This window comes from Squalius cephalus (assembly GCF_949319135.1).
Source record: "Squalius cephalus genome assembly, chromosome: 8".
Classification (NCBI taxonomy): domain Eukaryota; kingdom Metazoa; phylum Chordata; class Actinopteri; order Cypriniformes; family Leuciscidae; genus Squalius; species Squalius cephalus.
Genome location: NC_137129.1, coordinates 17,015,652 through 17,087,740, shown reverse-complemented (window position 1 = coordinate 17,087,740; position 72,089 = coordinate 17,015,652). Strand labels below are relative to the sequence as shown.

Here is a 72,089-nt window from a genome sequence, read left to right as displayed (position 1 = left end):
AGAAATTAATATTGTAGTAAGTAAATATTTGCTTGGTTTACTTCACCAAAGCTCTCTCTATTTTGGTGTAGATCATTAGGTGGTGTAGATCAGTTTCAGCAGGTACCTTTATGCGCAAACACTGCCTGCAAAGTCATTGCCTGATAGGTCAAAAAGTCAGCCGCCTATAAGCTTTCAGATGCAGTCTCAACGCATAATTCCAAGTCTGAGGACGTGAACAGCTCCAAGTAGATTGTCATGTGTTGTCATCTCGTAATTACGGTTATTACGACATGGTGTGAACACAGAAGAACTAATTTCTCCATTACATTATGTGGTGTGGTATATTTAGAATGATTTTTAGAGCTATATCTTTATCGTTATCGTCCTTAGTGTGAACAGGCTTTTGGCTTTGGAAAATGTGAAAATGACTCAGTGCAGCACCTCCTCTCTATTTAGCACTAATATGAAGGAAGTGTTGTTATTTCCCATCCATGACAAGAGCTTGTCAAACCTGTTGCGTTTGTTTGCTGTTAGCAGAGCTCTGTTTTATTGGCTCTGAGGAGACATAAATCATATCTTCAGGCTTATAGTACTGCACAAACACACCTTAATTCAACTAATTAAAATGTTCATCACTTCTTATATTATTCATGTACATCATTTTTTCTCAGATATGTGTATAAATACACACAAAAAGCATTATGTCTCAGTATTGAACCTGCACTATCAGGTATGACAAGCTTCAGTAGTTTCGATGGTAGCTAAACCATAGATGATTCATAAAACATCAACAGGAACATCCTGGACATAAGTATGTTCGACAAACACTCAAATCACCCTGTTTTCCCCTGCCAGACTCCAAAACCCCCTGGAGGAGGCTTCATTAAATAAGGGTGGGTTGTTGTGAAACTGATACAGCAGTGACAGTATTCAAAGCAAATACACTTGGTGTTATAAGGAAATAAGTCCAAGCCAATAAGATTATAACTAATCACGCCTTGACTTATTTGATATTGAGCCAATGACAGACAGAATCAAACACAATAATTTATAAATGATTGACTTTGTGCTTGCTTCACATAAGACATAATTAAATTACAACCACATAACCAAGACTGTGGTCTATACACGCAGATCCGTAACACACACTGACTACACTGACTTTAAGGTCACGTGGCTGTGGTTTATGGGCCGCTTGATGGAGGTTAAGTGCTATAGACACTGCTGTGGTCTCCATGGGTAAGATTTTTAGGCTACCAATGATTAGTGCACAAAACAAATGAAAATTGTGACTACAAATGTCAATAACATAAGTACAATAGTTAGTATGAAATCAGTCATGATGAAAAATATATCCTTATAATGCTTTTGCAAATAATACAACAGCATATCTCGCAGCTGGCTTTGCGTCTTACGATAAATTCTTAGATAAACACTTTGGTATATCAAACAAGGTGGATGACGTATTAAAATAACTCTTCCGTCACACTGACTGATAGTTCAAATATGCATTGTCTTAATGCAGTAAACCCCTTTAAAACATTTTTCCATTTATAACCAAATGCCTGAAGGGATCATGAATACTAATCCAATTGATCACAGGCAAGCATGTTTCCTAAATATCAAAACATGACACTTTTACTGCCATTTAACCTTAAGGCAGAAACTGAAAGTCTAATAAATCAAAAAGTGATTCAGTGAATATGCAATGTATGCCAAATGAACCAGTTTCAAGTTTTTGTTGAAGCACTATTCCTCTTCCCTTTATCCTTAAGCAAATATCACTTTCTGCTTCACAATTTCCTGGTACTCTCTGGGGGTTTTATGGTTTCGGTATATGAAGTGTGTTCAATGTCAAACTGAATGTGACATTGTGTCCTATAAACCATAGTTTAAATGAGTCCTGGCACTGTAACAGCACATGTTGACATGTTTCCGGCATGCATAAGGGATTTATTTTTATTTGCATACTTTACATGCATTACAGTAGGGTGTGAATGCGAGTACAACTGATTTCTGTGTTGAACACAGTGCATTTACTCAATTCTGATGTCAGCTGTCTTCACTGAAGGCACATGCAAATGCAAAATATTTTAATTTAGTTAGCGTACAATTTTTACCACGTTTTTGAGCAAAACAAGCATCCTATGAACCATGAAATCAATTTCTTATAAAATCCATGTTTACCAAGCAACAAAGATTTTTTTAAATGATCACCACTAAAGCAACCCTAAGGGTCTTACATAAGAGAATGATTTTTCCTAACAAATAACTCTTGCAACAGTGACATTCACATTAAGATATACATTGAATTTAAACAAGTAACCAATTAAATGCTATCCTAGACTTCGCGTATGGCAAGTGAAGTGCATATATAGTTTCTTTGTAAATTTAAATAAGCAGGTCCATTTAGCACTCTTCAACATTCATTCATTCCGGCTCAAAGCATTTTGTTTGGTACAACAAACTTCACAAAGTCAAACCTTCACTGAAGAGCCAACATTTGACTAATACATTCCTCAACTTAACAAATGAGCAATAGTTCACTATTTATATATATATATAAAAAAAACATCTTTATTTATTAAACCTCATGTTGCTGCACACCCTTCCTTTCTTCAGTGCACCACGAAAGGTGAATTCTTGAAGAATATTCTGGCTAATCTTTGGGGACTCATGACTCGTTCCCTATATTACAAGTCTTCAAAAGCCATTTTTTCTTGTATGTGTATCATTAACGGCATTGTTTTTGATGTGTTTCATGTAAGAAGGAAAACTGGCATGAGGGTGAATAAATTATGACCAAATTTTTTAACGAACTAACTCTTTAAAAGGCAGAACTGAGTGGAGAGTTAAATCATGCTACAGTATATGCCCATCTGCTGGCTATAAAGAGGTCAAATTGTTTTCTGTTCTTCATTCTCAGGAAGTCAAGCAAATTAATTTGTTGGCTTATGTTTTCTGGACAGCAACATCGAGATACTTCACACATCCATCACAAGAGAACAAAGAACAAAAATGTGAAGTAGAAGCATAAATACAACTACCTCTTCAGATATGTTAATATAAAACTGCCCATGAAATCACAATTTTCAGGGGTATACTTCTAAAATCATCCACTGACTCCAAGCCAGAGGACATATTCTTCACAGAGATGAAGTATTCAATGTTTAAGGACGTTTGGAAATAAAAATGATGTATGATCTGAAGGAAAACTCTCACGCCCGTATGCTGCTGGGTAGTAAAGGAGTGTCCGATGTCATTGGCACACCAGTTTCCTGGAAACTCGGAGAGAATGCTGTTTGGAAAGAGAGAGAGAGAGAGAGAGAGAGATTCTAATTAAAGCAAATAAACATGCAATTTGATCTACTCTCTCCATGAGAAATAGAATTTTCATTGATCTACCATAAAAGAATACTATAACTTTCCAAACCTGAAATATCCACTCCATTGGGGAAACACACAAAAACCACAAGCTGCATAAATGGCTTGTTCAGAACTAAATTCTAAATTGTTGTGGCAAGGTAATGTAGAGAAAACAGGATAGAAGACAGGATTTGTGCACAAAATGTATTCTCATTGCTTCATAAAATTAAGGTTGAACCACTGTAAACACATGGACTATTTTAACGATGTCTTTACTACCTTTCTGGGCCTTAAAGTGGTTATGACGTTACTGTCTATAGAGGGGTCAGAAAGCTCTCGGATTTCATCAAAAAAATCTTAATTTGTGTTCAGAAGATAAATGAAGGTCTTACGGGTTTGGAAACGACATCAGGGTGAGTAATTAATGGCAGAATTTTCATTTCATTTTTGGGTGAACTAACCCTTTAAGTACAGTCCCCTAACCCTTTAAGTACTAGCTGTTCCTAGCTGTCTCTCTCAGCCACAGCTCTGCATATTGTTTTATTAATGTTTATTTTATGATTCTTTCAGGTTGTTGAAGGATGGAGCATTTATAAACTATACATCCCTTGTGAAAAAAAAGAAGAAGTGCGCTTAATTGTATTGAATATGCACTTATAATTTAGATAAATGTTCACTGAAGTATACTTAAAGAAAGTACATTTTCATTTAAGTAAGGGATAATGTACATCCAGCCGGTGGTTCTCTCAAAAAAGGACCCCGGCGCGAAGCAGAGGGGTCTTGATCAGCCTGAAATGGGTTATTTTGAGAGAACCACCGGCTGGATGTACATTATCCCGCTTATTACACGGCTATAAGTAAATAATTAGACATGAAATATTGATCTGAGTTGAAATATTTCATGAGGTCTTTAAACGCAAAGCTTCCACGGAGAGAGCAGTTGCTAGGGCGGCAAGTTCAAACTAGACGGCCATTTAAGAGATGCGGTATACAGTCATTCATATCACTTATTGCACAGCATTTCGCCACATAAATAATTATGGGGATAAGATATATTGATTTCAGATTTGTATTTCATAATCCATTAGTGTACAAAACAACAGTCACAAAATGGCAGCAGCTTCGTTTGTATGGAACAAGAGAGAGCGAGTACACGATAGCCTACTGGATGGCATAATTATATAACTGTACACAAAATATTGATTCGACTGAGTTTTAATATTTTATTAGCTCACCAAACGCAAAAAACTTTCCTAGCAAGCGTATAGCGCTGCTGACTTCAGTAACCCGGGTGAGCCTGTGTTATCTGGGAATAACATACCACTGGATGGCGCTATTGAACAATCAGAATCAAGTATTCCACAGAGCAGTGTAATAATTATAAATAACATGCAATTGAGTGTCCAAAAACATTGTTCACACTTAAGTATATTATGTCTTTGTGTATTATTTACTTAATAATAAGTACTCTTTTTTAAAAATTTGGTAAAGTGTACTGAATGGTTGACCTGACAGAAAACCCACAGCCTGTGAACAAGCTAGCTTACATCTCATTGCATTTGCATCTCATTTCACATGTGAGGAGGATATTTACATAGCCTTAAAAAACTAAAACAACAAAAACAAAACAAAAAAACAGCCAGTTTATTTTTTGAAGGGGACTGTGATTATAAGTGTCTGGCAAAAAAAGAAAAGAAAAGAAAAACAGCGAGGTGAAACAGAGGAAAAAAATGATACAATTTAAATGATAAACTATGACATGGCCCTGCCGGCAGAAAACATAAATTCTGAAGTAATAAATGTGTGCTCTTAGAACGACATGCTGAAAGTTATTATATTCTCAACTTCATGTTCTCACAAATGTTTATATAATGGCATAAAGGCAAAAAATCCAGCTATTGCTTGCCAATAATGCAGAGCATGAAAACAACATCAAGCAAAGTGAGAGGGAGGGGTAAACCACCACTGATGAGGAAAAGAGAGACATTCAAATTCAGAGGAGTGTAACCGATCAGATGGCTTCCAGACAAGAGACCATTGTTTGTGACAATGTGGTTGGTTACATCACAAACCCCTCAATCTCTCTCGCCACACACCCCTCTCCTTCTCCCAGAGCTGATGCAGGCACTCAACAGCCTTTAATTCAGGCAGGGAGAGGCTCACAGCACGGCTATGCTAACACACAGAACCAGCTTGAGCTGCTAGCTAACTAAATTAGCATGAGGTTAAGCCAAGGTCTTTGCTTAGTTTTATGCAAAACAAATTGTGGGTGAATCTCATGAAAGTCCAGGTCACATTGCTCCCCAAAATCAAAAGAAAGAAAGAAAGAAAGAAAGAAAGAAAGAAAGAAAGAAAGAAAGAAAACCCTTTTTAGGGTTTTAGGACCATTGATTTTTCACATTGTAGTATTCTTTTAATGATATTTCATTTAAATTTTCACTACTGTAAATAAAATATTCACATTACTGTAATGTGAAAATAAAACATAATATAATTTATTATTAACATTGTAATGTACACCTTTCAAAAGTTTGAGGTTGGTAAGATTTTTTTAAATGTTTTTAATTGAAGTTGTTCATGCTCAACAAGGATGCATTTATTTGATAATAAAAAGTAATATTGTGAAATATCATTACAATTTAAAATAACAGTTTTCTATGTGAATATATTTTTACAATGACATGTATTCCTGTGATGGCAAAACTGAATTTTCAGCATCATTACTCTAATCTTTAGTTTCAAATGATCCTTCAGAAATCATTACAATAGGCTGATTTCCTGCTCAAGAAACATTTCCTATTATTATCAATGTTGAAAACAGTTGTGCTGCTTAATATTTTAAGTCACTCTTTATTAATTTAATGCATCCTTTCTAATAAACGTATTAATATCTTTAAAAAAAACAAAGCAACAACAACTTTTGAACAGTACTGTATTATTGCAATATCAATACTTAAATTGCATTTATACATCATGTGGATTTATGCTGACTTTAAAACTGATTTTGGGGTGAAATGCATTCCAGAGATATTTTCGCATTGCCGTAATCAGGTTTTTGTGTTGAGAAAAGTCTGTGTAAACAGTTCATAAAATCAAATTCACTACTCACACTGGTTACTGTTGTTGCGTAACTTCCTGGCTTCTATGTCATCGGACCTCTCCATGGAAATCTGCAACTCTAAAGAGAGAATGAAATGGTTTATTGACTTAAGTCGGCACGAAACGGAAGTTGCAATAGTCTTTTCTTCCTATGATGTATATCTGAGTGAAACAGCTTATTTTATCCATCAGGATTGGATCGTTTGATTGGATCGATCCATTGATTGGATCGTTGTGGTTTGCTATAGCTGTGATCTCATGCGAGTGATATGTTGTCCCGCACCAGTAAACATGAGAGAAGAGATCATTATTATTTTGATTAAAGATTACAAGGGCACATTAATAATAAAAAATAAATAATGATGTGCATGGATAAATCATTTATAATTCATGGTGGCTTTAAAATTTGCAAACTTTGCAGGCCACTGAGAATGAGACGGCGCATATTTCTCAAATTTCAGGACTAGACATTGAGCAAAAGAAAGAGAAATGTTGTTGCCACTCACTTCCATCACTCATGGAACTGATGCTGCTCTTTTGGCTGTTCTTTTTGCTGTTCCAGGTGTCATTGCCGCTGTCCCGCTGCAGCTCCTGTGGACGAATTTGCGGCTTCTTCTTACTCTTGCGCGTACTGATGCGAACAATTTCTCGCACCAGCCTGCACTCTGCCTCCTTCTCCTCCATCTTGTGTTCCTGCACGATATCCGAGATCAGCTGACTGATCTCCCGGGAACGCCGCAGGAACATGGAGTCCGTGGTGCACTTGGCCAGCTCGTTGATCTCAAACTCAGAGAAGACCTCCATAAGCTTCCGGGTGATGAGTGTGTCCACATCTTCTGTCTCGTTGCCATTGATAAAGTCATCTGCCTGTGAGGTACTGATGTAGACTGGACTGTCCATCTCTAATTTAGAAGGGGAAAACGACACACACTCCTCATCTTCTTCAATGACGGATGTGTCCACCTTGACACCACCAATAAAGATGTCAGGATAGAAGCCATTCTCAACCTGTGGAGGACTTGACAGGTTCTCCACTGGCGCGTTGGCAGCTGAGCTTTCGCTCGAAATGAGACAAGGCAAGCGCCGACATACGCGGTACAATCCACAAGTCAACACGCTACAAAAAAGCTTCCTGCAGCTACCCACGGACGCACAAGGTCCGCACATACACGTCCCCGAAACGGGCTCTTCTTTGGCAGGGAGAAAGCTAACTGTCTCCGGCCCAGTCGTATTTCCATTAGCATCCTTGTTGACTTTGTGCCTCACTCCAATGTGCTGGATCTCAACCTCCACGGGGTCAACAGATCGTTCTCGGTATGGCCCTTCATCAATGGGACCACTGGTCCAGGACGGGGTGCTCTCCATAGGGACAACACTCAGCCCAGACCGTCCTCTGGTGGCTACTTTTTGCAGTTACCTGATGCTGGACTGTGGCCTCAGGGTCTGTTAAAAAAAAAGACACATAATGGGAGAAAACTTGGAGGGGGGAGAAGGTTTTACCTTACACTTTCAGTCAGTCTCATTAACAAAACTGCAGCATACTGTCCCAAATTTCCTTTAGAAATGTAAACCAACCAGTTTAAAAGCTGTTTTGTGTTTGCTTTCTTGACTGTTGTTGTCATTGTTAATAAGATAGTGAAAGTAAAACATTCACCTCAACACATAGAATCTAAATGTTCTTAGCGTCACCTAAAGCCTTATGAAAGTGAAAAAAATACCATATAAAGTAAAAAAATTATATATTTTAAAAACATGCAAGTTTATTGTCTACAGATTTTTGTCCCACTTCTGGAACAATTAAACTTTTAAAAGCAGTCTTAGTCTAAGTAAATATTGAAAACATAATTATTTCCAAATTAAATATAGCCTAATACAGATTTAGATCACAGCAGATTAGACAATTGAATATTTGTGATGCAGAGTAAATTACATCGATGCACTTTAATATTAATATCCAGGCCGCCATTGATTATTTACAAATTCCGAAAAGATACAAAGTTCACACTATCCCCAAACAAACATGCCGCATTTTTCTTTAAAAAAATCTGTCAAATGAACGATACGAGGTTTTAGGAACTAACTAGTATACTGTGTAAAAGACTTCAACAACGTCAGAACATCTTAAGGAGTAGGCTAATGTTAGCAATACAGACTTTGTTAGTTTACTCACACCATATGGGGGAAATGTCGAAGTCTGACGAGATTCTTCCGGTAGTCCGGAGAGCTCAAAAAGGTTACTCTACTTAGATTTCACTATTACTCCACAAATATACCGCCGGTGTTCATTCAGTCGTCCTCAAACTGTATTAAAAAGAGCAAAAAGTGAAGTAGAATGATTTGACAGGAATGCTCGTCGTACCTGCTTCTATAAACACACAGGCAGATCTCGCAGGCTACCTGATTCTACAGGTACATCAGGACATGGACACGAGTGACGTAATTTGAAAAGTCTAACCCATTGTTTCATTGACTGTACATTAGATCAGAAGTCGTTTGCAACCAAGTGTACACGTATATTTGATTAAAACAAAGTTTTAACCTTCGATATATTTTTAATTGGATGGTTAATCGACATTTTATGATGAGGTTAGTGAACGCAGCGCTGAGATTTTTTTAACCAACAGATGGCGTCAATGCTCCTCTACGGCGGAGTGGGTTAACTTTTTCTCCTTCCGAAGTAGGACTAGTAGGTAATTTAGGAATATATAGCTACAGGCCTATCTGCAGCCAATTTCACACACCAAACTCTTTACTTGCATTTCTGCGGTATCTAGAGCTTCCAACAGCAGCTGTGGTGATGCTGTCATTAAACAGCAAGAACATAACGACCAATTTCTTCCATTCATTGTTATACAAGTAGCATATAGTCTGACAGAAGTATTCAACTCCAAACATGCCTATTCATTTATGAAGTCAAATGTCACATTTACATATAACATTTTTGAGAGGATTTGGAAAGCATTAAATAGATTTTGTGGGTTTAAAGTTTTTTATTTTAATTAAATGTGCAGTCCTTGAAAAGGTGGGGAATCAAGAGTCATAAATTGCCAAGACAGTTTCCTGTGTCCACAGTTTCTATGATCACTGAACAGCAACACACTGGATCAGTCCGAGCATCCGAGTCCTTGCAGAGACCAGAGCCTGATGACTGACAGCCTCCAACACACACCTAATCAAGGCTGCAAGAATTTGAAAAACCATTAGTGTTGACAGTCGCGAATCATGCAAGTATGCCATTTAAAAAAAAAAAAAAAGGTTTTCACAGGCTTCAATGCTGTAGGCCATGTTCAAAAATGTATAGGCTACTAAATTGCTGCTGAGATTTTCTATAGGCTACACGAATACCCCAATGACCTACAGCTGCCCAAAAGTAAAGTATTTTAGTATGCAATGTGGAATACTGTACGTTTTATCAATATTGCTGTGGTATTGAGGTGTGAAATGTCAAACACAACTGGACTAAATTGAAATTGTGACAGTTTAACCAAATTGTGACATCCATCTGTAAAGTTGTGAAAATTCAGCTGTTTGAAATGTTCATCGCATTATACAGTAACACAATTTTTTATTTTTTTTTATTTTTTATTAAAGTGGTCATATGGTATACTGCATTTATGAAGTAAACTACAATCATATTCTGAACATAGCCACAAACATCCTGAATTACAATTAGGAAATGAGACTGCCCACTACATAAAGCAAAGACAGCTTGCTGGGATGCTGTAAACGCTGAAATAACCATCCCACTTTTGGACTACAGTATTGCTTGCAGAGTGCAGATCATTATAGTAGACACCAAAACAGACAGACATAAGCAATTGTACTCACTTCATGACAGACGTAAATAACTGCTTCTAGATGGACAGGTTGACATCCTGGAAGTTGACTAGGCCCTATTGACCAAGACCTGCAGGGCTATTTTGGGTCACTTCACATTTAGAAGCTGTGGAATCCAGCCTGTTAACTTGAGGCTGGTTTTGTTCAGCTGTGGCAGAAGGAACAATGTTATTTTCTGACTGAAAAATGCATTTCAAACATGCAATGAGATTATGATTGCGGTGCACTTTGGAGCAAACCTTGTCTGTAGTTGCCGGACAGTGTAGGAAAAATCCTTTGGATGGAACCTTGGCCAAACTCACTTGGAATGGCAGTAATATGCCTAGTGTAATCTGTATTTCCTCGAGATACAGTGAATTGGCTCTGGACTCCTTTGGAACCATGAGATTGAGGAGCTGAAGAACCAATAGGCTTATGTACATTTTGACCTGGCCTCTGGCCCAGGGGAAATGGAGGTAAGGAACTTTGGAAAGCACCACTGCTAACGCCACCAGAAGCCCATTGGTTCTGAAAATTACCAAAGCTGCTTGTGGGTGGTTTATTAAGCCTAACACGGACTGTCTTGATCTCATTAGCTCCAGCAATATTGGGGTTAGTGGCACGGAATACAAATTCACTTCTAGAAGGTTTTGAGGGCCTAGAATTTGGGTTGTATGAGGTCCCCTTCACAGAAGGGAAGGAAAAGCTAGGATGAACTTTGGGTTTATTGGATTCTGGTCTACTTTGAACAATCATAGGATCCTGAATTATCTTGATAGCTCCAGAACTGGCAATTGAGGACTTGGCTTCATGTTGAGCCTGACTTTGAGAGGGGTATATGAGCTTATGGTTTTGACTAGGCGGACCATGGAAATTGTAGGTCTGCTGGAATTTAGGGAGAGTAGCTTCATAGTGAGGTGGTAACTTGTTCTCAGTGCCCAAGAAAGTGCTCTTGGAAACATCACCAGAGCTGGCAATTGAAGATGAATCAACATTGTCTCTACAGTCATTTTTGGAAGGTTTTCTTAGCTCAGGACTGGGACTGTATTGAGTACCACTCATTGAGTAGTGAAGAGGTTCATTACATGACTTGCCCTGACTACTGGCAGTCAAATCTGTAGAGGTCTGACTGGCCTGATAGGGGTCAAAATGACTGGGAACAGAATCTAGACGCCCACTATAAGCCCCATGACCTTGAGCTCCTCCTCCACCCTGAACTACAAAGACTGGCCCCGAGCTAACAACTGAAGACTTGACCTTACTGTACTCAATTCCACTACTAGAGGGTTTTCTTGGATTTGTACTTGAATACACAGGTGTTCCCTTCAGCAATGGGCCATAACTGCTACTGGCTGTTTGGACTTTGTTAGTACTTTGGCTCCCCCTAGATGAAGTATGCTGATGGGACACCTGACTTGAGCTAGAAGTTAATCCATGATTTGGGTCTGTAATAACTTCAGAGTTGAACTCATGGCCAAATGCATTTTTAGGAGCATTCACTACAAAGATCCTGCTAGATCCAGATGTTCTAGTATAACTAGATTCGCCTCTAGAGGGTTTTAAGGGCTTAGGTTCAGGTACTTTTGGGCTTCTCATCAAGGTGGACCCACCCTGATATGAAGCAGCAAGCTGGCCACTAGGCTGGACATTTTTGAAGACATCAGTAGCTGTACGAGAGCCATATTGAACAGAGGGTTGTCCAAAACCTGACAAGTCATATTTTGGAACAGAAGCAGAAGCCTTAAAGTTAATATTTTCTTGATTGTCACTTTTAGCCGGAGTCTGACAGTCTTTTGAATCGGATTTTATATTTGAGCCTGCAACTAATCTCCCTTTATGATAGTTATAACTTCCATGGGCACCTTGATGGTAGGGCAGGTGAACAAAACTGTAGGCAGGGTCACGCCGACTTCCCATTTGTTTCATCTCAGGGACGATCACTGGGAAAGTACGAGTTGAAACTCTTTGCACATTAGCAGTTGGCATGCTCCCTGTTGAAACAAAAAGTACACAAACAGCATGAGACTGCAATGTTTCAGATAAATATCAGAAGTGTGTTAGGCCTACCTTCATAATTCCCCAAACAGGTTACACAAGCAGGAAACAAGGCAAAAATAATTCTGGAAAAAAAAAAAAAAAAAAGCCAAATCAACCATTTGGTAGAGCAAGGTAAAAAATATATATATTAATTTCAGTCAATTTAGAGCTCACCTTAAGCAGAATCTAGAACCCATTGTTAAATAAGGCACCACCAAACTAAGTAACCAACAACTTCTGTTACAATCCCCTCACTTGATAGCTTATGACAAGAAACTCAATAGGAATCTCTTATACACCCCACTCCTTACCGTCAGCCAATCAGCAATCAAGATACCTGCAAGTTGCAGCTGTTAACAATAATCACATCACTTGAATGATATGAATGATCATTTCCCTGTTTTGACTATGCCTGCCAATTAAAAAGAATATGATGATGATAATAATAATAATAATAAATTAAAATGTATTACAACTATTTTCAAAATGTTTTGACAGGTAACATAAAATTAACTTTATATTGTGAAAATGAAAAATTTTCAACAAAATATTATTTATTTTATTTAAACGGCTACATTTACCTGAATACGTTAGGTTACACCAATGGCAATCATGTTTAAGGGTTATATCAGGAGGAAAATGCTGACCACTTTTATTTGTTCTCAATGCGCTTGAACCTATTTACAGAGTTTCTATCATTTTTGACCTGTGAATTTTCATGTCAGTTATTTCTGATCACTGAATGAGGATTTTAGAAAATCATTAATAAATCAATTCAGACTAATTTGCGAAACTTGCAAACAGGTCAATAACGTCATTAATTTCCACGACTTTTTCAGAAATGGAAAACATAAATTTATCTGCTATTTATAGATTTTCTATGTTTGAAAAAAATATTTTCTAGACTGTGTGATGAATATATATTTTCTAAAGTGCTGCACATACTCATCTGAGCATAATTAGTTTTTCATCACTATGAGCTCACATCAGTAAAATACAATACCTTGCCTTTTCCATGTGCTGAACTTGGTAAAGAAAGCAAAGGTGATATCATTTATCATATTTATATGGACAACTAGCATTTTGTGTTAAAGTTCAGATTGCACAATATTCATTGTGTATAATGTACAGTAATGGCCAGGCTCCACATCCACTATATTTTGAAGCGAGTGCTTTCGAAGAAGAACCTTCTAATGCATCAAGCTGAAGTTCTGACATGTGTTCGCAGTATGAGGTTTCATACCTTAAGGAGGTATGAAAGCCATTAATGCAGTCTAATACATAGCCTTCCCTCATGCCCACACGCATACACGAACCACTCTGACAATTTCCCATTCCCACCAGTGCACATTTGATAGATAGGGATCATTACTGTCATTCCTGCAGTCAGCAGGAAGGAGAAGCATTCGTCTCCTGATACCAGGTACTTTAAGAGGTGAGGAGATCTGTCACACCGTCCTACTTTTCCTTGGCATGTCATTTCATCCTTTACATTGTCCCTCATTTATTCCTCCAAAAGGGGTGAAGAGGGAATGTTGGAACTGAGTAATTTCCTATATATTAACAGAATCCCACGAGCGCTTCACCTGCCATTATTGATAGCGATGCGACTGTGTGACCTTTACATGGAGCTGTGATTAAGAGTCAAGTTTACGATAAAATGTATGAAGATAACTTGGTGACTGTTAATATATGGCACGTTCTGCTTTCTGTAGAAAGGAATTGATGAAATAAATGCCTGATTCCTGTCAAGCTCTGTTTAGAAACAAATGAAAAAGGACACGCAGGTTTTTTTTCTTGCTAGCATCATCAGAAATCATTACAGTGGCACAAATAAAGTGACTCATATGGAAACAATGAATAGAAATGAAAAAGTTTTTTTTTTTCAACTGCAATGAGCCTCATTAATCAGAAAACATGTATCCAGGAAAACACACTCTATCCATCCTGCTCTGAATCCTTTGTTTTATCTGGCACTTATGAGGACATTTTTGAGAATAAGCTCCAGTAATGGCCAGCCACACTTGGCAAATTCCATCGTCAGCAGATTCTCCTTAGCAAGCAGTGACATACAGGAGAGAATGTCCCATTGTGTGGTGTAGTGTGAATCTATTCATCATCGGACACTCAAGGATTCTCATTATAAAACTTGGACTAGATATTGTATTTCCCACCTTACATTCTGCACCACCACCACTATACAGATCTGAATTGTAGACAATTTAATCTTAAATCTTTAAGTTAATCTTACTAAAACATGTTTAGGTCATATGTCACCCTAATAAATCGTACTAAACATTTTTTTTCTTCTCCATTTCATTACCAAATATTGTCACGAACCACACACAGGAAACAAGGGAGAAGATCCAAAATGCAGTATGTATATTTATTAGGGTAATCCGTTACTCAGAAACAGTCCAGGCAGGGGTCAAAACCAAAGTAGCAATCCGACATAAACAGGAACAATACAAACAGCAAGAACAGAACTAGGAAGTGGCGTGAAAAATACAAGGACTCCGTCACACACACTAAAACAGACAGGGTTATATACACAGGGAATCAACAATGATAATGGGGAAATGGCTGAGTGCAATGATCAGTGATAAGGGACAGCTGAGTGCAATGATGAGACAAGGATCGTGGGGAATGTAGTTCAAAATGTGACAGACACCGTGAGGAAGGAGGACATCTAGTGGACACCTGGAGAACACAACCTGACACCGTGACAAATATATGTCCAGGTTTTTAAAAAAAATTTTTTCCTCATCATTCACTTTTTAGATTTTCACTAAATTCTCACAGTAAGAGATACTGTAATAGACTGTAACCTATAGTAGGGGAGACTGGGGATGGTTGTAACATTTCTGTCTGCATCTTGGAGTTCTTTTAAGCCAGTGCATTCAAAATGTCATTCAAATTAGTTACAAGTGTCAGCTATTAAATGTCACAAACAGAAAATGAGTGGTTGGGGAGTGAAATGTTACAATTCACCCTAAAGTCTGAGTTAGTTGTAACACCATGGGGTGATATGTAAGATTATGAAATAAGGATTATTTAAAAAAAAAAAAAAGGATTTTGAAAGCTGTTTATTTAACAAAGGCCGATGTGTTGAGGCAAGTTGGAGCGATACTTTGCAGGACAGTGGCCCTCCAGAACCGAGTTTGGACACCCCTGACCTAGGCATACTGAAGTTCAAAGATAACATATAATAACATAGATAACATTCTGTACTGTAGTGTCAATGTGTCATGAAAAAAAAAGAAAAAAGAAAGGGATTCATTCAAACTACCTCACACAGTCAGATCTATATAGTCTATAGTTTCAAATAAACTTTAATCAAACTATCATAATAGTGTAATTTCATAATAGTGTATTTTTATTTACCTCATCTGTCGACATGATGCCGGTGAATTGCAGAGCTGGTGCAAACATATTCACATCAGTACAATCAGATGTTTTCTTAACTTCTGTTTTCGCACCGCTGTCATTTTGGCTGTGTTTATTTGTTATTGAGAGGAAAGCACGCAGCACATATTTACAAGTTCATCTAAACATCACTCTCAGCAGTGTGGATGACGTCAGGATGTTCGTTTATCGCTGCAAAGGTATTTCCAACTTCTTTTTATTTCTAAGAGCAAAAAAGAAATTTGCTGTGAGTATATCGGGGCCTTGAATCATGTTCAGTCACTTGTTACGTGTACACAATGCAGTTCACTTCTCTTCAGAAGGCCTTTATTAACCCCCCCCCCCCGCACTTTTTTGAGCTTCAAACTGATGCCATTATAAAGCTCGGAAGCGTCAGGGCATTTATTAATATAACTCCGATTGGATTCGTCTGGAAGAAGAATGTTATATACAGGATGGCTTGAGGGTGAGTAAATCATGGGGTAATTTTCATTTTAAAGTGAGCTGATCCTTTAATCTCCTGATCAAAACACATGTGGAGAAGACGCAGAAACAAGTGATCTCATATGTAATCGTATGCATATGTAAAATAACGCGATCATCATCATTAAACAGCATGTAAATCAAAACTGCCTAATGTAACTGAATAAAATGTCGCCCCATGAGTTACAGGACTGTGCAAGCATTAGGGATGTTGATGGACTCGATTTACTCTACATTTAGATCATATTTCTGAATCCCATCCAGAAGTAGTCTTTGACAAACCTAGATTTTTCAGTTTTTTTCTCTCAAAACTTACCCATATTCAAGTGTTGAGAAAAAAAGAATGCATGAAGCTAGAATAAAACTGTTTTTTTTAATTTATTTTTTATTAGAGGGTCTGTTCTTTTTTTTGATATATTGCATGTTAAGATATTCATACAACAAAATATTCTGGGGGCCATGACATGTTTGAGAAAAATAATAAAAACACTGGCAACTTAAAAAAAAAAAAAAAAAAAAAAAACGCTGACAGGGAAAGAGTTAAAAACCAAGAACCTTTGTACTCTTACTCATGTAAAATTGAAAAGGAGTACTTGTACTTTTATTACATGCGACCCTGTAAAGAAAAGTGGCGAATAGATGGATATTTTATTAGGGTATCTTTTACTCAAGTTATTGATTTGTGTACTTTGTCCACAACTGATATTTGCACTCGATATTTGCTTGGTTCCCTTCTTCACTGTGTGTCTAAGGGATTTAGTAATATCACCCCTCTTCTCAAGTCAATACTTGTCAAGTATTACAAACTGCAGGACGATGAGCATTCTAAAGTTGAACACTTAATGGTTACATGTTTGTTCAAATCAGCAGGTAAAAATTAGCAATTTTAATAGTGATGTTTTCCGTCATATAAAAAATGATGTCTAGTAGATAAGTATCTAAAGCTTATTAAAATGCTCATTACTAGACAGAACACAATTGCAACTTTGCTGTTATTTCTGCATTTTGATACTCATACTTTTATATTATATTAATATATTATATTATATTATATCTATATTAAGTCTGTGATGATGCACTGGTATCCTGTTACAATTTATTGATCTTAGTCAATCTGTCATGTTTCTCATTGACAGGAGGAAACACTAAGATCAAAATCCGAGTCCGTCATGAGTCAGCAGTGGGCCAGATGGTGTCTTCCCTTTGGAAGTATCTGCCCTCTGACCTCTAGAACGTTCTCCACATACCAGCCAATCACACACAGCCATCCCTGGCTTGGCACTTAAAACCCCCCTCCTGCTCAGGCATCTGGTCATCTTGAATAATGTACGTAATAACAATAACTTGAGTCATAATGGGCTTAATGCTCAGCGGGAACAAAAGGTCAGATTAACTAAAGAAAGATACGCCCACCTCTTTTAATTACTTTCTTCTGTTGAACACAAAGGAAGACATTTTAAAGAATTGGTAACCAGAGAGTTGAACCTCATTGACTTCTATAGTAGGAAAAAACCCACCAAAAAACTATGTAAGTCAATGGGGTCCATCAACTGTTTGGTTACCGACATTCTTCAAAATAGCTATCTTCTTTTGTGTTCAGCAGAAGAAAGAAATTCATACAGGTTTTAAACAACTTGAGGGTGAGTAAATGATGACAGAATATTCATTTTTAAGTGAACTATTCATTTAAGTTGAATTAGGGGGAAAAATGGTGTAATATTTCTGAATTTGATTTATCAATGCGTTGCGAGTGCAGTGCGCTTGCAGAGGGAGCTCCGCCCACACTCTCTTTTGATTGGCTGTAAATTTTGATTTATTTTGTGACTTCTTATAGTCCTGCCGGACAAATTACTTGTCGCTGAAATCTTATTGGTTTGCCTCTGGTTGGGATACAGTTTTCGAGCCACTGCGTTCAAGGACATTTCAACACTCACACTTGTAAGTTAAATCCTATACTTAAATCCTAAACACTGACCATGCAAACGTAGCCCTGTACATCAGAACTCCTAAGAAATTTATACTTAATTATTTCCCCATGGATGCACACTTAGGATAGTTCTGTAAAGATAAGTTGTAACATGATTGTAAATAAATGTGATTTTGACTCACATACAAAATATACAATAGTCGAAAGATTCAATGCTGTGACACTGTGGACACTGCTTCATATCCTGACATGGTGTTTTTAGTATTTATCATCAACTGTTACTCTTATACAAGCTGTATTCATATCCACGCAATGTCATAACCCCACCAATGGCATTTTTCTCTCAGAGAACTAAACAACGAGAAGTTTTCCAAGTCCTTCTGGTAGGACACACCAACAGACAGGGAGGCAACACAAGAAACAAACCCACATAACAGCACCCACAGCTGGGCAGAGGGTAGGGAAAACCCAGAGGGATGATATAATTTCTGACTTTACTACATTAAGGGAATGCAGTGTGGATGCATTCAGAGATCAAAGAGCTTTTGATGTTTGATGGCTCTTTTGTTGTTTGGGATGTCAGAGATATTATCCTATTGTTGAACGCAAGGTCACTGGGTTCAACATGCATTTGCTTTTAATTTAAAACCCAGTCCTTCATTATGCCTCTTTGTTTGTGTGAGGGGCCATGAAGAAGCCAGGCTTGTGTCGTAGAGGGTTTTGCAAACCTGTCATGGTTATTTATGCTTGCAAGCAATACTCATGATTTAGTGGCTTATTGTCTACCAGTTAAATCAACACAATAATCACAATAGAAACTAAATTATATTTAGTATAAAAATGAAGAATAAAATAAAGGCCCCATGAAATCAGTTGTAGAGTTTTAGATAACACTTTAGAATTATGGTCCGTCATACTATGCAGGAAGTAATCCAGGACTAATGAGTAGTAGGCCCTACTACTTTAATTAATATAGAAACAAGATTAACTAATCAGTAAGTAATATCACATTTAGGAGATAGTTCCTTAATAGGTAATCAATAATTACTAAATGAGAAAGGCATCATTAAGAACTATTAATTAACTGACAAATTATAAAGAACATTATCGCGTGTCTGAGACGTAATCAGTCATCATTTTTACTCTGAATATAGTCATAAAATGCATCACTTATTACTCAAGTGTTACCTAGTCACTATGCAGGAACTACTAGTGGTCTGGACCATTATTTTAAAGTGAAAACCGTCTCAGTTTACGACTGTAACCTTTGTTTCCTGAGAACAGGGAACAAGACTGCGTCAATGATGCATTGGGGAACGCCTCCGCGTGAACCGGTGCCTGAAACGATTATCTAATCATGGCAATCCTATTGGCTGGTGACAGCCTATGACGTCACTACTAGTGCGACCCGGAATATATAAGGGGCGCCTAGAGAACATGTCATCCACTTATCATCTGAAGGTACTGTTCAAGCAGGCATCCCCGAGGCATGGCGAAAGACGCAGTGTCTCGTTCCCTGTTGTCAGGGAACAAAGGTTACAGTGGTGAACTGAGACGTTCCCTTTCGAAAGGGAACTCACACTGCGTCGATGGCGCTTTGGGGAACGATATATCAACGCCACCATGCTGAGGGGAGTGCATGACAAAATATGGCTGTGACAAAAAACGTCAGAAATAGCAGTTTGACTGAGATGCCAAACACTCCCCCTTCGGGTCACATACAGGCTGTTAGTGACAGTATTCCCTACGGCCACAGCCCAAGTGTAGAACTCAGCATAGTGCTTTCCAACCCTTGCAAACGATGGGAGTAACTGAATCTACACAGTGGGGGACTAAAAGGGACCCTAATAAGGGGAGTCCTTTGACCTTCCGACCAGACTTAGGGAGTTAAATATTCATACATAGCGATCCTCAGATAGATTCTGAAACACTATGCTCAACCTGATAAGTATTGACCAGGCTCTGGGCTAGAATCAGGGAGGCTCCATGGGGGCCTGCAACGTGATACTTAATGCCTTTGCAATGCTAAGCATCAAACTTGTTGGGGAGCCGCCTTCAAGGAGGCCTGTAAGGCCTAACTACTTGATAGCGGGACTGTTAGTCAAGTCAAGTTAAAAGGTTAGTTCACCCAAAAATGAAAATTTTGTCAGTAATTACTTACCCTCATGTTGTTCCAACCGCGTAAGACCTTCGTTCATCTTCGGAACACAAATTAAGATATTTTTGATTAAATCTGAGAGCTGGATCACTTCTCCATAGGCTGCTAGGTGACCGAAACTTGCTGGCCCAGAAAAGTTATTAAAGAGATCGTTAATATAGTCCAAGTGACTACAGTGGCTTAATCTTAAGTATATCAAGCGACGAGAATACTTTTTGTGCGCAAAAACAAACAAAAATAACGACTTTATTCCACTATTCATTTCCTTCTCTCTGGGCCTCGTAGTGTTTTTGCGCAGCGCGTCTGTGTTGCACATCAGACGCATCACACACATGACCAGCTTCAGCCAATTGTGAGCCTACGTGGTGACGTGTAACACAGACGCGCTACGCAAAAACACTACGTGAACCAACTAGAGGCCCAGAGAGAAGGAAATGAATAGTGGAATAAAGTCGTTATTTTTGTTTGTTTTTGCGCACAAAAAGTATTCTCGTCGCTTGATAAACTTAAGATTAAGCCACTGTAGTCACTTGGACTATATTAACGATCTCTTTAATAACTTTTCTGGGCCAGCAAGTTTCGGTCACCTAGCAGCCTATGGAGGAGTGATCCAGCTCTCAGATTTAATCAAAAATATCTTAATTTATGTTCCGAAGATGAACGAAGGTCTTACGGGGTTGGAACAACATGAGGGTGAGTAATTACTGACAGAATTTTCATTTTTGGGTGAACTAACCCTTTAAGTCACCTTCATTTATATAGCGCTTTTAACAATATGGATTGTTTCAAAGCAGCTTTACAGTGATAATAGGAAATTACTGTAACATATTGTTTAGGCTTTACAGCAGCTCTAGGATAAAGTTATTGTCCAGCTAAAGTTAGTTTTGATTAATTGATTCACTTCCGTTGCGAAGATCATTAGTTATTAACTTAGGGGCCGCTAACACAACACCGTTCTAACAGGAAAACCCTTAACGCGCTCCGGCCGCCCATCCGCACAAAACAGTGCCTGGTGTCTCGAGAACGCACTCCCTGAAATAGGTTTGAAGGTGCAAATGATTATCCGTTATCTCTGCGCAAACCTCAAAAATGCAAACCCACAAAACGCAGTGTTCAGTCCAAAGGTATGCGAGTTTGAATCAAGCGTGCCGCACAAGCCCTGAAAAGTGAAGCCAAAACGTCTCAATCGCCCCCCGGTGACTGGTCCTAGTATAGGTCATAAGCCCCACCTCCCCGTGTTATTCAACGGGACGTGAGACCAACTAAACAATTAAATTACACTTCAAATATCTTTTTTCCAAATCTTTTTTTCAAGTGTCTGTTTCAAAAATAAGTTGGTTTTTAGTTAGTTACGCGATGCTATAAAAACGGTGGTGTAACGTCATGATTGACAGCTGTGACTGACAGGTTCTCTGAGTGAAGTAGTCACTGAAGCACCAACGGACATTTTTTTCGGGATCTTCGGAGGACTGAGGAGATTGTATTTACTTTATTTTAACAAGCCTCTTGTCGTACTGCAATCAATTTTTAAAAAAGTGCACTCAGGGAGAGTGCTTTCTGCGAGAGTGAGGGCGGAGCGTTGATTTCGCGGCTTTACTTCCTGCTCACTACTGCGCAGGTCTGGTCCCGAGATCGCTACTGCGCAGACTCAAGTTCCAAGATGTCAGCGCCATATCGGGACACTGGCGGCTTCAGTTCTCACCAATGGAAAAGATCGAAGGGGCGTCGTCCATCTTTTTTTACAGTCTATGGTTTGAATATATATGTGCGCATGCGTGTAGTCCTTCTTTACAAATCAACCCTCAATAAACTACTTGTCTGGCCTTAAGAATGTATAATACAGACATTTTTTGTCGCGTCTGCGTAGCCACGCGAACCGGAATTATCCCGACAACATTTTATCTGTACTGAGGTGAAGGGAAGGAGGCCTTCACAGGGGAGGGACTGGTTGACACTTCAGGACTGCATTGTCATCGTGTCCAGGCGCAGGTCCTTCATGTAATCCTTTAAATTCCTTTAAATGTAAATGTCTGTTTGCTTTGGGATCATCTATATTCTACTGTACTCATACACGTTGACCAAATTCACTTTATATGCATTTAAGATGTACAGATTTCTTCTTCCAGAAAAACTTATTGCAAAAATATTGATGACTCATCCTGACCTGCACTAAATTTGTGCTCTCTAGAATGAGAATGACCCTCCCAAAACACCAACTGGAATTGGTTAGCAAATAGCAAACCTGGGGCCTCATTTATAAAGCTTGCGTACGCACAAAACGGGGCTGAAAATATGCGTACGCCAGTTCCTGCGCAAAAGGTGGGATTTATAAAGAAAAACTTGACGGGAAAATTTGCGCACCTGCACGCAAACTCTGACCCATGCGTACGAACATTTTGGAGATGGAGCACTTTGGCGACACTGATGGTGAGCTGGAGTTAAATGTATTTTTGGTCACTTTTATACAGAAAATCTAAAGAAAATTAAACATATACAGAAAGATTATACAAATACAATTTAAATCACCAAGCCTGTCACTTGAAGCAAATATCCATTCCTTATTAAATGTCCGCGGCAGCGAGCGTGTTGAGCCGTTTAGTGAAACTGACGCAAATAACAGTTTAAATAAATAAAATACTTCTGATATAAACATTTATATTAAATATGCCATTCAAATTAATGGAGTTAAACACTTAAACATGAAATCATTACTGAAGTTACAACATTTTTTTTAAATTCAATCATTAGAAATATTTGTTGTGGATGCGATTGTTTTTGAACACTTTTCCTGTGGCGTGCTTTAATGTTTTAACCACAGAGATAATTGCTTATCATGATAATACCAGATTGTCTGAGAAAATAGTTTCGTGCAAATAATGCCCAAGGCCTATCTGTTTCCATTAAAAATATAAATCAATTAAAAATACAATTCGGCAAGTGGAAAAGATTGAGAAAAACTTTCTCTGAAATGTATTTTACACTATTTGATTTATGTAGGCTATTCAAAAACAAGGCAAGGATAGACAACTACTTGATTTGTATTAATGTAATGTTTCTTGTACCGTTTATATCATTTGCATATGATTATTCATCCACGTGATAACGTTTAAGTTATCACGCGGATGAATAATCATATGCAAATGATATGTAGATGAGGATCTGCATAGTAAAACTAGGCGTTGTAAGCTCCATATATGGTTATTTCGGGTGGAGACGCATGTACGCACAATCTTCCGCTGACTGGGATTTATAAAGTGAATTCTGCGCAGGTTCTGGCGTACGCACGGTTTTATAAGTCTGAATATTTTTTTGCGTACGCCATTTTTGGCTTTCGGGCGCACGTACACTTTTAGTAAGGTTCCTACGCACAGTTTTATAAATGAGGCCCCTGGGCTGCATCGCATTCTTCCTTACTATATAGGGAACAGAAAAACGAAAAATGAAATATGTCCGAATTCACAGTACTCATAAAAGAGTATGCAAAAAGTACACATGATAAGGGCAACATGGTAAATGTAGTACATACAGATTACATTCATACATTCAAACTATATAGAACATACTTTTTTAGGGTGAAGTAATTGCTTATTCAAAATAAGTATCTACTCACAAAAGTGTGAGACACAACCCACTAACTGTTCCTGTGCCATAATTATGGCCTATTGGCTTTAAAAAAAATCATTAGTATGTCCAACTTTAACTTTGTTTAGGAATAAAATGCAAAAAAAAAAGAAAAAAAAAAAAAGATTGCACTCATCAAGTTATTTCATGGATCTGCTTTAGATCTGCTTTACATTTGTGTTGATTTTGCTTATTTTTAAGAAAACAAATCTTTGTAGCCTAAGTACACTATTTTCACTGCAGTACAATCAAAGATTACTGTAATACAGTACTGACAATCTTCATTGTAACAAAAAATAACACATATAGGCTTCATTTATGCCAGATATTAATATTTTTTCTTTTGATGTTGGGATGAAACATGACCTGATCATGTTCTTCATGAGATTCACCCAATGGGCCATGAAATTGTCTCTGCGTCATAGAGAGTTCTGAAAGCCTGCTATGTCTACTTCATGCTAGTGAGCAATAATCATGATTTATTGGCCTTTATTAAACCCTCTGTCTTTCAGCACAGCACAATACTCAATATAGAACGCTGCAATAATACCTTCAGCTTTATTTGCTCAGATTATATGATTATACATGAAAAGGCCACATGAGGAAAAGCACAATTGGTATGTAGCATAGCGACACATCCATCATTGTGTATGTGCTTGGCTGGGAGTGTGTGTTTGTGTAAGCAGGTGCATAGGTGTGTGTATGAGTGTGAGTTGATTCTTACCCCTAATTGAAAGTGATAAATGGAGCAGACACTGCATTGGTTGTACCTCCAGCTATAACAACCCCCCGTTATTAAAGCTCTCAAAATACAATCGTTTGCCAAACTCAGCCAACAGTTGGACAATGGGGCACTGCCACTGGGAGTAGGACCTTGTCATTGGGTTGGTTGGACAACTGGACTAACCAAACAGATAAACCTGAATAAACAGCACAAGCTGACAAATAGTGCTGTGGGAGAGAATTAGATGCTGTATGTGTGTCTTTGTATGCATGTGTGAGAGGCAAAAGGCCAACTATCTGTTCAACTAACTTAGCATGTACATAAACATCCATCCAAAAGAGAAGAGTACATCATGCAATCTTGCTGAAACCACAAGGAAATCACTTGATTTACAACATCTTAGCATGCAAAGTCTCACTAAAGACATAAAATGAACTAGACTTTGACATTTATGCATTTCCCTGCGCAAAACTCGCTTTAACTTAATGCATTGTTGTTGTGTGTGGTCGCCAGGGCTTTGCTATGTGGTTGTTAAAGTGTTTTTAGGTGACATGCCTTTGTGAAAAGAAGTGCACTTAATTGTATTGAATGTGCTCTTACTTTTTAAATATAATATTTATGAAACAAAAGGCCACTTATACTTTAAGAGACTTCACTTTCATGACCGTTTCTTAACACATGTACAGAACATTAAAGCATATTTTACTTTACCAAAAATGCTTGTCAGTATTCTGCAGTAAGGTATAACCATATTTCAAAGACAATTGATGTGATTATGAAATTATATATAGGCCTGGTTTCACAGACAGGGCTTAGATTAAGCAAGAATTAGACCTTAGTTTATTTAGACATTTAAGTAGCTTTTATAAATGTGCCTTAGAAAAAAACATTACTGGTGTTCATCTTGAGACAAAACAATGGCACTGACTTATTTTAAGATATGTCAGTGCAAGTTTCTTTCTGTTAAACCAGCTCAAACATGCATTTTAGTCTGGAACTAGGCTTAAGCCTTGTCTGTGAAACCGGGGAAATAAGATATACTTCTTAAATTTAATATCAATTTAAACTGTAATACTTTTCTTTTTATTGCAATTAACATGCAGTTAAGTGCCTGAAAACATTCAGTTTGCACTTTGAAGTATATCTCTATAAAGTATTTATATAAAGTATCGTATGTCTGTAGTAAATACTCTTTTTAAAAGTACTGTATGCTTAAGTGTACTTCATTTCTCAAGCGTACTTACTAGCCCACTCCAATTTTCCCCCATCAATATTCTTCTCTCTAACTTGAATCCGTCCTTCAGTAGAAGTCTATGGGATTTCTTCTTACGTTTTACCATTCATCAGGCAAAAAAAAAAAAAAAAAAAAAAAAAAATTCCTGCAGGAAGAGATATGAACTGGTGTTTAATAGAGTTAGGGTTATATGTTCAATCCCTCACTGTAAGTTTGTCATAGCAAAGACCACTAAACATGTATCTAAGGGTGATAATGGTCATATACAGTATCTTAATGAAAATAAAAGATATGGAAAGAGGCAAGAAGAGTAACAAAGAGATGTTTACTAAAGAACTGAAAATGAAAGGACAAGCTGGAGGCGGGAATTGAGGTTAAGAAAGAAAGCGAAGGAGAAAAATGCCTCTGTAGACAGTCAGCTGCCACTAAATCGCTGTTGTCATGTTGATGACTGTTGTGGGTTTGCCTTTAATGTATTCAGTCCCTCATAGACGTGAGATTCATTTCATGAACCCATATATCAATCCACTAAATGTCTCTTAATGGTGCCAGGATGTTTCTAAACCAAAGAGCATTAGAGTTTGCAAATACATGACTAATTGCAAAAGAGCAGCATTTCTCTGTAACATCCTGAGGGCACTTTCCTGTTTAATAAACCACAGTGTAGGGCCATAGAGAAAGAATAAAACGATGAAAATAAAACAAGTGTGTCTCATGAACAGCACAGCGGTCACATGAACTTGGATGTCTTTGTTCTTGTTCTTAAAAGGCTAGTTTGCTTGAAAGTCAGACGCAAACAAGATGAAATTTAGAGCCGTGGGATATTTTGTCTTGCCTGCAGGCTTACCATGAGGCCGAGAGAAGATTACATTAATCTTCACTACTGTTCATTGGCACAGCGGTGTCCAGCTAGATGATGCCAGGTAAATAGCAATGTTTGTGGGTCGGAGCCTTAGGACAACCATAAATTCATAACTAATTGGCTAAATTTCTTCTTTGTTTTTAACAAGCCCACCATGGTCTTCTGAACAGGGAGCTGTTGGAGGTTAGAGGTACTTTGTAAACTCTTCTGTTCTGCTCTCATGAACATGTCATGACCAGGCACGATAACATTAAGCAGTAGCAATAAAAACACTTCAATGTAGGGGACATCACATAGAAAGGTTAAATCGCTGTACAGTTTTTCCTTGACTGGTATTAGATCACATGAGCATTTTCTACACTCTCATTGGTCAATGTTTAGTTTGCATAATATTTTACTCACCAAGTCACTTCGAATTGCCAACTCACATTAAACATGAGACTTTTGGTCGCTTTGTTTTGCTCCAGATCGCTGCCAATGTGAATGACCCTTAATAGTTTTGACCAACTATTCTGATTTACATTTGGTAGAAGGCTGACGTAATCAAAACGTTCATTAAAATATTTTTAAATGTTTTAAATTAGACACAGAGCCTTTCTCTGAACCACAGATGATTTTCAATGAGGCATTACATGCAACTTTATACTGTAGCCAATTATCATACATATGCTGAACTCATGTGTTTCCAATAACGTGTTGCATGTGGAGATTTGCAGCCGTAAAAATGTGACTAAGTCTGCTCATAGTTATTATCAGTTATGAAACACTTCTGATGCCCTGCAAGCTCTTGGTAAAGGCCATTTGTTATGAGGGAGAATAATATTACAGCATCAACATTATAACGCATAACGCAGATAACGCATTTTCACTTCATTCTGCAATATGCAATTTCATTTGGATTGATTTGAAGGATAATACAATTCAAAACAGAAACTCAAATTGAGGGGAACAACTTGTGGACTAATTTGTTAGATACTGTGCAAATATGTCCATTGAAAGGGGGAGAGTTTGTGAATAATTCCTGTTGTAAATCCTGTTATCAAGGAACTAAAGGAATTCTAATTAAAAAAGTTACCGCTTTCTGATCAACAAGACGCAAGATGGAGAATAATTTAAATTTAAAATGTAAAAACCTTTATTTTTTAGCATGCAAAATAAACTCTACCCTGAAGAAAGACCATTTCTTTGTCCACATCCACAGAAGAGTTGTTTTTGCACTTGATACCTGATAAATTCATGAGTAAACATTTTGCTTTTGGCATCCCATTTAAACGGTTTTCCTTACCTCTTTATAGAAAGGTTCATTTGAATATAATGAATAATACATGAGTACAAAGCTATGAAAGCACAATGGAAGAAGGCCCGATTTCTGTGACGTTTCATATCCTAATTTGTCAAGCAAAGATATGATATTTTTACCATAGATAATGGTTCTCAATCGAAAACACTGTGGCCAACTGGGTGAATCTCACAAAGGAATATATATTACATACATATACATACATATATATATATTAGGGCTGTCAAAAGATTAATCGCGATTAATCACATCCAAAATAAAAGTTTGTGTTTACAATATATGTGTGTGTACTGTGTATAATTATTTTGTATATATAAATACACACACATGCATGTATATATTTAAGAAATATTTGCATATATATACTGTATATATATTTATATAGTTTATATTATATATACATATATTTTTTTATATATATAGAAATAACACATTTTTCTTAAATATATACATGCATGTGTGTGTATTTATATATACAAATTTAATTATACACAGTACACACACATATATTATGTAAACACAAACTTTTATTTTGGATGTGATTAATCGCGATTAATCGTTTGACAGCCCTAATATATATATACACACACACACACACACTTTTGCACTGATTTTCATTTCATTTTGCACTGCGAGATTACGACAGTTAATAAAATCTACAGTAATTCCATCCAGAACAAATACTACCATGACTCACTCACTCACTCACTCACACACTCACACACTCACACACTCACTCACACACACACACACACACACACACACACACACACACACACACACACACACACACACACACACACACACACACACACACACACACACGTTGTATTTAATTGTCATAAAAATGTCACAATGCAAAAAAAAAAAAAGTATTTGTTCACTGTTTAAAAAAACCCTGTGACATTTACGGTAAAAAACACGGCAGGTGTACTGGCAATCGCAGCTGCCAGTTTTTTTTACCATAAATATTAGTTCAGTGATGTAAAACATAAAAATTGCTACCGTATTTTTTACGGTAAGGTACGGTAAATGTAACGGTAAGTTTTTTTTTACAGTGTACTTCCAAAATCCGTACATTTAACAGCATTTTACCTGTGAGAGCTATTACAGTTTTTCACTGTATATAGTAAGGGTACATACTGTTAAGCAATTAACATGTCTTTTCCGTTGCTTTTTTACAGTTTTTTACCGTTAAAATGAAAATAAAATAAAATTACAGTGTTGTTTATGCAAAAAAAACAAGAGTTTTGCATAAGAAATTTCTTGTCTTTGTGAGATTCACTCAGAGACTAAATAGTCTTTTGACAAACACATGCTGCATAAAACCATGTTATCCAGACACAAGGGCAGGACACTGGCACAACACATAAAGGATATTTCTTTTCAGTCTTATACATTTGGAAACAATACTCAAAAAATAGAGCAGGAGACCCTTCAGCACAACGGCCCCAGCTTCATCTGTATCTTATCACCGTAACAGTCCCTTAAACAGAAAAAGCTGGGGAACATATGAGGAACTGAGCCAGACTGAGTCTTCAAAGAGCGAACAGACTTCATGGAGGAGGGGTCTCGCTCAGCGGCCCTCATAAGGGCTGGTTCTCATCATTCTGACAATAAAAATGAGTGGAATAAAAAACAAAGCAAAACGTTTCTTTTGAAAAAAAAAAAAGAAAAAAAAAGCAGCCGGAGATTTTTGCAAACTGGCTCTCTTTCTTCAAAAGATCCTCCTTCTAGAGCTTAGAAGAGGTTATCCTCCTGCTGGAATGCTTTTGGAGAGAAAATCTGGCACATTCTTCGCAGACTCCCTGTGGATAGAGGGACAGAAAGGACCATAGAAGGTTGCTAATACTGTTGCTCAGGGTCCGACACTAGAACGGCGTACACTTCCATAAAAACAGGGCTGCGCAAGCATGCAATAAAACTCCAAAACAGCACTGCATTTCTCTCTCTCTCTCTCTCTCTCTCTCTCTCTCTCTCTCTCTCTCTGTGTGTATGTGTGTGTGTATATATATATACATAAAGAGTTGTCCCTTTTTGAAGCTGGTCAGCCCCTTAAATCCAATAAACAAGGCACTTGAGCACAATGGAGGTGGGCAATATTCCAGTACAGGACAATGGAGATTGGGGTGGGTGTTAGTTGGTTGTTGGTTGTCAGAGTTACTTTATGGCTTCTGCCCCTTTATTGGGCTAATCCTCAAACATCCCATGATGATTGAGAAGCAAAAGCCAACTCTGCAAATGCGATTGAGAAGCAAAGGCCAATTCTGTGAAGACTTGAGGGGGAGGTGTGCTTGTTATAAAGGCTTCGACAAGACAGGCATTACATGCTTTTCACAAGAAAATGTGCCTACTTAAATATGTCTACATGTTCGCGACACATACGAGCATTTTCCAAGTATAAATGCAATAGAAAACAAGTTCATTAAAGGAGCTTGGTTTTGGAAGAGTTCATGTCCAATCACACATCAGCTGTTGTAGAAAATTGTGACAATCTGGGATCTGAATCGATCTCATATCGGTAGTGATACCCTTCCCAGACTTCCCGGCATGCGTCACGCATGTCGTTGATGCGCTTCTTAATACCTTTACGGTTCAGGTAGAGCACAAAGAGAAACATGAGACCAACAAATCCCAGCACGAGGCCCAGGAACACGTAGGAGGTCTGCAGTGCTAGGTTGTCGCCCTCTCCAACCTTATGGCAACCCAATTCCAGTTCACCCACAGTCAATAGCGATGTGTTCTGCAATGCGACGGGGAACGCACAAGTCAGGCGCTCAACGTCCTCTACACGCACTCGTGAGCCGTTCAGCCATGTGGCAAAAGGCTCGATGTCACATGTGCAGGTGTAAGGATTCTCCGCCAAGTGGAGCCTAACCAAACGCAACTGATCCATCTCCTTTAAAGCCTCTTCACGCAAAGTCCTGAGGGCATTATGGGTGAGATCGAGCTCCTGGAGATGATCCAGTCCTGTGAATGTGCCGTTATGTATGGACACTATAGAGTTGTTGGAAAGCTGAAGGCGCTGCAGGCCGACAAGATGGCAAAAGATGCCAGGGGGCAAGTAGACAAGGCCATTACTGGACAGGTCCAGCCCCAGCAGGTCACTCAAAGTACTCCAGCGAAGAGAGGTGGCCAAATCGATGACAGACGAGTGGTTGTAGAGAGCCCGACTGAGGTTGAGCTCCCTCAGCATACGGCTCTGGACAGTGAACGCCTCAGGATGGATGATGGCCAGCTGGTTGTTGCTGAGGTCCAGCGATCTGAGGCTACGCAGACTAGTAAATGTGTGAGACTTCACCTCAGAGATCCTGGACAGAGAAAAATGAACAATTTTACTCTACACTCTTGAAAATAAAAGTTCCAAAAGTAGGTTTATCCAGTGATGCCTTTGAAGAAGCATTTTGGGTTCCCCAAAGAACCTTTCAGTGATTTTTTTTTCTTTGTGTGAATAACATTTTAATAATCTAAACTTTTTCCTCTATAAAGAACCTTTTGTGTAATGCAACGGTTCCATTAATGTTAAAGGTTCCTCATGGGTCCATGATTGTCAAGGCCAATCATTTGTTTTAATCCATGTCAGTTTAGGCTATTTTCATGGCAAGAAAGGCAACACTACTTTTTAATGAAAATGCATATAAATTGATAAGCATAATAAAGGAGATAACACCAACAGGAGAAAAAAGTTTTTTTTTTGTTGTTTTTTTTAACACTGTTAAACCCTCTTTCGGGGAAATTTCTGAATAAAACAATGTTATGATGATGGAGTGTTCACATCTGGTCCTGTGGTCACATCCTTGACTAACAAGATCCTACTTCATTTCTTCATTAAACTGTTTTACTAGTTCATACATTCTTCAGCACAATGTATAGAATTTGGTTCATTTAAAATTAAATCACAAGCTAAAATTATCTGAGGGTCAATAAAACCTGTACACACATTAAACATCTTAGAGCTTCTATTTGAGCTTTCTCTTTTGAAAAAAGTACGATTGTAAGCACAGTTTCAACCAAAATACAGAAACATGTAACTTACATTTAGTCTTTACTGTCTTTAAAATAAGAAATTAAAATGACAGAAAGCTTCTTACACAGTTTGAAGAATATCCCATATAAATTCACCATGACTTTACTCTAGTAACAGTGGTTAACATAATGGCATTTTTAAGGTCAAGATGAATTATCATTGACTTTAGGCTACCTGTTGTTAGACAGTGTTAAATTTGTCACGTTGTCCAGTCCCTGGAAAGATTCGGGTCCGATCTGACTGATGTGGTTTCCGATGATGAAGAGGTTTCTGGTGTAGCTCGGTATGCCGGTCGGTATGTCCCGCAGATCTTTAGAAACGCATTTGACCGTGAGCGCGGCTTCTGAACACTCGCATCCGACTGGACACACCGATGCGCCCGCAGAGAGCGCAGCGCACAGCAGCCCGAAAACAAGCGCGCACCGTCCAAGGGCAAACATGGTGAAATATCAGCAAAACCTCATCAATCTCACTAGAGAAATGCCCTCATTTAGCGTGTGTGCGCGTCCAGGGATCCTCTTCTCCAAAGTCGCTCTCCAAGTCCCGCGTGCTCTTAACTTCACTCAGTAGTGTGTGTGTAGCCTCCCTGCGTGCTCGACTTCTTTGCATTAGAGAAACTCATGTATGAATGAGAGGCAGACACTTTATTTCCATGAGAAAAAGAGGTTCACTGTGTGGGGCGTTTGATCCGCTTCTCTCACACAATGGGACTGAATCACTACTGCTCTCAACAATCAGCAGGGAGGAGCTTTGGACTCACACCTCTCCCCCTCCGCTTCACCATATAGACCGATACTAGGATCACTCACATCTCACACTCATCACAGTGATTGATAGGCCTAATTAATAGTGATTAAAGCTCATCAAAAGATTACGACAATCCAAGACCTCTCAGTTTAGTCGATCTTTCACGTCAGTACCCGGCAATAGCTCAATGTCTCCAATTTGCTAGTGCCAATACACACTTAAAACTGTTCAAAAGTTCCTTGTAGGTTCTGCAAAGGTTATTGTGGCTGCATGTTCTTGACAAAGTTATGCTACACCAGAGCAGTGGTTCTCAATTTGGGGGTGGGTAAACTTTCAAAAGGGGCATTTACCCATAATATACCAACCAAAAGTGATGTCCGGAGGGGATTGGCATGAGGATTTGTTTTTAATGATCCTATAAGATCGATTAAACTCTCTCTCTCTCTCTCTCGCTCTCTCTCTCTCGCTCTCTCTCTCTCGCTCTCTCTCTCTCTCTACATATATATATATATATATTTTTTTTTAAACGAGGGAAGAACAAAACACCAAACCTGGTTATATGTAGCCTACTGTATCTGACAAATTTTTTGGGGACAGCTATGCAATATCCATCACATCAAAGCCTGGCCATTTTTTTTTTTTTCTAAACAGATTCCTTCAAAAAAAAAAAAAAAAAACCCAAAAAACCTGAGGGTTCTAACTTAAGAAAGTTGTATATCCAAAGCAACAAATTCAGCATCTTTTGCAAGACCAAGAAAAAAACTGTTGTATATGTGTTTTGATTTCTTTAACCCTAAAAAAAATCTTGAAATTAATATGATTCATTATTTGAATATGACAGTCTTTGTTCCTTTTATTATTATAGCTTATGCAGGGGCCTCTGAATACTGACTGGATGAAAAGCACTGTCGAGCTTCTTCAGTGTTATTGGCTTCAGGTTTTCTGAAGATTAATCTAGTTCAATGTTTTTGCATGGTTAAGTTGGGAACATTGATGTGATATCCCACTCTACAGGACTCCTCATCCTTTGAACTCGGCGGGGGTCTGTTGAAGTGCAGGGGGACAATAAGCTATGAATTCAACACATTGTTCTTTTGCCTGCTGAGTCAGTCATTTGTTCTCTAGCGCAATTAACTGTTTCCAGGGGAACAGTGCAAAGGAACACACAAAAAATAACATTTAAAAACATTCTGAAAATGCACGCATGTATCTTAAGTCATGCTATATATATCCGGTATACAAAACCGTGTGGTCCACTTTTTATGAATTATAATTTTATTTGATCAAATAGAACTCATATAGTCTCTAAATTGTTATTGAATAAGGCAGTGCTTGTTGTAAAATATAATGCACACCTGTTAAAGTTGTTGTTCAGAAACCATGAACAGTGTAATGAACTACAATACTTAGAATAACTGTTTAAACTTATTGTTTATTAATTATGTCTTTCATCATGCTGCTATTGAAACAGTTTTATAGAGACAAATGCTGCTTTGCACTTAGAAAGATAAAACAACAACAACATTGTAGTAGTAAACATTTTATTGAAATCAATGATGCATGGACATTAAATATCATAACTTATATTGTTGGCAGAATCTGTTTGAAATGTGATGATAATACAAAACTGGGAACTTTAAATGATTTAGAAGATGTTTCCATTGGTTTTTGATGACAGGATATTGGCTTTTGCCATTGGTTTTCTTGTTATGGTCACAGACTCAGCTATGGGGAAATACATTGTGCAAACTCAATAACTCGATTTAAAACCACCATTACTGGGTGCTTTGGAGTAAAAGGAAAAGTAAATGACAATGAAAGACCAATAGACCACTTTAAACTGATGCACAATTTATAAAAATAAATCAGATAAAGCACGCGGTCATCTTTTTCACATTCTTATATTGAATGCAGAATAGTGTAGGAGGTTATTGTATTATGAATATAAAAATAGGTGGTAACTCATCTGGAATAAGAAAGGCTTTGTGAAGTGTTTTTATTTTACCCTGTTTCTAGTTGTTCCATGTGCTCTTACTGAAGGGCTAATGTTATTCAGGGTTAAAAAAAAAAAAAAAACACTCTGCTTCTCTAATCTATCTGTAACACTCAACATACCACTGCAGTCAGAAGGCAAAATACATGCGGCCAGTTCTCTATAAGGCAAAATATATCATTACAAAGATTCTTGTGACCTGATATTAAAATGCATTTGATTATTAGCTATAAATAAGAAACCCAGAACTATCAACTGTTAAATACCAATCGCTAATATCATACTTTCTCAGTAGCAGACACATGCATACTTAGTTACAACAACTTAAAATTAGCTGAGATAACTTAAATATCCAACTTAACTAAACTTAATATTTTAAGTCAAGCACGAACACATACTTTTTTTAAAGTTGAAACAACATATTATTTCTTATTCTAATGTTGAATTTTAAGTTGTGATAATCACAACAATCCATTTTTTACAGTGCAGAACATGCTAAATAAGCAAACATTCACGTGGGCGCACACACACGTTCAAATCACACTAATGCAGTTGCGGTGACAGTTTTGTGAGTATTAAAAGTCTATTTGTTAGTAATTGTGCAAAGGTAATGTAGGTAGCAGAACTGAAAGGAAAACATTTGCAGCTCCTTTTTACGCATAGTATAGATAAGTTGTAAATTAGCCAATAAAAGAAACATAGAATCTGCTAACAAAACTGTTCTAATGCCAAAAATCGATCAAATATTTAAGTGCCACTTTCCATATAGGGAAGCCTATAATGTCTCACTGCTTTTTAAAGGCAGGACACAAATCCAATGTTTTTGTTGGTAAAAGTATTTTATCTAACAAACCTTTTTTTTTTTTTATACTTTGTAGCTGCGTCACACATTTTACCAAATGATTCCCCCATTACAAGAAAGGGAACATTAATTGTAACTGTGACATCCCAATCATTTGGAAAAGTTCACTTTTACAAAGAATTGTGTTGACAATGACTACATTTGTCAAGCTTAGCCATTCAAACCTGTTAGTAATCAAGTTATTTTCAATAATTTATGACAAATAAAAGTTTATCAATAATTACAAGTCAACAATTGGTCCCAAACAAGCCAAATTCGCAAACCTGTAATAAATTGTTATTAATATAATAAATATTTCTTTTAAATTTAAAAATCACACAAATTAGCCTTGTAAACAAATATAAAATAAAATAAAAAATATTAAATTAAAAAACTAAATAAAATATTTTATAAATAGTTTCAGGCCCTTTTGTCCCCTATTTGTGGAAAGTGGCATGTGAATTTTAACATTTTACATATTGTAACTATAGACAGGATTTCAGTGAATGAATGAATGTTTTATAAAAGTATAAACCCATGGAATGCCATCATCTTTAGGGATTACAAACAGGAAATGGGAACTACTGGGCTGCGGTGACTATTAAAACAGTCAAATGTGCTTCTGATCCGCTAGTTCACGTCTTTGAAGACAGGAAAGCCGTCGGTAAGAACGTCACACTTCACACAGGGTTTCTAATCTGATCAGCTCTAGCCGGTGCCAGCAGGGGCCACACACTCCTCACACACACACACACACACACACTGCAGCCCATCTGAAGAGTCTCCAAAGAGCTCAAGACACTTGGCTACCTGCTGCTCTTGGCAATACTTCCAAAGACTGAGAGAGTGTGAAAGGGGGAGTGAAAAGAAAAAATGTGAGAAGAGAGAAATAGGTATAAGAGGGGAGTTCAGTGATTTTTCCTTTTGAGTCGAAACAAAGAGGGGATTTCATTTACGCACAGGAGCCATGGAAACGGATTTGGTGTCCAGACCATAGTCTAAGATTACAGCAGGATTCGATGTGTCTGAAACTAAATGCACAGTTCAATGCGACAGTGGAGAAGAGCAAACAGACCTCTAACAGGATTTCTGTGTTCTAGATTACGGTAATGGAGGTTAGATTCGATCTAGAACACTGAGGGCCCAATTTGACCTCAGGTTTGTTTTTCTAGATACACCAATCAGATCCATTCAGATGTACAAGTGAAACATTTTCACCCAAAATCACAAGGAAACTAAAAAATATTTTGCATAAAGAAAATAAAGCCTGCTTTATTAGGAGGATATCTTAATTTTTTCATGACATTTAAAAAAAAAAATCCCCCAAAATGTCATTACTGTAAACGCAGTATTTACTGTTATTACTATAAAAATAATGTAATATTATTGATGGACCAATTTGACTTTAGTTTTGTTTTTCTTCCTGGTTATACACCAATCAGATCCATTCAGATGTATTTGTGAATCTCACAAAAACAGGCCATCTACATCCAAAATCAGAAGGAAATATTAATATATTTTGCATAAAGAAAATAAAGCATGTTATTAGGATAATTAATTCTAATGACAAATACCCCCCCCCCCCCCTCCCGTATTTAAAATAAATAAATAAAACAATATAGATTTAAAGTGTTACTAAATATAACTGTATAAATACAATATAATATTAGTTTTTCTCATGTAGGAAATGTGCTTAATTGCCACGAAAAAAACATCACATTCTCAAGATAATATAAAAATAGGCTTCATTTACTTTGAACAAAAACAAATTTGATCTTGGGGTGAAATAATGACATGGACATGTGCATGTCCTCATAATACATGGAACATACACACACACACACACACGTATGCATAAGTGTGTGTTTGTGTGTGTTTTATTTATGTGTGTGTATGTATGTGTGTGTGTGTGTGTGTGTGTGTGTGTGTGTAATGATTGTTAGACTAGGCATAATACTATGCCATTATACCCTTTGATATTTCTTTTAAACGTGTCGTTTCATAGTTCATGATTGAAAGTGTAAAGCTTTCAAAAAGAACATCCAAAACTGCTGCAATGTGAATTCTCAGGACAACAAAGATTTATTAATGGCAACATGACATCAAAATTATGACCTAATTTATTTTCCTTTGCTCCTAGTCTTACTGTGCAGGATTCGATTAGGATCATGTATAGAAAAAGAACCCCTGGTTTCACAGACAAGGCTTAAGTCTAGTCCCAGATTATAATGCACGTTTGAGCTGTTTTAACTGAAATAAACTTGCACTGAGATATATTAAAATATGTCAGTGCCATTATTTTGTCTCAAGATGCACATCAGTAATGTTTTTTGTTCTAAGGCACATTTAAAAAAGCTGCCCTGATTGAACAATGCCTAATCCTGGATTTATCTATGTCCTGTCTGTGAAATTGGGCATAAATGTCTGTCTTTGTAATAATTCCTCAAATTAACCGACTAAATCAACGGCCTTTTTAAGCTAAAGTCACCAATGCCACTTAAATTGCATTCAAGTCTGGCTCTATTCTGCTATAGAACATCAATTCCCAATGGATAAAATTAGTCCCAGCCTAAATTTTCTCACTGAATATCCTGTTTCACTTAGGAATATGTCACATTCCACTTTAAGCAAATAGGGTGAGAATGCCATTTCATAAATATGTTATATAACTAGTAAATTAATAAAATATAAATTATGCAATATAATAATAGCTGGTAACAATAGTTTGATGCAAAGACTGCTTTAAATCTATAATGAATACAAGACTTTGCTTATGCATTAATTATCAATTTTTGTATGTGTGTGTGATATATATATATATATATATATATATATATATATACACACACACACATATATAAAACAATTACATTTTAAAGCATGCCAATCTAAAATATTAAAAGCAAAAGCTATATTTGATATTTGTTGATGGTTAGCCTTGCCAATAAAATGACAAAGTGTGTTCTTAAATAAAAACAATATTAAAAGTGATAATTAAAATAAGCTTTCATATGCATGGCAAGAAGGGAAATCCATCTTCCAGTAACTTATATCTCAATATATAATGCACTGATTTTGCAATAAACTATGTTCTCAGAAAGAACATAGCATCCTTAGAAATATTCAAGTTATATTTAAAATATAAGACAATGTATACAAGACAATATAAGTAATAGTGTTACTTTTCCTAAACAGCAGTTATAGTTTGGAGATCAAAACCTAACCAAACAATGAATGAGCACCATAACCCTCAAGAGAGACACCAAAGTCATGCCTTTGGAAGACAGATTTTTGAGAATAGCGTTTCTTACATCACCACAAGACATTGAAGCCATGGTGTATGTGCTGTCTCTACCCTACGACAAAGAGGTCTAGCATTTGATGTTTGACGTGTAGCTCCTGAACCCATTGAAGAGCCGGACTTCAAGTTGACATTCATTGGAGTCCCCCTTAAGCTGAAGATATGTGTCCCCGATGGGCACCGGACATTGTGCCCACTCACCCTGAGCCGCCCCACCTCTATCTGATCCTGCTCGGTCATCGCAGGTTTAGAGACAGGGCAACAGCCAGGATGACGCTGGTTAAGATGCAGAACGGAAGCCAGGTCTTCAGCAAGCCAACACAACTGTAGAAAGACAGAACAAAAAATGTCAGTGAGAGGGACACAGGAAGCGAGATAAATTAAGCGAAGATGAAAGCGCAAAACGTGCCGCCATGGTGCGAAGGTGTTCCGGTGGTTTCTGAATGGTTCGTAGTTTGCCAAGGCATTGATGTGCTGTTGGTGGTTGCTATGGTGTTCTGGTTGCTATGCAGTTAAGAAGGTGTTCTAACTGGATTCAAATAAAGAGCCCACCCCAAAGTCTCTGTAATATTATGGGTCCGGATTCACGGAAATCAGCCAAGAAAGATAAGATAAATTCAAAGAAGTTCGTAAGAATGTTCCTAAGTGTAATTCTTGATAAATTCTTAAGAAGTTCTCAAATATTTTTTTAAGAAAATAACAGGCTTTGGTGTTATTTGATTGAAAGGTGGATAATGCTTAAGACTCAATAGATAAAAAAAACACCTAAAAAAGCCTGTCTTTTTGCGCTGCCTGCAGATTACCGTAGTTAGCATTATAAGCATGCACACCAATAACGATAACTATAAAGATAACTATAACGATAACTAGTTGTCGACAAGATAATGTTGTCGAAGTTAGTGCTGGATACCTGAGGTAATTTTATGTTAGGCTACACTGTTTGCTACTTGATCGCATCTCGTTAATACTTTTCAACATTAATTCAGAGAGTATGACCGATTGTTTTCCATATATCCATTTTCTTTAAAGTATCCTTGAAAAGGGGGTTTAACTTGTCAAACAGTGAGGGATTTTTCTGGACCTCTGCAATGAACTTCTCCGCAATGTCGTCTGCCATTTTAAATGCGCGAGCCCTTAAATTCGAATGGATTCTGATTGGTTGTCGTGTTTTATCATTGGGAAAAAAATCGTTCTGAAAGTGACCCCAACTATATCGTTCCTCTATATCGTTATAGACTTAATCTATGATGTAAATGTTGTTCTTAATCACTCAGCACCTTGTTTTTGAGTTAAAATGTGCTGACAAGCATTTATGGTAAGCTAAAATATAGTTTAATGTTATTTCTTCTAAAACATGTAAGCCATTTTTTTTTTAAATCAATAATTACAAATTTTGCTGCAATTTAGCACTTAAAGTTAAAAATATTTTAACTTTAAAAGTAATATTCAATAACACACTACAGAAAAAATTATATTAAAGCACTTTACATGTTTTTTAGTATGTTAGTAAATACATCAAAATAAGTGTACTCTTAAAGTACAACAAAATATTATTAAAAAAAATTACTTTTTAGTTTGGCATTATTACAAAGTGCACTTTTTAAAAGTCTACTTCAGTGTGTGTTAAGAAACAGTCATGGAAGTTTAAGGTAAAATTCAAGTATGCTTAACTGTTATTTCATTAATATATTATCTGCCAGTCCAGTCCATTTTTTAATTTTGTTTTAAATATATACTTTTAAGATTTAAGACTACAAGTGCACATTCAATACAATAAAGCACACTTTTTGCACAAGGGTGATGCTTGCCTTAAGCAAACACTATTAAATCTCATATAAAACAAACAAAACAAAGGTGAAAAACAAAAATGATTACTGTGATATCACATTACATTCCCCTAAACAGCACATACACCATTGGTTTATTTAACAATATAAGACTAGAATATGCTGCAAAATTAGAATATGTTGCAAAGTGGACCAGACTTCATGCTGATAGTCGAAATTCTGGCTCTGTCTGACTTCCAATTACTCTATATTCTGATGCAACCACAACAACGTGTTTCCCCAAGTTGGAGGACAAAATAGCTGCATCATGAGTTCATACCGGCAGTTCCTTTTAGTGACTGACAGTAGAATTCTCATAATAAACAGTGATGGATGCACACTGAACACTTTCGGCCAGGAGAAACATGCACTCAACGCAACGCTTTCAATTACACCTGGGTGCCAGTGAGAGACGCCATGACAGTCTATCCTTGCGTGATTCCCTCTCAGTCCCTTGGGGCCAATGCACATGCATTGTGTTCTCACAAAGCAACCAGTAGGCTGCAAAAAAAAAAAAAAAAGTTGTGTCTGAAACAATCCCTTATTAGACTTGAGTGGACAGCTTCAGGTGCCATGTAGAAATCTTTTTAGCTGACACCCAAAACAGAGCACTGGGTCCAATCTCAGTCCTATAATTATGCAATCCTGCAGCAGATAGGATTTAAAATTGAATTTAGGATATAAAATGGCCACAAACACATATACTGGAGGAGTGATACAAACAATGAAAAGTTAAAAAATCTCTCCATTCTAGCATAGCATATAAAAGCAGCATATGGCGCATTCTACTAATGATGCACTTTATTTTTTATGACCTCACTTCAATCATGAATCTAGAATCAAATGACATCTGAAAGGCTAAAGGCCTAGATATACCTGAAATGAAATCAAAGAATGAACTGGTGTGGCGTCATTTCAAACAAAATCGGGCCAACACGTTGCCTGCTTCGGGAGTTCAAAACAGCTTGCCAAAAGAAATTTCTGGAAATGTTTGCACCAGCTCGAACACCTTCAAACCACCATTGGCTTGAGGCGATTATGTAGGTGTGCTCTGAGGTTCTGCAATCTTCTCCAGTTCATTTCTTCTGTTCACGACACGAGTAAAAACATGAGGACAATTGAGATCTGCTTTATTATAGAAATATAATTTGTAATTCTACTTGAAAGTGACAATAAGTCTGTCTGTCTGTCTGTTTTTTCATGTTTAATACTGTAAAGCTGCTTGCTTTAAAGCAATCTATTGTATAAGTAATGGATAACCAATGGCTATCTGTGCATTAAACCATTTTAATGCACGACGTGGAGTCAAAGAACCACCCAATGCGAAGCGGAGTACATTTAAATAGTTTAATACACAGCTAGCCGTAAATAAACCCGCTTGTACCATGGTCGTTTGTTATTGATGTTTGCAGCGCAATATTTGACCGGAAGAATAAAAATTACAGTTATTTTTGTCAGTTATGGCCTGTTAGATGTAGCGTACTGCCACTTTAAATCAGACACATAGATAATCTAGTGCAGTAAGATTACATTTATTTGAAAGCATTTATATGAATTAATTATTACACAGCGAGTGATGTGTGTGTGTGTGTGTGTGTGTGTGTGTGTGTGTGTGTGTGTGTGTGTGTGTGTGTGTGTGTGTGTGTGTGTGTGTGTGTGTGTGTGTGTGCTTCAATGAAAGCAATGCATTAATACAAATCGGTGATTAAACTGACTGGAACTACCTGTGTATTAAACAGTTTTGTTGCAAACCTTCCATCCAATCAGAATCAAATATTCAGACAGACCATGGTATAATGGTAGCCTGACTTCGTCATACTCATATTCTAGTCAGAATGTGAGTCTGATACCGCTCCATATAGATTTGATTATGGGGCGTGTCTCAACCGAACTAGGAAAAAAAAAACCTCTGCACTCAATTGGATAGACCTACAACCAATCAGAGCAACGGAGTAAATGACGCATGTTCTTCATTCATATTTTCAACCAACAAAATGTCGCGGGCGCGGCTCTCTGTTCCTCTTTTAAAATGAATGCGCTGTCGATATCTTCTATAACAGACGCGATGGCGGAATCTACACATGATGTTTCATAAACAAAGTTCGGGAGGAGCACGTACAAATAATCAATCCAATATCAACTTGTCATCAAACAATACCATGTCTAACGTTACCGAGGAAGCATTGTCAACTTACCTAACACTCCTTAACAGTTTTTCAGCATCTCTCGGTCCCTCCACCACCCCGAATCCTCACTCTTGCCTTGTTCTCTCACAACCAGGAACACGGGGGGAGTATGGCTACCGAGCCCACAGCCCTCTCCTTGGACAGCACGTCATATACGCATTTATTCTATCTTACTTATTTGTGTGAACTCGTGACATCTCATATAGCCTACGCATTTATTCTATCTGACTTATTTGTAAATGTGAACTCGTGAAATCTCAATTCTCCAGCTGCAGTCGTCTTTGTTGTAAACTAATTCAAATCAAGCGCTCTTTGGTGACGTGGGTGATTACGTAACCGCAGACCATCTGTCCATCATCGTATAAAGCCCGCCCTGGCAATTTGATTGGCTCGGCCTTCTAGGAGCCGAGCATAATTACTCCTCAATGGATCGAGTCCAGACCGAACTTCCCGGCCAAAAAATGTTGTGGGCGGGGTTCGGGCTGGCACCCAGGCTAGTATAATGGTATATGCATAAACATGATACGACTGGAGTGCCGAATTGCAGAGCTGATGCAAACATATCCACATTAATATGATCAGATGCTTTCTTAACTACTGTTTCCTAACCATAGACATTTTGTTGTCATTTTTTTGTTTTTTTTGTTATTGAGTGGAAAGCGAGCAGCACATATTCATCTAAGCACCATACTTAGTAGTGTGGGCGACGTTGGGATGTTCATTAATAGTATATCGCTGCTCACGTATTTAAAACTTCTTTTTACCCCTAAGCGAAGAACGAAAAAGAACTTCGCCATGAGTATATCAGGGCCTTGAGACCTCATATCCTCACATCTGTTGACACAGTCAGTAATAATATTCAGACCTCAAGATCTGCTTGACAATTAAAAGAATCCCTGTAATCCATGGAATGAATATATTCATAATATCCGTTCATGTCTGTTGCATATTCAACTCAAGGTTACTATGAGGTGCACCTCATCATCTCTATTAAAACATACTACATCTAAACTTAGAGTTGAAATGATAAAATACACTGCAGTGGTGCTCTACTTTAGGTCTGTAGGTTCCTTTTTTGAAAAGAATTACTAGTTCAAATGAGGACATTTATCACAAAGTTTTGAGCTTACATCCAGTCTACACTGTGTAGTGCTGCTCATATTGCAGTAAAAGTGAAAAAAAGCCATTATCATCAGTGATTATGAGTGATATAATCAGTGTTTTTGAGGCAGATAAATACTGATCTGAAAAATAAAAAGGTATTATCTGATAGTTATATTTTAGAAAATACATTTCCCCATCTAATTACGTTCAGTGTAATTATCTACTGCACAAGCGTTCAAAGTTTGGGGTCGGTAAGATTTTTTAAAAGTCTTTTATGCTCACCAAGGCTGCATTTATTCGATCAAAATACAGCACAAAAAGCAATATTGTGAAACGGCAAAGCTAAATTTTCAGCATCATTACTCCAGTCCTCTGTGTTACATGATCCTTCAGAGAAATATGTTGATTTGCTGCTCAAGAAACATTTCTTATTATCAATCATTAATGTTGAAAATAGACTTCCTTCATATTTTTTGCGCAAACTGTGATTTTTTTTTTTTTTTTTTGAATTATTTGATGAATAGAAAGTTTAAAAGAACAGCATTTATTTGAAATAAATCTTCTGTAACACTATAAGACATTTGTAACAGTCTTTACTGTCACTTTTGATCAATTTAATGCATCCTTGCTGAATAAAAGTATTAGTTAATTAAAAATGATGACCCAAAACTTTTGAAAGGTAGTGTACTTACATTTAGTAGCCTGGTGTGTAGCTAACTACTTTTTAAAAAGGATAACTTGTCATAAGTTATCTAGTCAGTCATAAGAGTCTAGTCAGATATAATAATGTGTATCTTGTAATTTAGCAGTATCCTAAGTATCCTAATCTGGACAACAGCAAGAGCAAACAAAAGATTTTTGAATGTAGAAATCTGATCAAAGCACAAACACATCCACAAACATATATTTGAAAGCAACAGTGTGAATGTGCACAGCTCTATTAATCTCACCTGACGTGTTTGCCATGAATGAGTGACAGTAGGCAGAGATTCACCATATTCCATGAGGTGCTGTTGTCATATTGCATCAAGTTCAGTGCCATGGCAACATGTGAGTGACAATTGTCACAACAAAGGTTGTGCTGGAGGGAAAGCAGAGATAAATGTCAGCATATAAACAGCAGTTTTTCTGAATGGATGCTCAAAGAATTGTTTTCCCCACTAAATCATTCTGTAATAAACTGTTACATAGGATATCAACATAAAATTGCAAAGGAACATTTACTGTTTTCGATTTTCTGACTGTAGTTCATTACTGTACATTATAGATTTCAACACTTTTAATGCAAAATAGGGAAGAAACACATATTACCATTCTCTGTTTATACTCTTCTGATGCATTGTGAACTGCTGTGTCCCAGGTGTTAGATCCACTACTGGCATGCACTTTACTTACATCTAACATCCAGTACCTGGGAATAAAACAGATAAATACTGCAGCAAATACATGGCCAGTATGTATAATGAAGCACATGTATCAGGAAAAGCCTAACCCCACAATGCAGTTGAACAAGCCAAGTCACTTCTTTTAGAACCACTTTTGGAGGACCTTAAAAGTGATGAGCAATTTCTTGGATCATAAATACTTTCTTGTTTTCCAGCTTAATATACAGAGAGAACTAGTAAGCCATTCGTAGGTTGATTCCCAACAAAAAAGTAATGTTTTGAGTATGCTGACCAACTCAACACAGCAACATTGACTCACTTTGTTGGTCTTCCAAACGCCATGTTGTCTTCCTGCAAGAGCAGCAAAATAGACTGTTAAACTCTGTATGTGTGTGTGTACAATGTGACAACTAACAACAACAAAACCCAAAGCCTAGGTGTGCGTGCTTTAAACAAAAAAAGAAAAGAAAATCATGACATATGTATGGAAGCTTGTTTCAAAATTGTGAGTTTATATCTCATAATTCATACTTTTTTTTGTATGATGAGTCCATGTCTCACAATTCTTAGGAAAAAAGTCAGAATTCTGAGAAATGAACTCAGAATTGCAAGAAATAAAAGTCAGTATTGCAAGATATGAAATTTAGAATTGCAAGAAATAAAAGTCAGAATTGCGAGAAATGAACACGGAATCGCAAGAAATAAAAGTCAGAATTGCGAGAAATGAAAAAGGAATCGCAAGAAATAAATGACAGATTTACGACGGAATCGCAATAATTTAAAGTCAGAACTGCGAGAAATGAACTCGGAATTGCGAAAGAAATAAAAGTCAGAATTGGGAGAAATTAACTCGGAATCGCAAAATAAATAAAAGTCAGAAATGCAAGATATAAACTTGGATTTGCAAGAAAAAGTCAAAACTACGAGAAACGAACATGGAAATTGCAAAATAAATAAAAGTGAGAATTGCGAGAAATGAACTTGGATTCGCAAGAATTAAAAGTCAGAATTGCGAGAAGTCAACTCAGAATTGCAAAAGAAATAAAAGTCAGAAATGCGAGAAATTATCTCGGAATGACAAGAAATAAAATTGTGAGATAAAAAAGTTGCAATTACATTTAATTGCGAGTTTATATCTCACACTTATGGTTTTCCTTGCAAATTTAAGTTTATATCAAACAATTCTGATAAAGAATGTCTGAATTGCAATGTATAAAAATCAACACATCAACAACAACAACAAAAAAATTATATATATATATATATAGATATAGTTTATTTGATGTTTATTTACAATCAGATATACAATCAGATATAAACAGTGACAGTGAATTGTGAGATAAAAAGTCACAATTACCTTATTTTTTTATTCTGTGACAGAAACAAAGTTCCATACATATCCCTCTTTCCTGAGAGATATCAGATATCACACTTCTCCCTGTGGGATCCAGTATTCCAGTGAGATTTATATTACCTGGAGCTATCCATCAGCATGCCACTCAACTCATCTATGTTTATTGAAATCAGCCATCTTTGCTCATGGCAGCTCAATCCTCTGCCAGGCCATGTGACTAATGACTGCAGAGCTGCAGCTGACATCATGATGACAGCACTAATTGCCTGACAGCACCACAAGACCAATGGCAACAAAAGCCCCTTCAATGGCAACTGTAACAAAGTCTATTTCAGTCCATTCAAATCTTTTACACGCTTTGAACGGCACTACACAATAAAACAGCATCTTAAGTAACATATAATGCTATTAGTGTTTTAAATATTGCTTTGTCAAAGTTCATTGGACAATTTGGACTTAGATATCTTGATTTTTTTTTATCTATTTTAATTTTTATTTTAATACAATAATATTTTGTCTTACTGCACTGGATGTTTCTCTCGTTTATTCTTAAAACAAGTAAAAATTCTTTAAATCCAGTACAGAAAGACAAAATTAAATTTAAGATACATACAGTATATATGCGATTCTATGAAAATAATAATAATCTTAATATATTAGGCAGTGTTCCTTCTCAAGCATATTTATCTTGTATTATTTAAAATGCCCCATTATGCTTTTTCGAATTTAATCTTTCATTTAGTGTGTAATATAGCCGTTTGTGACTGTAAAATGTCTGCAAAGTTTTAAAGACCAGAGTGCACGACAAAAATATCTCCAAATTTGCATACTGAGTAGATACTAAATTTGAATTTATTTTTCGACAGTTTAAAAAGTATGATCTGTATAGTATGAATATGGGTAGAAAATGAAATTTGGACATACTAAATCCACTATGTTGTTCCTGTCACGTGACCTACCAGCACCAGTTGCGTCGCTTCACTTTCATTCATAAATCCCCTCCTGTGGCCTTATAGGATAGTAAATTGTCCATTGTTTGAGCACTTCAGAACCTCGGTGGAAGTAGTAGGTCATCCGGGTATTTTTCAAATACTATGTATTCAGACATACTACTCTTTTGGCAAACTGTTTTTCGCATACTATATAGTAAAGAAGTATTCGATTTTGGATGCAGCAGTTGTCTCTGAACTGCAGAAACAAGTCGTCAGTAATTCCAGTCTTACTTGTTGCAAACTAACAAGTTATTACGTGCCTATGGCCTTCATTGGCTGCTCGTGAACAACATTTGACCCGCCCTCAAACACTGTAGTTGTAGCTGAGGCCTGGAAGAGTTTGATTTGCGTTGTTGACATGTTGAGAAGACGTGTTTTTCTGCGCTGAAAAAGCAAATCCACTTGTGCTTCCTAAGGATGAATACTTGCGCTCGAATTGATACGGTAAAACCGACTCCATCGTTATCACTGTGTATACAAATGCTGAGGAAGCCTCCGGAACTGAAATTCAGATATGGTAATGGGTGTTTCGTTTCCGACACTCGATGTAAGTGGTAGACCAATCACAACAGACTGAGACATCTGACCAATCAGAGCAGAGGAGGCTCTCGGAAAAGAAACAACTGGAAAGTCAAACTTACTTCAAATCAGCATGAATTTAAAATTCACCCTATTTGTGACCCTGGACCACAAAACCAGTCACAAGGCTATTTGTGGCAATAGCCAACAATACATTGTATGGGTCAAAATTATCGATTTTTCTTTTATGCCAAAAATCATTAGGTTATTAAGTAAAGATCATGTTCCATGAAGATATTTTGTAAATTTCCTACCGTAAATATATAAAACATTTATTTTTGTGAGTGAATGCAGCACAATCATGAACATAAATGGACAACTTTAAAGGCGATTTTCTCAATGTTTCGATTTTTTTGCACCCTCAGATTCCAGATGCTCAAATAGTTGTATCCCGGCCAAATATTGTCCTATCCTAACAAACCATACATCAATGGAAAGCTTATTTATTCAGCTTTCAGGTGATGTATACATCTGAATTTCACAATTGTGACCCATGTGACTGGTTTTGTGGTCCAGGGTCACATTTTCTAAATGCATATAGATCTTATTGTGAATGATTCATCCATGTATACGTTTCTTTTTTTAAATCTTTAAAATAAAAAAATAAAAAACACCAAAATGTTGGTAACCAAACAGTTTTGGTGATCACTGGCTTACATCGTATAGACAAAAAACAATGGAACAAGATATCTACTTTTATGCTTCACTGAAGAAAAAAAAAGTCATATAGGTTTGAAATGACATGGAGATAAATACATTTTGACTTAATGTTAATTTTTGAGTAAACTATCCTATTATTGATTTTTTGCAGTGTGCGCTCTTTTGATATAGATCAACACCCTAAAAACCAAATAGCAATGTGGTAAAAGACACAAGCAACAACAAAGCAATGTCTTAGCAACAACCTAAAACACCTAACTGTGGCAACAGATTTTGCATGTGCAAGCGTCATATACATAATCTTCTAAAACTTAATAATCAGTTTAGGAATTTCTAAACTCTTGTGAACTCACTGTGAACTAAGCTCAACCCACTTCTCCCGCTCATTCCACATGCTAGACGTGTTTTAGTCCCTGTCAGCCACAAGCGGAGTTAAGTGCAGCAGATTGTAGTGCACTTCAATGTGCGCTGGCCCGTATCACCGCAGGTCAAATAACCACATCCTCTCATGTTACTGGCCTTGCTCTACCCAAGATATTTCACTTTTGCTCCATTCTGACAGAGATCTGCTTAAAGGATAAATGTCCAAATCTGAAGAGAACTGCTTTTGTACTATGATAAATCTAACTTTTGTTTGAACAGCTAGTCCAAATTAGTTCAGGATTCTTATGAACAAGCGGCTGGAGTTCTTTTGTGGTTCCGTTTAATACTAAGTGTATTATGAGATAGAGTTGCCCTGACTGTGAACTCTAAGATACTATCATGTATTTTTTTAACAAGAAGAATCCAGAACTCTGGAAGCGGCCGAGAACATTGCAATTATCAGGACAGAAAGCCCACGGAGCAGAAGGATTGAGGTGTAGCTTTCACCACATGTCCTATTACAGACAGGATTCCTCCTCTGCTCTGCACCTTTTTTTTTTGCACAGGTATAGATTTTTCTGTTGGAAATAACAGGATGTGCTTGTACAGGGTCACTGAGGAAGCTGGTGGCAAATATTGAACTTTCCAGTGATTTCTAGTGGAAGCTAAAACGATCCACTTATGAACGGAATTTTGCAGCAAATTATAGAGACCTTTATCTAGAGGAACATTCTTCGCTGAAACCAAGAACAAACTTTATAAGGCCTTTATATGTCAACAAAAGGTTATTTGACATTGTTGAGGTCAGACAGGAGCAACACAGTCTACACAGGTCATTTATAACACAGCAGTAACAAGCCTCCAAGGGCTTCGAACAAGCTCATTGTAGCCAAACTGAAAGAGATCCAAACCATCTAGTGAGAGATTTAAACCTGCACAACTTGGAAATTTTCCCAATTTTATACTCAATTTATGCAAACTGGCAACCGTGGGCATGCGTTCTCTCTCCACTTGTGAAAAGGTGTTTGCAAACATGTTCATTGAAGCTCAAAGAAATGCAGGTGTTTTCCTGCAGGAACTTCTCAATTTAACGGCATACTCTTTTTGGAAATACTTTAAATTCAATTTTACCATGATGACTACTGTCACAACAATCAGTGTTCATTGAGGAAGCGTTAATCATTCAGGGTTGCCAGGTCTGCACAACAAAACCCAAGTGCTAATAAAAAAATAGCCCAATCATGGCCAAAACCAGCCCAATCGCGTTCCGGAGGACTTTCAAAAGAATGAGAGAATACTCAAAATATCTTCATTTATGTTCCGAAGATGAACAGAAGTCAACAACATGAGTTGATGACAAAATTTTAATTTTGGGGTGAACTAGGCCTATCCCTTTAAAACCCAAAGTATATTTATACAAAGAGTGCACAAAGAGCGATACAACAGTAAACAAAGAAGCATATTTTTTTATGCATATGGAGAAAGCTCCATCGTTTTTTCTAAACTTTGCATGAAATCCACAGATCCGCTACTTTTCCTCCGAGCGAATATCCGTCTGGTAGAGTATAAAAAGCAATTCTACTGCGCATGTGTCGAACACGTCCAACCGCGGTTGAGAAAGCTGAAAGCTGTGCGGACAAGACGGAACGAAGCAGAACGCGTAAAATTAATATTTGGGCCTTAAGAATGTGCATCTAAAAAGCTTACAACAGACAAACAACAAACAATATTTTTATCTTTCTAATGTTAACCGATAAAAGATGCATTACGGAAATAAATGAAAAATTTTCATTTTATTAGGACTATTTTAGTAATTTCTTGTACTATTTTATTGTGTTTTAATTTTTCGAGAGGCTTGAACAAAAAAGTCAGACAGACAGACCTTAGATCATGTTATTATAGCTAGGCACTGTCCTGCATTTATTCCTGTTAATTGGAGAATAGAATTGGCATTGTGTGTTTTCTCTGAGAGAGGTGATGTGCAACTTGTATTTAAAAAATCCAATCATGCACTTTCTCATGTATTCTTGGACAGACACACCGTGCATGTAAACATACTTACTGAGACAAAGTATGGACCTGCAAAATCACGGATCACTCCAGTGGAAGTGCAGATGCCCATATGGCCAATGAATGGAAAAAGCCATCTGAAAGGGTAAAAACAAACAATGGGATAAATGAAAGCAATGAAAACACGTTGCATTCTGTTTTATTGGAAAAAACGTTTTTGCCCCACAGGAAGAAAAATGGTAAATGGTTATATTTATTTAGCATTTTAATAATTTTTGGGTTTTTCATAACTATATTATTTTTGTTTTTAATTTTTCTATTTTATTTAAATACTTATATTTTATATAATTTTGGTAATAAATTTAACTTTTAGGAGTAGGCTACACTACCATATAGAGACCTCAACACTAATTAGGGGCCGCTTACACAACAACGTTTTCAACTGTAAAAACGGAGATCCTTTTATGGGTTTTGGCCGTTCATTCAGACAACGACGGCGTTTTGGGGGTCCTGAAAACACAAACTTTTTAAAACAGGTTTCAAAGTGCAAGTTTTTGAAAACGATACCAATGTAGGCGCATAGTGTTACTTTACACAGTGACATCGCCATCTGCTGGCTTGACATGCATATCACAGTGTTTTTAGTAATTTTCGCGGAGTCGTATGAACGGGGATAGATTTGACGTCATCTGTACAGAGCAGGTTACTATTGGTATGAAACACTCAGCTTTCAAATTTTGTAATTTTGTAAGAAATTCAATCAATAAATACAGTTTTGTGGCTCTTTAATGTGTCGTGACAGATCGCTGTAGCAGCTCAGTTCAAGCGGCACGAACCGATCATCTCTTCCCACTAGCTATAGCACGAAATAAACATGAATGAACATCAGAAGGTATGTTTTTTCAACCACGGAAAGACGTCAATACACACCATTTTTCAAGTTTAAGTCCACTCTCCTGTCTGGTTTGTTTGTTGGACAAAATGGCAGATTCTGAGTTATGACTGGTCAGATCGCCTGTCAATCAAACAAATGGTGAATTTCATGGGGTCTAATAAAATAAAATCATGAAAAATTAAAAAAAAAAATCTTGCATTGCACATTTTTTGCAGTGTCTGTGATGACTGCTGTTCTTTCTGTTATTTCTTTCTTCTCATATTTAATAAAGAAGAATGTAAGACTTAAGGTTAAGAATTGAAATTAAGTGGAACAAAAAGACTTAAGGTCTGTGGTTAACAAGCTCAATATATTTTCACATTTTATTTTTAAACATAAAAAAGATCAGTAATACCCCATGTATTTTTTGTAAGCTGTTCCTGATGTCAGGGACATTAAACGTTGGCATGACGCAAAATAAACCCCTTAGGGGTGCTACAAACTTGCATGGCAAGAGCAAAAATAAAAAAAGGAAATTGCCTATAAAAAAAACTGAAATTGTTCACAAGGGGTGGATTTACACATACACTTGTGTGTGTTTTGGGAAGACAGCTAAGTGAGCGCAAGGCTTAATGCTGGAGAGTGCCCTTTTCAATATCATACACCTGGCCAAAATCCAGCTTCCCCTGCTGATTCATATTCATGTTATTTTGGCTTTGGAATTCAAACAAGCAGGGCAACAGAACCTGCAATCCAAAGGACAACCAGATAAGGAAGAGGATTTGACACTAGACCAAAATTCCTATCAAAGTAATTAAAAAAAGGTTTTTCGGGGTGTAATATGAATAACGGTATGAATAGCCCCAGTGGAGTTTCTGAAGTGGAGTAGGGTATACGCCGGCACCCCAGATACAGTCCTGTCCATGTGCATATTTATCACAGAGTGTCCTACAGAGCAAGCCGCTGACCCAAATACAGGAGACAAACAAAACATGAGGCAACTCTCACACTGAGATAATCTGCAGTGGAAGACACCAGGGGCAGGTCTAAGATCAGCTGTAATCAGTGTAATCTCAGCAAATATGATTATTAGGAGTTTGGATTGTGATCCCAGATGAGAACATAATGGGTGCCTCCTGTTGATGTAAGTGAACTTAAGTTCCATCCAGACCAATGCATTAAAGATTCAGCAAAGGTGTCGTCTTTGCAACTAATGGTCATAAATTATAATGCATGTTATCGAATTACTGAGATATGCATTACAAAATGGTGTCCAATCACTTTAAAATAATATGAACCATTTGAAACAAATAAAAAAGTATTAAAAGACACCATGGTACTGGACTTATCAAGGTATTACTATGGTATTCTTTAAAATACCCAGGTGTAAATACCACAATACTTCAATATGGTAATCATTCAGCGCCATATTATGTAAAAGGCATGGTATGACCATCTGATACATCACTGTACCATGGTACTTCTACAGTAATTTTCTGTACAGAGAAGAAAAAACACTGTAATCATCACTTTGTTATCTGACAAACAAAAGACAGAAGCTGACCAAAAGTGTAAAATCTCATTTGATTTTACACACAAAAAAAAATCTGAATTGCGAGCTTATTATCTCTTTATAACTTGCAATTGCGAGTTTACGCCTCACAATTCTGAGAAATAAAGTCAACTCGAAATCGCGAGTCATAAAGAGATATAAAAGCGCAGTTGTGAGGAAAAAAAAGGTCAGAATTGTGTACACTGTGGCGGAAACAAGCTTCCATACTTATTGGTTATAGTGATGGAAAGAACTACAATCCCATGAGCATGAAGCATTACGAACAGCAAAATCAAATTATAAGAAATATAAAAATACAAAGTTAAAAAATGTTGATTTGTGACCAACATTTTAAATGAAGATTATACATCACCTGAAAGCTGAATAAATAAGCTTTCCATTGATGTATTGTTTGTTAGGATAGGACAATATTTGGTCGAGATACAACTATTGATAATCTGGAATCGGAGGATGCAAAAAAATGTAAACATTGAGAAAATCGCATTTAAAGTTGTGCATTTATGTTCGCGGTTGTGCTGCATTCACTCACAAAAATAAATGTTTTATATATTTACGGTAGGAAATGTACAAAATATCTTCATGGAACATGATCTTTACTTAATATACTAATGATTTTTGGCATAAAAGAAAAATCGATCATTTTGACCCATACAATGTATTGTTGGCTATTGCCACAAATAAACCCGTGCGACTCGTGACTGGTTTTGTGATCCAGGGTCACATTTTAGCAAATTAAATATTTACTGAAATTTCCATGAGTTTTAGGGATTTTTGAAATTTCCATTACTTTTGCAGGCTTGGAAATCTCAATGTAAACATGAAATCCAGGGGGAGGAGTTGAATCCAGATCCAACTCCTCCCACCTTACATATACCTAAACCTACCCATCTCCACCCCCTGATCCCTAAACCCACCCCTAAACCTATCAATCTCCACCCATTAGATCTGGATCCAACTCCGCCCCCTGGATCTCATGTACTGCAGTGAGGTGCCACTGTCTTATTTTCAGGTTTTCCACAGGAACCCTGGTACATTCAAAAAGTCAGCTTAAAGGTGCATTACAGCAGGTTTGTTAAATAGAGTGCTGCAATTTAAAAAAAAATTTTTTTTGGAGAGATTTTTATTTATTATTTCTTTTTTTAATAAAGATTGAAAGAGTTGATGGAAGCTTAAAGCTCCAATATGTAATATTTTTTCACCACAAGAGGGCGCATTTTCCAACAATAACAAAGGCGAAGCTTGATGACGCTATGAAGGAGGTGACGATGGGAGATGTCATTTTTAATGCGTTTTCACCATCTAGCGATGTATCTAAATGGAATTAATGAATCATGATCACGGATGAGGTAATTTATTCGCTTTTGTATTACCTGTATGTCTGATCGTATTATTTTATGTCATCATATTAATGAACTGCAAGGAACGTGAAATGTTATGCTATATTATTACAGGCATGTGGTGTAATTCATATCTATTAAAATCATCTTTACTGTAACTATTACGTTACTTGTACAATAATAAAAAAATTGATTTGCTTACCTGTCTATCAATACACTCGCGAGAGCAGAGTCTCTGTCAAGTCCAAGATTGTCGCGCAGCTCTCTCCATCTCGAAAACGCCTGGCCGATATTTATCCGAGTTTTATTCCTCCGTTTGTCACACAGTCTGCGTGTATCCGAATATGGACGCTTTCGTTTTGTTGGCACTTCAATACTCGCCAAAGAGTAATCGTGATCCATAACAGCTATAACCATACAGTCTATGGCTATAACGCTATAGGGCGATTCCACAGTTTAGGGCCAACTGCAAGGACAACAGCCTGCAAAATCAATCTTCATGGAGAAAGCCATTGTCCTCAGGTTAACATCCTGAGAAAACCTGGAGTACAGCTGTGTGAAAGGCAGGATAAATCTGGCAATGGTAAACTAGTAAACTTTGATCAAAGTTGAGTTGATGTCAAATTTAACGTATGTAACATGGACGGAAAAACAATGTAAGTTCAAGCAGAAAGTGTACTTAATCTAATTCAGTTTAATAAAATTCTGGTTGAATCCCAGTTCATGTTTTACTTTGTTCCTAATTTGGTATAGTTATGAGTCATGCATTGTGTATGGTTCACAAAACTGGTAATAGGACTTCCATGCAGGCAGGGTAGCCATCTAATATTATCTGTTCTATAAACCTAAAGGTGCATTTTTGAGTCTGGTATGTTCACAAACTGAAAGCCAGCAAAATACTAACAAATACCACAGGTATATTTTTCAAATTTATTTGCCAAATGTAGAAGACAAAGGAACTCCTACAAGTGTGCTAAGTTATAACGTGTGTAACGTGGACGGAAAAAATTAAACAATCCTGCAAGACTGCCTCTGTAACACAAAATAATACCATTTCATGAAAACTGGCAAAGAATAGAACAAGTTCATAACACATTAAAATAACCTGTCATCATAGGCTACTATAAAATTTAAAGATCATACAGATTGTGTTAACGCACTATTAACATGTTAACTTCGTCAGCCTAAAGCTATATTCTTAAGAACATTGGACAGAAAAAAAAATCATCAAAAAAAAAAAAAAAAAGAAAAATGTCATTGACGATGTTGACTTTCATGAACAGCTTATTGAGTCAAAAATACGCAGAAAACAACGTTGGAAGTTGGACAGACTGAAAATTTCCATCTAATTTACGAACAAGATGTGCAGAATCTGTCAAAATGTATAAAACCACCATTCATGCATGCTCTTTCACGATGAACGACGCTTTCGGTCCGAAACCACTCGCAATCATCCGACTTGCACACTCTTTTATCCTTTCTCACCACAATGATCCTATTTAATGTTTACTTAACCAAAGTTTACCACGTTCGTATCATTTTAACGTTCGTAACATTTTGGACAGAATCCACAAACTTACCCACCCACATTCGTCGAAATCCGTGAAATCCTTTTAACTCTTCCTCCCGCGCAGAGCGACCGTGACCTAGACAATCTTATTTCTGACATGAGAACCGTTGAGACATTAGGAGATGGAAATTCAGCGTCAGAATAAAATGTTCGAGCGTTATGATTTTTTGACAGAAAATCTCGGCCCCTGTTTTATCCCGATTTATTAACAATTTATCATGTAGCAACGCATATGAGAATTTAACCCACTCAAGATGGTTTTATCATTATGCTACTGATAGAATTACATGGAAAAATTATATCTCCGCTTCCTTTAGAATCATATTTTAACGTGCGTAACTGCTTGGACAGAAAGTGTAACGAACGTTAGTAAATGTTTCCATTGCATCGTGGTGGATTAAGGGAATTCTACTTTCAGTGTTAGTAGTAGTATTTTGTAGAAGACACACCAAAATAAATGTTATGCGCCAAAATTCAGGATTTTATTAAAGGAAATGAAAGAAATGACTTAGGAAAAACCAGATGCACTGAATGTCCTACCCTGACATCCTTAATTTCTGGGGACGGAAATAAAATAAAGTCTCATTACACGATAATGCCAAGGCTTAGTGGGATAAAAGTAACTTTATTATTTCTTACATCTATCTTTAACAAAATAGTGAACTAAAAATAAAAAAATTACAACAACTGGGTATTATTCAATCTATATTGTTCATTACACCCCTTGTGGACAGAAACTGTGGAATCGCCCTATAACCACCACTTCCGCATTTGACCATGTGATATTCCGGTGTGGTGGAATATCACATGGTCCACACCGGGAAAAAAAGGATAGTGCGGACATTGCGTCACTGAGAGGCGACATTTCTTTTCCAGGACGGACAGTTATTTAAAATCGGAATTTCTCTGAAATAAAAAATCTTTGGAGACTTTTGAGATATTGTAAGTACACAACTGGAGGAAATATATCACACTGTGCAAGTTATTTTCGGAAATTTTATTACAAAATTGTTACATATTGGAGCTTTAATGGTGCTGACGTTTAAGTCTACAACCGTGGTGTAGTTTGTTTAGCTTTTTACTTCTTCAGATTGTATTTATTCATAAAAGTTGTGTACATTTCATTATTGATTGATCATTAGCTTATTATGATTACCAAAAAAAAAATAATAATAAAAATAAATAAATAAGAATCATAAGCTTTTGTTGGTCACAGAACTTATTTCTGTAAAAAAGGTCAATAGAAAAATCCTATTAAGTTTTTGTTGAGAAAGTCAGTGTGATGCTAGCTTACAGGTTGGCCTATACAAAAAAATATGTAATCACTGAAGCACTAAATTATTATTATTTATTTTTTTTGACCTTCACACTCCATACTTTTATTACAAACACATACTATTTTAGCAAATAACAATCTAAAGTTATGTCTGTTCCTCACACAATGCTATATTCAGAATATAAAGCATTGTATGGCTACTTTTAGTCATTTTTGGAGCAGCTCCAGTCTCCATCCACTCACAAGAGCGCGAGTCCCCATCCACTCTTATTGTTTCAAATTCAAAGAGTGTGATAATTTTTTAAATACTTCCAAGAACGTGTGCTCGGTGTTCGAATTTGAATTTTGTGTTCCGGGGAAGAATTTCATGTTTGGAGCAACATTTTTATTTCATTTTAGGAACTACTCGTTTAAACACAGCGAGCAGGGTTTTCTTGTCAGGAAAACTAGTTCAAATGCCAAATCAGTTAATGTTTAACAACACACGATTGACACTGCTGTCAACGCTACGCTACGCTACGCGACGCAACGGACCGCTGCCAAATCAACAGATCAGTCCACAGCGCAATTGCTCAATGACGCTTGCTGGTGTAGCCTAATGTTTGATGCATCCATTATAAACACAAACCTCTTTTATACGGGACTGAATCGCTTTCAAAACATTAACATGAAGCAAAAGCAACAGTGGAGGCGAGAATCACTCACGATAACACGGGGATTGGCGTCCATACAATACAGTAGGGATAGCGGCTTATGCTCGGGTCTATCCTCTCAAACGCTATGTTATAATTCTTCATGGTCTCTATTTCGACAGCATCCGCCATCACCAGCTGTGAGAAATGAACTTCATTCGTTCCGCTTCCTGGAAGCTGCAGCGCGCTGGCGACACGCGCGGCGCGTTTCCGGGGTCCCTTCGGCCACTGCAGACCACACACTTTATCTATGGCAAATATCAAGTGAAAACACTTCAAGTAGCCTACTAACCATTATGGGAGGACCTATTTGACAAGAATATACAGTAAAATAAGTAATTTGACAAAGTGTGGCTGAGTATCTGAGCATCACGTTACGTTGGCTATGTAGCCTTTAGGCTATTTATTACATCAATACAAAAAGAATATCAAATAAAACAATGGTCACATGTATCAAGATAAATTAGAAGATAAATGAAACATTAATGCTGTTGCCAAATTATGAACTATAAATAAAAATGTATATTTTTAATTGCTTCTTTAATTGTATTTTTCATTATTTGTTATCACAACTTTTTATCTTTTGTCAAATCAGCTTAGATAATTAATGTGGTTCAGATAACATAATATTGAGTTTCTATTTAATAAACCAATCTCTTTTGTTGTATCAACTTACATTTTTTAATTTCAATGAACTCACAATTTTAAGGCAACCAGGTAACTTACTTTTTTAAAGTTAAACCAACAATATTTTTTTTTTTAAAAACAAAATTGTTTTTTCAGAGTTGGTTTGTTTGCACTTCATTTTGTGAAAGAATCTTCCATACATAATTTTTTTTTTTTTTTTAAATCACCATGTGAGTAGCACTAATTGTGTTATCTTGTTATGAATTCACTTTAATAAGGAGAGATATGATGATATATGAGAGAAGCTCAATTCTAACAGCCCTGAACACAATTTACTGTGTGAAAAATGTTTGATTACTTACTAGAAGCATCTATTTCTTTGGATGTGTTTAACTGTGAATATTTAAACAATGCAATTCAATATAGCCCATTAAACTTTAGCATTTGCAGTATCTGATCCTTTTGTAAGCTATAGATCAATTAACCTCAAGTTTTCCCTCAGTGCTGTATATGGATTGCATTGTAAGAGGATCCATCTGTACTCGGGCTAGAGGAGAAGAGAGGCTCATGGGAATGCTCTGCATCCATATGTCCTCCTCACTGGCCCCCATTAGACCTGACAGGTGATATATGGTGCGCACGGCAAAAACAAACTACTCAGCAAAAGCCAGCAGACAATGATAAACGAAGGCATGGTGACACAGATACTGTAGGCTCATCATGGCCGAGCTAAGGGAGTTCTCCTGCAAAATGCCACTTCAATTTCTGCCCACATCCAACCCAATTAGGCTAGAAGATGCAGGTATAGTGTCTACGCACATCAGCTTCATAAAGTCTACTTCCAAGATGTTTCAACTATTTTTCCCTTCGAGATTATTCCTTTCCAAGGTCATTTGTATGCATGCAATTGCAATGATCTCCAAATATTTGCCTTTGCTTAAAAATTCCACCTTTTCACCTCCTAGAGTGGTTGAATGTCACAAAACCATGTCCAGGTCACATTTTATACCTAATGAATGAATGAATGAATGAATGAATGATGAAGGAATGATGAATGAATTAATTTGTAATTAATTATTCAAGATTCTTTTTACTTCACAATGCAGAATAAAAATAATAAAGTAAAATGAATGAATGAATGAATTAATGAATTAATGGACAAATGAATGAATGAATTAATGAAATTGCAATTCGATTCTTATTAAAAGATTTTTATTACTGTATAAGGCAAAAAAAAAAAAAAAAAAAAAAACTAAAGTAAAAGGAATGAATGAATTTGTAATTTGATGCTTACATGCTTAAAGTGTAACAATTTTTTAAAAATCACAGTAAGGCAGAACAACAAATACTACCATGAATAAGATAATAATTTAATGATTTTTTCTGTATTAATTACAATGAGACATTATTATTATTATTATTATATTTAACATTATTAATGAAAAAATTAAAATAAGTTTACACTTTATTTTAAGGTGATGTATTACATTGTATTTACTCAAATAACTACTGAGTAATATTAATAATAACTACATGTACTTAATATAGAGTTTTGGTTAGGGTTTGGTTTAGAGTCAGTTACTTTTTTTTATTTTGTTTGTTTGTTTGTTTGTTTGTTTGGAGCGGAATAACCCAGACATGGACTTGACTAGTTTTGTGAGATAATTTTTCACCTGAGCAGTCAACGTTAATTAGCATATTTATTGTTGTATGTTTTTATACAATTGAAAAAACATATATATATATATTTTTTTTTTTTTCGTTATATCTGTCATATTTTTATAGAGTTTGTAGTATTTTTGTCATGCTGAAAATAAAGTTGAGAATAATTGCAAATAGGATCATTCTGTTTCATGTGATGACCTGTCCGGCAGAACGAGTCCCTTGGAGCTGCTGCTGGCCTTTGCTTTGAGTGATTTGCTACATAGCATTTGCTCCTTGGTGGGCGACACACAGATATCTCAAGGGGAACATCCATATTTATATGGCTTAAAATAATAAGCTTCAGCTCCAAAAGTATGACATTTGGACCATATGTAACAGAGGTTAATTTAGTCTCCCTGCTGGCTGTGGAGCAATGCTGTTTCGCACTGATGTCTGTAATGAGCGGGGTGATCTATTATAATTAGGCTACATTCCTTCAGTGAGAAACAACGATAAACATGAATGAAGTCTCTTGAGAAGTGGAAGGACATATTTATAAGAAAACGTCAGCGCATTATCAGTGTAATGAGGGCTCATTCTTACATTAAATGAATTTAACCCGGCTTTTAGTTTTTAGTTTAGCTGTTTAATATAGTTGGTGTATAATAATTGTAAAGTAATGCAACAATTACAAGGCAATCATTACATTTATTTAAACTTTTCATTTAAATAGTACTGGATTGTAGTAATGATTGTTGTTGTATACCATTTTGTTGCCTATGTATATATCACACACACACACACACACACACACACACACACACACACACACACACACACACACACACACACACACTCGTCGTGGGTACTCTTGTTGTGCTTGTTGTTGCTTCTATACACTGGAAGCTTCTATCACCAAGACAAATTCATTGCGTGTATAAACATACTTGGCAATAATTCATAATCATTCTGATTTTGTACTGTTATATTGCAATTTCATACTATTATGGTGTCAATTGCTTAATCTTGTGTCTTCAGGTCTGGTGACCTTAAATTATTATGAATAATGTTTACTGTATTTAATAATGTTTAAAAATAAATAAAAGTAAACATTTAAAAATGAATTGATCAGCATGATGAAAACCACTTCGCTGTACTTATGATCAGGTTTTATAAGAGAATGGCGACCTCTAGTGGATCAAAATCTCTCTCTCTCTCTCTCTCTCTCTCTCTCTCTCTCTCTCTCTCTCTCTCTCTCTCTCTCTCTCTCTCTCTCTTTTATTTTTTATAATCCTAGGACACATTTCTCAATACTTTCAAAACTCGTACAGTTACAGTTCTTCTTATACCAACTTTCAGCTCGGCACAGCAGTAAATGTCACATCCAAAACGCGCTAAAACTACCAAAACACTTCATGCACGTCTCTAATCAAGTCATTCTTCCCTAACACTAACAAAAGTTGTCACCCAAACACACTTTGTCACTCATAAAACACTTACAGAAAAACAAAACTAATAACAGGCCAAACAGGAAACATTACACTTTTTTTTCTTTTGCAAGATGTCTTTACAAAACAGGAATGACACTCTCTACTGTTTAGAAATTCACTGCAGTATATGGTCCATGTTTACATTACAGTACAAAATTATTCCTAAGCTTCCCCTTTTGTATAGTTGGTAATAAAATTGAAAGACTAACACCTGTGTAGGATTTCAGCTACATCTAATTGTTTTGATAGTGTTTAATTTTTTGCTATTTTGCAATTTGGCCTGTAGGTAGATGTTTGTCTGAGTGAGAAAGGAATTCATGTAATTTGAAAGATGTAATTTAGTCATTTGATTGAATTTTGTGCTGCTGAAGCAATGGGAAATTATCCTCAGTTTAGCTCACTGATGTTGTGCTCACTGTGTGAAGAGTTTTGAAAAGATGACCTAAATATTGAGAAATGGGACCTAGTGATTGTATACAAAAAATAAAAAAATAAACTGTAATGGAGCCCTTTCTAATATTTCTGTATATCTAATCTACAGTAGATACAAACGCTATAATCAGCTCAACCACAGAGGAGAACCATGTGGGTTTATCTAGCAAGCCTTTGAGCTGTTATAAACCTTGCAGTCATTGTAGCCCCTAAACATATTGCAGGATCCCAGGGGCCTGTACCATGATGGTAGTTGAACAAACTCAGGGTTACAGAATTAGTTGACAAAACCAAACCAATCCAACCAGAAGCAGCGTGATTCACTTCTCTCTTCTGCAGAGATTAAAAAATATTACAAAATTTAAACAAATTTACACAGCAAGAAGAAAATAGCTGTCTATGAAAGAGGACAACTAAAAAAAAAAGAAGTTTTGCTTTAGTTTATACAGTTGATAAAGGTAGAGAGAATTGAACATTTAAGCTCACATGTAGTCATTTTATAGCTTTATCTATTGATTCTAAAGCATATTTATATTACCTTTTATTTATTCATTTAAACTGTGTGTAATAATAAATAATAAACTAAACTTTTACATGTGTGATCGATTAAAGGTATATCTAATATCTAAATCATACAAAATTATTATTCTAAATAAGCATTACTAAAAGCCAGAGGATTTTGTCTTTAAAAATCATTTGCTATGTAGTGACCTTTAATTTGGAGTAGAAACAGGTCAGGTGGAGTGACTTTATCCTTTGCTTAGCCGTGGAGCGTAAATTACTATGGCAATGAACACTGCTAAAATCATGGTGCCTAAAACCCAGGGTTGGCTCAAACTAAACTGAAACATACCTGGCTAGCCAGCTAAACCGGCTTCATGGTATAGGCCCCAGGTGTCGTGGTCATGGACACAGACAGGTGATGGTGCGTTTGGTAGCAGCTAAATCCCAGTACTAATACTGAAGAGCAGAGAGGACGAGTGATCTTACCGTGGAAGATGTGGATGAGTTCGGCCTTGTCACCTGTGGTGCTGTAAAAGGACCCCAACTCTCCATTGCGAGGTAGCTCAGGTTTGTCTCTACTCCTATATGAAGAGCATTACAGATGACATTGGGGGTGAACTCCTGCATTGCTTAGCCTTAGAGAAATAAAACCCCTCAAAGACAGAAGACAGAACCAAGACATCCAAGACAGAAATGTTGATTATATATATATATATATATATATATATATATATATATATATATATATATACTGTTTATAAATTCAAATTCAAAATTGCTTTATTGGCATGACCGTAAATAATAAAATATTGCCAAAGCTTGGAATACATAGAATAATATTAAAACATCAAAAATTCAGAATAATACAATATTATAACATAGCCTAACATAGCCACCCAGCTAACAATAATAAGTTGTCAGAACGTTTTGCTAACATTCCCATTAGGGTAGGAAAACGTTATTTCGGAATGTTTTTTAAACATTGAAAACGTCCAGGTTTTTTTTATGTATTAAGAACGTTTTTTCTTGGTTAATGAGAACGTTAAAGCAACATTCCATTCACTCATTTTGGAAATGTTATTAAAACGTTATTTCTGAATGTTTTTTAAACGTTGAAAACGTCCAGTTTTTTTAACGTATTAAGAACGTTTTTTTCTTGTTTTTTGTTATTTCTGAATGTTATTTATTGTTTGAATTTCGTAATAAAATTGACAGAATCTGTGAGCTGAGATTTTTTTTATATTGTGTTGTTTTCCACATGTCTTGTTAGATTTGACTTGTCTAGATGTATGTTTGAGTTTGTGTTCTTTTTTCCCTTGTGGTGGGGTTGTGTTTTTGGTTTAGAAAATGTAATTTTTCCTCTTTATGATTCCATTGTTTGGACTGTGTACTACCCAGAGACTCGTACAAAATTTTGTGTACTACACAGTAAAATGTGAATCTTAAAGTAAAGTCTTTTCTGTTATTTTTGTAATTCAAATATTTAATTCACTTAGAAACTTTATACTCTGGAAAAATGTAAACACTCTGGACAAATGTGTCAACAGGTTTTGGTAAAAATCCCGTTGCTTTGAAATCTATAAAAAAAATCTCAGCTCACAGATTCTGTCAATTTTATTACGAAATATAAACAATAAATACCATTTTGGCACTTGTAAATGTGACAGATCCCTAGCGGCACGTGAACCGATCATCTCTACTAGCTAATAGTAAATAAACACGAATGAACAATGTTGAAAGATACAGTAGCCTACAACTTACCGAAATGTATATTACTCATACATATCGATCAATCAATGGTTTTCAACCGCGGAAAGAGGTCAAATAAAACAGCTGGAGAACAATTATGTCACATAACATTTACCTTAATATAGGCTATAGCACGTTACTTGGCTAGAAAAAAAGAGCTACAGAGAGTATTTAGCTAAATATGTGTACTATATATTAAATATTTATTATATTTTTACTTATATCATTAAATAAAGCTTTTATTGTAATACATTTATTTTTAACCTTAAATAATAGGCTAGCTGATAGTGCTAGACTCACTCAGCCTGTACTTGCTCAAGATCCGTCTCTGCTTTGGGTCTCTCATACTCTGGAGATATTCTTCCAATTCATAATTTAATTTCAGAGTTCGATATAATTCTAATTTACTTTGTGTTTTAGTTTCCTGCTTCCAATGTTCTAGATATGTATTTTTAGACTGTTAGATAATTTGGTTTATTTTGATGTTTGCGTGAGAAGCAGTGCTGGTCTGAGACTGGTTAGTGTAAGTAGAGTTAGCCAGGTTAGTAAGTCTCAGAACCAGCTGACTGAGGGGACTTTTTTCGGGGTTCAGTTCTTGGGTTTGTAGTGCTTTAAAATGTAGCGATTCTGTGGGACTTGATTTTAGTTGCATCCAGAATTTAAGGGATCTTTTTTTGCGGGATTGAGGGATTAATAATCAATGGGAATCGGCCTAATTCTGCCCTACATGCATAATTGGGTGTTTTCCTTTGTAGTTTCAGAATAATTTTGCAGAATTCTGTGTGTAGAGCTTCTGTTGGATGTCTGTCCCATCTAGTGTAGCTATGATCACTGAGTGGATCCCAAACCTCACTTCCATACAGCGCAATGGGCTGAATTACACTATCAAAGATTTTACACCAGATTGGAACTGGTGATTCAATTTCTTGGAATTTTTTCTTAATTGCGTATGGAGCTCTTCGAGCTTTATCTTTGAGAGCATTCACTGCCATACTGAAACTCCCCGATGCAGTGATGACCAGGCCGAGGTAAGTGTACTGCATCGTGAGCTCTAGGCTGGTGCTGCCTAGACTGAACTGATTTCTGTGTTCCTGACATCTGGGATTCTTCTGAAAGACCTGTTGGTCTTTGTGAGGTTTACTGCCAGTCTACTTATTTTTTTCCCTTTTTTTTCAATAGAGCACTGTGTGTGTTCTTATCTGTTCAGGAGCTGGTTGTACAGTGGAGGTGGAGGGTGTAGCAGGAGGCCGGGCTGCAGCTTCAGTGTAGCTCTGTGCTCTCGGCTGTAGGGATTTCTCTGGGTGTGACGGGGTTTTCAGTTTCTTCTTCCCAATTGGGGGTTGATGGCCAGTAGGTGCACGTGAAGTTGGTGACTGCAGGTTTGCAGGTGTGTAATGAGCCATAGGTGGGTGTGGATGTGGTGGATGATGTGAGATGCTTGTCCAGCCGATGTCTCTCCTCACCGGGGTCGGAGGGGTGTGTCTGGGCATTTAAGGGTGAATGGGCCGGTAGTGTTCTGGAGTCGGTAGTAGATGTCTCGGTGACGATGGGGTGTGGCCCAGCGTCTTTAAGGGTCCTTGCAAAAATGCACACTGAATCTCTGTGCAGGTAGAGTCCATCGTACAGGTGTTGGAGGCAGATGTGGTGGTAGACCAGGTGCACGTTTGGAAATGTAGAACATCTACGGGAAATTTCAGTGTTGATGTTGTGGATGACGTGTGGTGGTGTGTCATGTCGTGGGAGAAGTGTGGAGATAATAATCCAGGATTCTGGGAACTTTTTGCTGGTGATTTCTGCCATTTTTCTGACAGCATAAGCAGTCCCAGTGTGGATTATGACACATGAGGGGTTTCCTGTTAAGTCTCTAATAATCTGGTGGGTGTGTGCAGTTGTGTTGCATCATTTTGCAGAGACTTTCTGATGTGGGAAGAGTTTCTGTGGGTCGAAGAACTTTCCATTAGAGTCCATGAGGAGAAGAGCATCTGGATCAGGTTCTGGAGGGTGGGCAGGGGAGGTTTGTGTTTCTGCAGGTGTCTGTGTGTTTGCGGCAGGCTCGCTATCTGTGTTTGCGTAGTCTGTAGTAGGAGCTGTACTGTAGTGAAGTGTGTTGTCTTCTGTGTTTTTCTGTAACTGCTCTCTCATTTCTTGCAGCTGTCTGGAGAAGTTCTTTTCTTTTCTCTCCATGTCCTCCTCTAGCTTGCATATCTGTACGCGGAGAGTTTGGTTTTCTCCTTGCAGTTCTCTGAGAGCTCTGTTGAGTTCAGTGATGGAGGAGTTGGTGTCTTTTTTCAGCTGCCTGAGCTTATCTTTGAGCTCTTGAATGTAAATGTTTGTGTTGCGTGTGCAGCAAACCTAAACTGTCTCTCAGTCGACGGTCCGATGGTGAAGGTGAAAGAATCTTCCTCCTCAAAGTCTGTGCCGTTTGCATGAGGCTCGTCTCTCTCCTCCTCTACTCTGGCCTTCAGCAGGGGGAAAATCGTAGTATGGGTTGTCTATGTCCAGGATTTCATCTTTGCATATAGTTAGTCTTCCATCTCGACCAATTCCTTCTTTAAATATGTGCTTGTATTCCTCACAGATGGCTGATTTCCATGCAGTAATCAGAGTGGTGTAGAAGATAAGGTTGTTCTTGATTCTTCTCTCATTGAGTTGAACGTAGTCAGCATAGAGAAAATCAGGGTTGTCTCTGAGAGTTTTCTCTTTGTTTGTTTTTTTCGGGCCTGTACACTTATGCACTTCTCTGGGTAAAGCACCTCCCTGCACTCTGTCTGCGCCAGGGTTGCCATGGTGATCAGACTGGGCACTGAGCCAAACCTGCAGCTAACTTAGCTTGTAATAATGAGATATGTTACCAGAATAAAGTCAAAATATACAGTTTCCGTTCAAGTTTTTTTGCCAGATAACGCTCACCTCTCTGTTTAGTAACTGAAGATCTAAAATTGTGTGATGTTCATGTTTTTCAGCTGTAGTTCCTTTAAAAAAGCCTTTAGCGTTTTGGAGGGGAAACTCCAGTTAGCTGCTATAGTGGTGATCCAGTAGCCAGATGCTAATCCACAGGTTCAAGTCTTCTTTCTTTTATTAAAATGTATTTTCTATAGGAATAAAATCAGTCTTTACCCGAATCCAAGTTGTTCCTCTGTTGTTTTTTCTTGTTTGTTGTCGTTATCTCACTCTGTGTCACTTTTTGGCGTAATCTTTTATCATTATCAGGAACTCATCCTTAGAGTGGCTGATCAGTGGAGCCTCCCTATATAATGTATATGTGTGTAACTTTGCAACTACATGTCAACTGACTCTCATTAGAGTATTAGTAGACTGTCTGCTTAATATCTGCTAACACTTTATTGTGATGCTCCCCCAACAGACACTAAGTAACTACTAAGTAACTTTGCAACTACATGTCAACTTATTCTACTAACCCTAACCCAACCTAACAGTCTACAGTTACTCTAATGGGAGTTAAGCCAGGTTCACACTGGACAAGTTTGTGAATCCTAAAAGACTCCTCTGATCCTAGGCCAAAATCTTAAGTCTTTGATCACTGGTTGACCTGTTTGCCATTAGCCGAATAATAACCACTGCGATCAAATTTTACCCCTGACAAAAATCTGGCAGACACAAGATTTGACGCACAGTCCTGCAGTGTCACTTTGCCTACTGTCAAATCAAAAACCAGGAGTGCAGAACCAGACCACACAATTAGTGAGAAAACAAACAAACAAACAAACCACTTGTTCCACATGCGCATCATCATTTTTTTCCCCAGTTTTCTTTTTAAGAAAAGCCATGATAAAAATTATGCTAGATATTGTTTTTGTGTGCTTAATTGCCACTTGCTTTCTATCCTTAGCAGAATGTCGAAAGTTGATCATCAAAATACAGTGTAAGCACACAGGCTCTTAGTAACTCTTGCGTAACTCTTAGACTCTTAGAGTTACGCAAGTTGTATTTTGTGTGCTGTTGTGTTATGAAATGTGAAACTACAACTCATTACAATTCATTCTCAGCTTTTCCGCAAATGTTTGTGTTTGCGTATACTTGCCCATGTAGGCAGCAGACGTCAAGTCAAAAGTTTTGAATAAGAGCTAATGTATTTGAATGTTTAATTTTTAATTTTTTTTTTTTTTTTTGGCTAATTCTAATAATAAGCAGTGTATTTCATCAGAACTATTGGGTATATCTGGAATAAGATAGGTTCAAAATTCTTTTTATTTTTATTTTAACCACACTATTTACTTCTGAATCAGCTCACCGGCATCTCACTTTTGCATTTAGGGCTTCCAGTCCAACAGATAGGTTCATGTTTTGTATTACTGTAGGCATTCTTCTCAATGTCAGTCTCTTTGATATGATTGGCTGGTGATCTTAGAGTTGAAGCGAGCAGTGCCCAGTTCAGATCTGTGGCCTCATCCAAACTAGATAGAAAAACAAAACATTTATAGGTTAACTGATGAAAAATGTTGACGTCTTATATTTTACGGGCATCTATTAACAAACACAAAGCATCCTGAATATGAATTTATGTTAAATGTGCACTCAGTAATCCCGAAGGAACTGTTGGATGCTGGGATGCGTGAAGCAGTATGTTTTCCTTAAACCCATCAGGTTCTGTTTTCTGAAAAGTATTGGTCATTGAAAAAGTATTGTATTGGAAAAGTATTCAGTATTGGTCTCTCTCTGGTCCTTATACATAAATGTGTCCTTTTCCAGCATATGCCAAGCTATAGTTAACCCTGAAGTAGGATATCCTGTGTTTGATTTAGTAGACCTTTCTACTTGTCTCTTCATATGAATTAGTAGGAAATGTAAACATTTATCTAAGGGTGAGTGGAGGATCTTTGTTGCAACTGCACTGTAAAAAATATTGTTGGTTTAACTTAAAAAAAGTATAAACCTGGTTGCCTTAAAATTGAAAGTTCATGGAAATTAAAAAATTTAGTTAATACAATGGAGATTGGTTTAATCAACAGAAACTCAAAATATGATGTTATCTGAACATAAATCATCTAAGTTGATTTGACAAAAGAAAAAAATGTGATAAATCATGAAAATATTGTTTACAGTGTATTACTAAAAAGCTTTTTCAAAACAGTGCAACCCATCTGACAAAAGATCGACATGGAGCACATGATGTGCAAGGTTCTGGATGATTTCACATAGTCAATCTAGCTTGCTGCAACACCTTGGTAATGCACTTCACTTCTGACATGTTCCTCTTTTTGTAAGTCAAACCCATAAGGTTCAACCACCCTCTGTATATATTTTGAAGGAATTAGAGTTGCATCATTTAGCATTGAAGTGACCAAGATCTGAGCAGAGGAAAGAAGGTTCCCTTTAAAAAGGTTCAGCATTCAGTCTACAGAAACTTGGATCAGTGCATGTCTTGGTGTGCCTGAGATTAAATGAGAATCTAAACACATTCAGTCTATCCCATATAAAAAGGATTGGAGAATGTTTGAGGGACTCTGGCTCCAGTAACGTTGGAAAGAGCAAATAATAAGAGCTGCAACAGGCTGAATCTCTTGTTATGTAAAATGTTGAAGGTGAAAAGGAAACAAAACAAAAAAAAAAAAAAAATATATATATGTATATATATATATATACAGGGTTGGGGAGTAACGGCGTTATGTAATCAGAATACAAAAATCCAGTAACTGTAATCCGTTACAGTTACGTCAAAAAACGTAGTAATCAGATTATAGTTACATTTTGAAAAAAGCGGGAATACTTTCAGGATTACAATGGATTCATTTAAAACTAAATAAATAACTATTTTGGCATAATAACACTAGTATATTAAGCGCTGCTTGATTATACAGTAGTTCCTGGTTCTGTTGCCAGTAATGACTCACGTGTGCCACGCGCTGGTGCATGTGCAAATAACAGCTGTCTACAATCTCCTCAGACGCAGATTGAATCACTGCTGCTAGTAGAAACGACGCTGCCTGCGGGTAAAATCGCTTTTAATTCATGGAAATTCCGCTGCTTTTTTGTAGGAGAGTAGCTTTTTTAGTACCCCAAATATCCTTTCTTAATCTTTTCTCACGTAACAGGATGTTCGCTGTCTAGGTAACGTAGGGGAACTCCCCCTGCCAACGCCCCAAGTTCAGTCAGGCAAATTAAAGAAAGATCATGGCTTTAGTCAACATATAGGCCTATTTGAAAATAAACTAATATGTAGATTGTGTAAAAAAATTAAATGTTGTGTTTTTATTTTTTTTAGTTAAAAATTAGTTAAAAATAAAACAAAATAATCTGTAATACCATACATTAGCCACTAGATGTCTGTATAGCCCTTTACATAAATATATATTCAGGCCTGTGTGTATATTTTGCAAATATTGTACACTGGACCAAATTCTTAATAAATAAAAGTTTTTTTTAAAACATTTTTTAATAATATTTCTTCTTGCTTGACTTTATTTATATACGTGACCTTGAAGTAATCCAAAAGTAATCAGTTACATTACTTTCATATTATAGTACTTGGATTACGTTACTGAATACTTTTTTTATGAAGTAATTTGTAACTGTAACGGAATACATTTTTAAAGTAACCCTCCCAAGCCTGTATATATATATATATATATATCGTGCAAAAGTTCATTTATTTCAGTAATTCAACTTAAAATGTGAAACTAATATATTATATAGACTCATTTCATGCAAAGTAAGATATTTCAAGCCTTTATTATGACCGCCGCTAGCGTAGCTAGCGAAAGCGGTCATATAGGGATTGTCAAAGTTTTTTTTTTTTCTTTCCGTCATCTACTGAATTTTTCGTCAACGATACCACGGACACCGAAACACCGGGGAACATGAAATTTGGTGGGCATGTAGCCCCACTAGACTTTTACGGAAAAATTTCGTTTGGTCCCCGGGGGCCACTCCCCCCCCCCGCACTGGGCCCCCCCAAACCCAAAAAATGCAGTTTTTCCT

At 36.8% G+C, this 72,089-nt stretch overlaps 5 protein-coding genes across 7 annotated transcripts; all 5 read right to left on the bottom strand.

The window, feature by feature from the left end:
• Positions 1–1,872: 1,872 nt before the first annotated feature.
• kdf1b (keratinocyte differentiation factor 1b) lies at positions 1,873–8,898 on the bottom strand. Of its 3 annotated transcripts, none has more exons than XM_079878699.1 (4): positions 8,807–8,898; positions 6,954–7,890; positions 6,458–6,526; positions 1,873–3,280 (listed from the first exon to the last, which is right to left on the bottom strand). In XM_079878699.1, exons 2-4 carry the CDS (start codon positions 7,810–7,812, stop codon positions 3,201–3,203), a joined length of 1,008 nt encoding a protein of 335 aa, XP_079734825.1. In that variant the 5' UTR covers positions 7,813–7,890; positions 8,807–8,898; the 3' UTR covers positions 1,873–3,200. The 3 variants fall into 3 exon arrangements, with proteins under 3 accessions (XP_079734825.1, XP_079734824.1, XP_079734826.1); XM_079878698.1 differs by having other exon boundaries at positions 8,618–8,894; XM_079878700.1 differs by lacking the exon at positions 8,807–8,898 and adding an exon at positions 8,601–8,613.
• A 504-nt stretch (positions 8,899–9,402) lies between these two features.
• Positions 9,403–12,549, bottom strand: LOC307162930 (uncharacterized protein). The gene is made up of 5 exons (XM_079878690.1): positions 12,475–12,549; positions 12,331–12,383; positions 10,524–12,254; positions 10,276–10,432; positions 9,403–9,626 (listed from the first exon to the last, which is right to left on the bottom strand). Exons 1-4 carry the CDS (start codon positions 12,495–12,497, stop codon positions 10,341–10,343), a joined length of 1,899 nt encoding a protein of 632 aa, XP_079734816.1. The 5' UTR covers positions 12,498–12,549; the 3' UTR covers positions 9,403–9,626; positions 10,276–10,340.
• Positions 12,550–30,015: 17,466 nt separating this feature from the next.
• Positions 30,016–32,798, bottom strand: tpbg1b (trophoblast glycoprotein 1b). The gene is made up of 2 exons (XM_079878693.1): positions 32,216–32,798; positions 30,016–31,325 (listed from the first exon to the last, which is right to left on the bottom strand). The coding sequence occupies exons 1-2, from the start codon at positions 32,479–32,481 to the stop codon at positions 30,476–30,478; spliced, it is 1,116 nt and encodes a 371-aa protein (XP_079734819.1). The 5' UTR covers positions 32,482–32,798; the 3' UTR covers positions 30,016–30,475.
• A 5,756-nt stretch (positions 32,799–38,554) lies between these two features.
• tmem222b (transmembrane protein 222b) lies at positions 38,555–58,947 on the bottom strand. Its single transcript, XM_079878707.1, has 6 exons — positions 58,718–58,947; positions 51,435–51,519; positions 45,744–45,775; positions 45,351–45,450; positions 44,990–45,120; positions 38,555–39,247 (listed from the first exon to the last, which is right to left on the bottom strand). The coding sequence occupies exons 1-6, from the start codon at positions 58,834–58,836 to the stop codon at positions 39,160–39,162; spliced, it is 555 nt and encodes a 184-aa protein (XP_079734833.1). The 5' UTR covers positions 58,837–58,947; the 3' UTR covers positions 38,555–39,159.
• Positions 58,948–66,323: 7,376 nt separating this feature from the next.
• On the bottom strand, positions 66,324–71,198 carry LOC307162939 (uncharacterized protein). The gene is made up of 2 exons (XM_079878704.1): positions 71,003–71,198; positions 66,324–69,565 (listed from the first exon to the last, which is right to left on the bottom strand). Exon 2 carries the CDS (start codon positions 66,948–66,950, stop codon positions 66,411–66,413), a length of 540 nt encoding a protein of 179 aa, XP_079734830.1. The 5' UTR covers positions 66,951–69,565; positions 71,003–71,198; the 3' UTR covers positions 66,324–66,410.
• Positions 71,199–72,089: the final 891 nt, after the last annotated feature.

What these genes read in the sequence shown, in the direction of transcription:
- kdf1b (XM_079878699.1), bottom strand. Translation starts at nt 7,812, where the DNA reads ATGGAGAGCACCCCGTCCTGGACCAGTGGTCCCATTGATGAAGGGCCA. An exon ending in CAGTTCCATGAGTGATGGAA is followed by an intron (nt 6,527 to 6,953) that starts GTGAGTGGCAAC and finishes TTCTCTCTTTAG; the next exon opens with AGTTGCAGATTTCCATGGAG. An exon ending in ACGCAACAACAGTAACCAGT is followed by an intron (nt 3,281 to 6,457) that starts GTGAGTAGTGAA and finishes CTTTCCAAACAG; the next exon opens with CATTCTCTCCGAGTTTCCAG.
- LOC307162930 (XM_079878690.1), bottom strand. Translation starts at nt 12,497, where the DNA reads ATGGGTTCTAGATTCTGCTTAAG. An exon ending in CTGTTTGGGGAATTATGAAG is followed by an intron (nt 12,255 to 12,330) that starts GTAGGCCTAACA and finishes TTGTTTCAACAG; the next exon opens with GGAGCATGCCAACTGCTAAT. An exon ending in GTCCGGCAACTACAGACAAG is followed by an intron (nt 10,433 to 10,523) that starts GTTTGCTCCAAA and finishes CTTCTGCCACAG; the next exon opens with CTGAACAAAACCAGCCTCAA.
- tpbg1b (XM_079878693.1), bottom strand. Translation starts at nt 32,481, where the DNA reads ATGTTTGCCCTTGGACGGTGCGCGCTTGTTTTCGGGCTGCTGTGCGCT. An exon ending in TTAACACTGTCTAACAACAG is followed by an intron (nt 31,326 to 32,215) that starts GTAGCCTAAAGT and finishes TTCTCTGTCCAG; the next exon opens with GATCTCTGAGGTGAAGTCTC.
- tmem222b (XM_079878707.1), bottom strand. Translation starts at nt 58,836, where the DNA reads ATGGCGGATGCTGTCGAAATAGAGACCATGAAGAATTATAACATAGCG. An exon ending in ACGCCAATCCCCGTGTTATC is followed by an intron (nt 51,520 to 58,717) that starts GTGAGTGATTCT and finishes TTACCCTTTCAG; the next exon opens with ATGGCTTTTTCCATTCATTG. An exon ending in GCGTTTGGAAGACCAACAAA is followed by an intron (nt 45,451 to 45,743) that starts GTGAGTCAATGT and finishes TTTTATTCCCAG; the next exon opens with GTACTGGATGTTAGATGTAA.
- LOC307162939 (XM_079878704.1), bottom strand. Translation starts at nt 66,950, where the DNA reads ATGGCAGAAATCACCAGCAAAAAGTTCCCAGAATCCTGGATTATTATC.